Source organism: Python bivittatus, unplaced genomic scaffold (assembly GCF_059951505.1).
Source record: "Python bivittatus isolate LINGU-HERP-01145 unplaced genomic scaffold, Pbiv_v1 ctg000580_np1212, whole genome shotgun sequence".
NCBI lineage: Eukaryota > Metazoa > Chordata > Lepidosauria > Squamata > Pythonidae > Python > Python bivittatus.
The window spans coordinates 17503091-17562751 of record NW_028277087.1 but is presented as its reverse complement, the minus strand read 5'-3'; the positions used below and the strand labels follow the sequence as shown (position 1 = coordinate 17562751).

Below are 59661 nucleotides of genomic sequence, written 5' to 3'. Positions count from 1 at the left end.
TTCATTAATATAATCTTTTGGCTGACATATATAAATGTGAAGTTGTATGCAAAACTTATGGCTCTATTACCTAATACAGACTATTAAAAAATCTTTACACAATATGGTTCATGGGGTCACGAAGTCGGACACGACTTAATGACTGAACAACAACAACAATGGTTATTCAGAAATGTGCTGTATCTAATCAGCAAGATTAATTTTTAGGTAAGTTCTATACAGTATTCAAATTCACTAAAAAATTATTTACAAATCTATGACTTCCTACCCCCTGCTGGTTAGTGTGTTAATAACAGTCTCTCAAGGCATAATTACACTACTGTACAGTACAGTGATTATATATTCCAAGGTGAGTAGAAAAGTGCAATGAGTCCAAATAAGGAAATCAAACATCAGCTGTTGGATCTGGACATTCCCAAATAGTGGTTAGTAAGTAACAATCATATTAAGCCAAAATGTAGTTTACTAGTTGGTGTAAAGCCAATCAGTGCTGTGTGTACATCATGGTTTATGATTTCATATTTATTTGAGTTTTATTCCATTTCAATATGACTCTAAGCCAGGGTTCCCTAAAGTGGTCAGTATCAACCCCCCAAGGGTCGATGGGGCTATCCATTATTGTTGTTATTATTCATAGTACTATTTGTTAAAGTAGTATTTATTAAATTATTTTCATATAATAAATGTTTGAGGGTCGATGAACAATCTCAAACTTCATGAAGAGGCTGATGAGCTGAAGGGTTCAGGGACCCCAGCTCTAAGCAATCATAATCTACACATGAATCCAGCCAGCTCTAGGTTTTTCAATAAGCAATGGCTTAGCATATTGTGTAAAGGCACCCTTAATATACTCTTCACCAATTCAATTGCCTTTAAGGAAGGTACAGTTCTGCCTTTCTCAATTGACTCTGCAAAGGATTTATTTTCCTCTAGGGATGGAAGATTATGTACTGTATACTCTAGGACAAAAGTTCTCATTCTTGTCAACTGCATCTCAGTGACTATATGTAATAAGCAGTTAGGAAAAATCTTGAACTTCCTGTTTTGTTTTGTTTTTTAGAAGAGGTGAAAGCTGCATATAACAATGGAAAAACCCAGGACTGTAATGTAATTGTGAATGGATAGTGGCAAGGCCATCTATAAGCAAAAAGTGGCTTATTTTCTCAAAGGCTCAAGTTTCATACAATGAGGAAAATGTTATGTAAAAAATGTTGATGCTATACTTGGACTATATTATGTAGAAAATGCCATTTTAAATATTATTCTGTCTGCCACTATCAATTTTGAAGACTACTGTTGGTTCAGGTTCATTGTAAAAAAAATCCTCCCTGCATTACATACATCAGACTGGATTAAGATCAGTTTGAAATTATTTCCATAGCACCTCTCAGTTAAAATCCAGTGGTTCGCTAATGGAAACCTCGTGCTCCAATTTGTGCATGAAGCCGTGTTGCATTTCAATGGACTAAAACCTCCCTTCCCTTTCAAAACAATCCAAAATAAAGCATACCAGAGCAAGTGTTACCTTTTTGATTCAGAAAGGGAATGACAGAACTCTGCCCAATCTCAGCTCTGTTAAAATCCTGGATTTTGCCTGACAAAATCCTATCTTTTGCTGGATTTTTTAAGACCCTCAACCATGTACTCAAACAGGCTTAAGGATTCCTTAATCTTCATAGGAAATAGTGAATCCCAATTTTACACATCTAGATGTACACATACTGTCCATTTTTCTAAATTTACTTAGAATTTTACTCACTGAATACTGCTCTCCTGACTTGCAGTAGATATGGCCGGGGGTTGGGATTGAAGAACTAATTAAACAGTGATCTTGGCAGTAACTTTACAAGCATTCTCTTTGGTAATGGGTTTCTTTTTGTGAAAATGCAAATAAGCCAATGATAGAAAGTGAACAGATATGTGCCAGAATTCAGCTTTTTAATTTACTATTTAACAAAGTCTCATTCTATTAATCAAGCTAATTAATTGATGAAATAGCTTTCCTAGAGAGTTAATGGGTAATAGATTTATGTAGATCCTGAGCCTTAAGTTATTGCTTTGCCAGTGTGATAGGTAGCTAAAGCTTCACACTCCATTGGTTCCAATTTGCAGTTTATTAATAGGATTCGGGAAGCACACGATTTGTTTTAAACTGTACAAAGACAGAAGTAAATTTGATTTTACAGTGAATACAAACATTCTAAATATCTTATGCTCCAAAACTGATCTCAAAATTAATGTTTTGAGGTATTACACAATATGAAAATCATAACCAGAGTAAATTTCTTTCCATCATAATAAAAGCTATTATGGATAACATAAAGACATACAGTCAATAACCAGTTCAAAACCTGAAGTTCTAGCCAACAATTTAGCATTGGCATAACAGCTTGTTCACTATTAAGGAACATGTTACTATAGAAACAAACAGAACATAAACTTGCCGAGATGCCAAGAAAAAAGAAATCTTAAAATAATGGCTGCGTAGATTTCTTGTTGGCAGCCACCCATCTTGATCAGAAAGGAAATAATAACATGTGTTTTAATTAAAGCATTCTAGATGGAACAAGACCTGATACTGTCTTCTGGGAAGAGGTCAGATGTAATCCAGTTATTAATCTTCACTGTGGCCCAAAATGAAGTCAATAAAAGGGGAGACACAGAATGTTTTGCAAGTACATTTTGTTTTTCAAGATGCTCATATGGGATTGTTGTCCTCCACTTCTCTCTGGCAGAAACCCAAGTGATAAATATTGGCAGCTGATCACACATGGGTGTGTTTAGTTTACAGTCCGCATTTAATACAACTAAACAAGCAAAACAAAAATAAAAGACAGAAAGCTGCTAGCAGGGCACCTCCTGAAGCTAGCTGAGTCCAACTGAGTTAAACACTTGAGGTGTAATCCTACAATCCACCCAGATGCATAACCAAAGAAAAGGAAGGTTGTTCTTAACAAGTCAGATCAAAATCATCCCGTTCCTGATTGTAGTTGAGTACGTGTTGTCGGATGCGAGAGGAATCAGTCCAGGTAATAAAGTCCTCCATGGCCCTGGTCACCAAGAATGCTGGGTCTGTTACAACTTCTGGTCCCACCCGGATATGACCCTGCTCCACAAAGGTCACAGCAGATTTCAGGTTTTGCGCCATGCGGAGCTTTAAGAGCAGACAAGGCAAACGGCGACGGCAGAAGGAAGAGGCTGAGACTCGATCACACTGCTCAAGAGAGCTCTTAGAGGTCACCACACCCATAGCATAAAGCTTCTCCAGAAGAGCCGCAGTGCTCCTAGCACGGAAACCTGCTGATTCTGGTACATCACCCAGGTCTCTGATCCTGCGAGCCAGCTCCCGAGCAGCCCGACTCAGCTGATTGTAGCGAGTATAATCTTCCCTCCGTTGTATACGGTAACGACGGAGCACACGCAGCTCGGCTAGATTGCCTGCTGCAGCTTCCCAGTTCACCAGGTCTAGCTTCTTGAGAAGCTTCTGCTCATGAAATTTCAGTTTGCGCACCATATTCTTCTCTTTGATTGCCTAAAGGGGAGAAACATATTTAACTTATTTGTACACACTACAACATCCCTCTAAAAGACCCAAATGTTCTAAGTAATATAAACATGCTAAAAAAATCAATAAAATAGCTGCTGCTCACAAAATTAATAAACATGATAGAAGATATCAGGTTTCTACCAATGCAGCTGAGACAGTTTATAACGAGGCACCAGAACTCCACGACAGAGCTCCACTTTTTACATACAGATCACAATTTAAGATATTTGATGTGGGGTAAGAAGGGATAGAATAAATTATAGCGAAGGAAGAAAACGCGTGTATCAATTTTTACTTAAGAGGATTCTGAAGCACAGTTTAGGATGCAATACTTGGCCCACTTCTTTGGGAGTGGCTCCATTAAAGGCAGTGGAACTTACTCCCGAGTAGATATGCATAGGAGCCATGATCCCCTCCCCCTTTCTCCCCGGCTTTGGAAATCCAAAAAGCAACGTCCTCTCATCAGATTCTACTCACCCACTCGTTGCAACTTCAATAAGATAAACAAAAAACGGCACGTAAAAATCCCGAACTTGCAGTAATCCTTGGAACGTAACCCGAGCAACCACGCGGGAGAAGGAATCAATACAACTTCCTTTTCCGGTCCCGGCACACCGGATAAGCCCCGGGTTTTCTGAGCATAGACTTATGAAACAAGATGAGATACACACCACCCACCTTCCGGGTTGACTTGGGATTTCCTTAGCAGCAGTAGCAACCAAGTGGAAAGCGGGCCGAGGAAGGCTTAGAGACGAGAACTTTTACTGCAGTATATTAGAAATATTAATCATAGTTTAGTGTCTATTTTGAGGAAGCAACTGGGAGGTGGGGTAATTAACAAAATGTTAATTTAAGTATATGCTGTTCCAATTGTCAACGAACTCTGAGAGGCTCGCAATACGTAAACGCGATCAAAACAAGTAGCCAAAAAAATTAAACGTTACATAATAAAAAATTCCAATGCGAGGAATCATAAAAATCCATACTTCGAGTCCCTAAGAATAATCGAACTGAACTAGAACCGAGCGGCTACACGTGTTTTTCCAGCAATCAGAACCATCCCAAATTCTAATCCTCAGGAGAAGAGTATAAGAAATACAAAACATTCCGGGGGAGCGGGGGCTGAGAATTAAAATTAAATTAAAACAGTCAGGAAGCCTTCCCAGACAGGGAAGGGGGAGGTTGTTGGGCTGCAACTTTTCCACAATACTTACTGACCCCTCCCTCTGCAATATAAAATAGCGTTGTGTAATTTAGCATTACACTGTCAATAAAAGCTATTTCGCACAAGTACCACGCCGGAAGGCTTTCCCGCCTTCACTTCCTTTACGCCCAGCTGCTTGGAGAAAGGACTAACTATGTAACCGATGAAACAATCGAGATCTGTCGCTTCCAACCAATGCGAGCTCTGCCAGGGGGGTGTCTCTATTAGGACGCCAAAAAAGCCTCGCACCGTCTTCCAATTACATCTCTCCGATGATAGGCGGAGTGACGTCAGGGAATAAGGACGTAGCCAATGAAAATGTAGTATCTTTTCCTCAACGGCCAATCAGAAACGGCAGCAAAAATTTGAACCGGAGCTCCCACCGAGCCTGCTCGGTCGATCTAGCCGTTCAAGGTTGCGCGTGGATCTAACCGGGTGCGGAGATTGCGTGAGGCCGTGAGGTATGGCGGTGCGATGTTCCTCAGGGACGGCTCAGAAATTTACGTGGGTTGGGGGTTACGTGGTTGGGGGAATAGAAGGACCTGGGAGCGGGGCTATGGAGTCGGGGAAGAGGAGGAGGAGGAGGAGGAGGAGGAGGAGGGCTGAAGGTCTTCTGGATCTGTGTATTTGGAAGCAGAAAATTTGATCTGAAGCGGGCGTTAATTTGATTAGCGCTGATGCCTCTTCCTCATCGCTGTCTTGTTAGCATAAAGAACCAATAAAGGATTAAGAAGTCTTAACAGCCCTGAGAAGCTGTAATGCTCAGCCTCTATGAACACAACCACAGAGCATGGCAGTGCTACCAGAAACAGGCCAACTTCATTGGGGTTTAAATGTATGTAGACTTCAGGTGATCCAGAGCCGCCAATGTCCTTCAGAGAAGTTGGACTGTGACTGCCATCACCCCATCTGTGGTGGCCTTGGTTGTGCCGACTGGAGATGTTGGGGGTGGCATTCCAATGCATTCTGCAATGGCTGCCCTGTCTTAGTCTTCCACGAATGCATGAAGAAGAAACCCAAATGTGTCACAAAATTAGTAGAGGGGCTTCCGGAACTAGAGTAAATGCCATTCTGCCAGTGAGGTAACAGACTTCTTAATGCCATGGTGTGGATGTTTCACCAGTTGAGGAGTAGGGAATTGCTAAGGAATTGGGTGTGCTATATCTCAGGCCTCAGGTTCCCCCGGGGCTGACTGAGAGGTAGAATTGCCTTATCCACAGACTATAAGGAAAATCCAGGTTTATATGCAGTTTATTGCTAACATAAGTTGCTATGAAAAAAACTATAAGTGGGGGACTATTGCTTTCTTGCTCTGCTCTAAGAGGCAAGATGCTGGGCTAGATAAGCTGTTGGTCCAGTCCAGCCATTATATTCTTCTGATGTTTAAGGCATTTGTTTTGGAGTTTTTTTTGGGGGGGGGGAATCTTGCTTTGCAATAGGACAAAACATTAGAAAGCAAAGAAGCTCTAAGTGTTTACATTCAGTTCTGTGACTTACTGTATATTGCTAGATTTTTTTTTTCTTGGGCCTTACATTTTTAAATATAAGAACAGGTACAGTACAGTATTTGAAAATGCTTAATGCTTTTTCTGCAGAAAGTCCTAGATTCAGTACTCATCATGTCCAGGTAAACTCTGGAAGATGCCTAAGGAAGCTGCCCCCAATCAGACTTGGTAACTCTGAGCTACCAGTGGTCTGGTTCTGGGAATTTAGGAAAGGAACTGGGGAAAAAAGAACACTCACTGCCAGTATTATAAGGCATTCATCTACAATGCAATTGCACTTAGAATAACATGTACTTTTCTGGTTGCCCTACTCCAGAAAGATATTTACATGTATATAGAAAAGGGTAACTAAAATTATCAGAGATGAAGCAACTGTCCTGTGAGGAAAGTTACATTGCTTGGTGTATGATAGTGGTACATTCTGCTGCTTGTTACAACCCAGTTTACCAACATGCATAGAAGCAAGTTACTTGTCGGTGAACACAATTTTGGAGGAGACAGCAAAAGATCTGTAATGTAAAATGCTTCTTGCCCTTATTTTGTATCTAGATTAAGATGGCCTCAAATTTTGCCACTCGGTACAAAAAAGATCTGAGCATTGAGACACTCAAGACGAAACTTGTGCGCCGAAAGTCCATGTTTCAAAAAGAGAGTAGGCACAAGGAATTTAATAAGGGCAGACAATTTGGACTAGTTGATGTGAATACGCAGCCATCAAGAGACAAAGCTCTTTCTCAGCTGGAAGAAAGAAGCAAAAGGTGCTTGCCAAAGCCAAGTAAGTAAAAACTTGTGACTTAATATTAACCAAGACTTATTTTGAGTCTTTATCTTTGTTGTCCTTCCTAAATTCACTAAGTTATTCTGTTATCTTTTGAAGTCCATGAGCTCTTTCAGTTTTAGCCTACACTTGGGTTAAATTGTATTACAGTTTCTGGGATGTTTTCAAGTTAACACGGTTGTAAACCTGGAAAGGATTTCTGTACCATTCAGTGCAGAATTTACAAAGTTATAACATCTTTAACAGATTGCTTAAATATTTATCATAAAGTAGAACCATCTCCTCTTGAAGCAATTTTTACTTTATGTCTAATGTTTAGACAGTGTTTCTCAACCTTGGCAATTTTAAGATGTGTGGACTAACTCCCAGAATTCCCCAGCCAGTCGTGGTTGAGAAACACTGGTTTAGAAGGAAGCCTGCTGTCTTGTATTTTCCACATTTTAATTTTGTTTTTGTTCCTGGGACAATTGAAATCTGCTCTAGCTTCCACTTAGGATTAGTTTTCTGTCCTCTCTATGTATCCAAGCTCTTAATTGTTTCTCACCAAACATATCTTGTCTGCATTCTTCTGGAGGACTTTCTTCATGTAAGGGTTCTTATGAACATGACGCCCAGAACACAATTTGGCATTTGATCTGAGCAACATAAAGTAGACTGGGACTATTGTTTCTTGTGTTCTGGATGTTGTGCTGCTATTAAAGTAGCCTGAGATTTTCTTGGTTTTTAGATACTGGCTTTTGTTCAGCTTGCAATTAACTAAATTGGCTAGATCTTTTTCATGTATGTTGTTGCCACTCTAAGTCTTTCTGCCTTATGCATGTACTGTGTTTGTTGTGAATCTAATTTCAGGACTTTGTTTTTACCTCTCTTGAATATGGTCTTCTTGATTTGAGTCTAGTGTTCTAGCTATTCAAGGTAAGTTTTAATCTTGAGGCCACACTTTATGTGGTATTTCAACTTTCCTCCTCACATATATTAAATTTTAGATCTTGCAGCCAAGACTCGTGAACAAGAGCGCCTGGAAATGCTTCAGCGCTACAAAGCTGAAAAAGAACTTCGCAAGCTTAAAGATCAGAGAGACAAACCCATTTTTAAATGTGGACAATTCAAACCGGAGGTCCCTGCTTTTCTCTCAAAAGCATCACAGATCCCAGTATTGAACAAATCAAAGGAGAAAGTAAGAACTTTATATTTCAATATGCATCTTGTATTCCTTTACTGAACCCGAATTGTTGAAACAGCTACTTTATGTGTTGGGTTGATAAAGCATGAGTAGAACTTCACAGGTTCTCTGCTCTTCTTAGATACTTCAGTTCATGCAATTTCTTGTTTGTCCATACCTAGAACTGGAAACTAGATTTGAAGTATATTTCTGGCTGTGGTTTAGTGGATAACAATAGCTTCTGTGCATCCGAAAGGGAGAGGAGATTTATGTACGAAGATGGAAGGAAAGGTTACATGAGTATAAGGTCCATTTACAATAGCCAGATCACGATCTTGTTATTATTATGTGGGGTGTCATAATGCTCACCAGAATATTTCCAGGAAAGGCAAAGTCTTTAAACTGATGCTTTGTCGGGTTGTCTTATTTAAATAAAAAAGGAGCTATGAGTAAGTTTTCACTTCCGATTTTCTAATTCTTCAAGTGAAGGAATAACAAGATAAACACATAGCTGGCTCTTAAACAGTCTTCTTCAGATCCCTTCCAAATAGATAGAATGTATAGGCTTGACATTCTGCTCTGGTTTCCTGACCAGAGAGGCTGCTACATGATAAGCTAGGAAGAAGCAGTTTCTCTATGATTAACCATCTTCATACTTGGTGCACCTAAAAGGGAAAGGTCTGCATGTTCTGTGTGAGATGGCTTCTCTGCTTTAAATATTTGAAGTTTCTGAAGTTTCATTGAGTTAATGCACAAATGCTTTATTCTGAATACAGTATTTCACAGCTGTTGATAGGGTTGGTGGTGATTCTCACAGCTCATCCTGTTTAGTTTTACATTGTACAATACTCTGTAATGTTAGGTGGCACTTTCATGTTGCAGTTTGATACGTTAGATTTAAACCACTGGAGGGGAAATGTAATTCAAATGTGCATTTGACTATGATTTGATTCCATGATCCTGAGCCAGTAATGCATACATATGCAATCTATAGGGACTTCTATGTGAAGAATGCCAAGGAGGGGCATATATGCCGCTCTAAATACTTTGGAGAAATGATAGAATAAAAATCTCAAAAACATGAAAGGCGGGCATTAATTGTTATACAATAGTGTGGAAAATTCAGTTGGAATAAGACAATTGAGCAGTTTAAGTGAACACAGAGCCTTTTCAATTTCTGGATAAAGTCCATAGTTACATGAATGATTTAACTGCATATGTTTTAAACTTACCCTCCAGCAATTCTTTTTACTCACTTTACTTTTTTTAAAAAAATGTTGCTTTAGTTTGAACATTTTTATAAATTGCTTTTGGAGAATTCCTGAAAGCCACATATTAAAATATCAGTAGGCAATCAAGCAGCAGTAGTTAAGAAAATAAATAACCAGGAGTAAAATAAGACATAAAAAAGGTTGCATGAGAATTCCTAACTGCTTTCAGGTTATTCCAAAAATGTTTCTTGCTAAAAGTTGCACATATAATATAGAGATTGGAATTTTGCTCATTCTTATGTCCGGATTGTTCCTAGGAAGCTCCAGCTGTAATGCGAGTAACAAGGTCAAAGTCAAAAAAACAATTGCCAGAACCAAGGAGGCCACAGCTCTCAACGGTTTGTCTTACGTGTTTGTGATTATATAGTATTTGCATGTTAACTACAAAAATGTTCTATCATATTTGTGGCAGTTAAATCAGGGTGGATAATTTTGGGTTATACGTGAAATTTTAGTAACTGACTAGCTGATTTGTGGTATATTGCAACACCCAAAATTAAACCTACCCTACTTCAGTTTTGTTCATATTGGAAGATAAATACATGATTTTTAGCCAAAAACTGAGGGGCGCAGGTTCTGTGCTTTCTGATCTATGCTAATCAGCATACTAATATACCATGTAAATTGATTTGTTCTGTCTAATCCGGACAATGATTTGGAGGAGGGGTTTGGACAAGAAAATCTATTTCTCCAACTTCTTGATGCTCTTAAGTTCCTTAAATAGTTATTCAACTATTTAACCACGGGGAGGGGGATGTAATTTGCATTTGACCGTGTGTTTGATTAAAAAAGACAAATCCAAGAATCCAACACAAGTCTTAAAATCCTCATTAGTGTATTCTTCGTTTCAAGGGACAGCGTAACATCTAGAGACATGCCCAAGGGGGGTTGTGAAGGCTCATGCCATATCAAAAAATATGATGAAAACTCTTTTAATCATGAGCTATTTGTTTTACAACATGAAGAATGGAAGAGAGTGCTGATCAACAAACACATGCTTCATGTTCCTTCCATCTCTTTCTTTTCTAGTATGTGGAACTGGGTGCACAATTCTCTTACATCCTAGATCTTATATATTAATTTTAGAATAATTATTTTGCTTAAAACACTACTAGATTTTATATGCCCAAGACTTTAAGTGCCATTATTGGTACATTTTTAAACAGAAAGATACAGAGGCTATCACTTTCATATAAAATTGAGAACTGCATTTTGAAATGCTTGATCTTGTTATTGAAGCAATATCTTTAATGCTGGCTGTTGGATGGTAGAGATTTAAGGCAAGCTTCAGGTGACTAAACAGAGATTTACAAAGGCTAGATCAAAGACTCCGATCACTGATGGAATAAATGGCTAGCCAATGTCTGCTTATAGACTCTGGAATTAAATGAATAATAAAGTGTTTGCTTTTTCACAAAAAAGGTGTGTTTTTAAATTTGTATTTCTTTCTTTAGATTGCGTCTAGCTATACCAGCAAGGGCTACAGTCTGCAGATAGCTCAGCATGAACAGAAGCAGATCTACATAGACAAACCTTCCAAAAAAGAGAGTAGAGGTATGAGTTCTTTGTCCTTATCTAAATAAGGGCACCTTTCTTGCAGCCCTCGGAGCCTGCTCCAATGGCTCCAGTGAATTTTGGTGATGCAATAGCCAGACGTTGGTGAGGCAGTTTCATATCACTGTGGAGCAAGAAACACATGAAAACTATAGTGGAAGCTCTAAAATAGGTTTAGTACCAGAACAACTAGAAAATCCCAGCCCTGCCCAGTTGTATGACATGGTCCAGTCAACTTTATTCAGTTTTTGCCCTGCAAAAAAGATGTCCATCCCTGCCTTCTACACAGAACATGAAAGATTTTGTGATTGCACAGCTTTCTGCCATCTTCTTTCAGAGGTGCAGTCTGCCATCTCAGGAACCACACGTGGAAGAATGACAAGAGCAGCAGCAGCAGCCAAGTCCAAAATACCACAAATATCACAACCAAATATAACTTCAAGTAGGTGAAATAGTACTAAAGTACTTTACTTGGACAGCTAAAAGTAAAGATGTCCTTGATTCAGGTTTGATTCCTTGCAACATGTGAACACAACCATGCAGTTTTCTTGGTTCTTCTGGGATGTTTTTTTTCAATTTCCCAATCTTGCATATTGCCCCCCCCCCCATCTAACTTGTAACCAGCCATGATCTTGCCGATCTACTAAGTGCAAACAAAATCATCTAGGTGTTGCCACTTGCTTGGTCATTTTGCTATAGGTTTTCTTGATTTGAATTCTGTTCTATTGCACTTCTGATGCATTTCCCTCTCTACTTCTATAAAATGATTTATCTTCCATTGCTTTGTTGTGGTTGTTGTGGTTATTGTTGCAGTTGAATTCCTTGTAGTGAAAAATGTACGGAATGATGCTCAGTCTGTTCTGTTTTAGGTGATCTGCCACAGAAAAGAGTTACAATTAAAGGAAAGCAGCAAAAAGAGATAATGAAGAAAGAGACAACAGTAAGTTTATTTTTTCATAGTATAATTTTATGTCCTTTTTCATTTATGTTGTATCATACCATAAATAGTATGCTACTATTATCCCCAGTTGGCAGTTCTGAAATCAAAGATTGCGGCTTGCCTAAACTGAAATAGTGAAGTCTTGCTGATTCAGCTCAGTTGAGTGCAAGCATATATTCAGGCAAATCATGATGATGGAAATATTCCACAATTGTTTGTATTTAAGTTGGTAGCTTTGAATGCATCAAATTCTCAAATATGACCTAGAGACAAATGAAATTGTTATGTTACCTACTAATATTTTCCAGTAAAACTATTTGTGTGTGTGTGTGTGTGTGTGTGTGTGTGTTTGTGTTAAAATTGAAAAAGAAATCACTGTGTGTTTTAGCAGGTAGCACACAGTACGAATCAAGATATTCTAGTGGACCAAAAGAAAGAAGAGGTGAAGCTTCAACCGGCTGCAAGCAGTGAACAGAATAAGGCCTTCCTTGAGAAAGAAAACGTGCCAGCACCCCCAAAAAGAAGCCGTTCGTTTGCCCCTCAGAATTTTGTCTTTAAGCCTCCCGAAGGCTTGACCACCTATAAGGTGAAACCAATGACCCCTTCCAGGGCAAATGTGTTCTTATCACCCAATCTTTCATGGAGCCCCTCAGAAACAACCAAGTAAGGATCTCATGCTTCAGACTTTCTTATAAAGTGTCTCACGAATTAGTTCAAACTATGTTCATTTTCTTCCCTTTCTTAATGCTGCCTCAGGTTCAAGCTGACTTGGGAAACAGCAAAGGAAGAGAATTATTCCAGTTTCCTCACTTGCTAATTCCTAGTCCTTCTTACCCCTACTGCAATTGGTCTTTTCTTAAAATGCCTCAGCTCTACAAGGCTGTGTATGACCTAGTTGCTCCTGGCTATGTATAGTGGTTTTCTATTTAAAGCACTCTGAAATTATGAGGACTATAGGAAGTCTTTTGGATGGAGGTACCAAATCAAAATAGTATTGTAGTCTCAGATGGCACAGTTGTTCAGCATAATTTTGGGAGTGTACAGAGACTCAGCTTCAAGGAGCAAACTTTAAATCCAAGCATGCATACAAATAGGACTATAATATTGATTTGATTAATCGATTATGTGCCATCAAGTTGTTTTCAACTCTTAGCAACCACATAGGTAGATTTTTTCCATGGCAATCTATCTCTAACCTGTGCTTTAAAGTCTCCCAACAGTGCACTCATTGCCACTGTAACTAAAGCCATCCACCTTGCTGCTGGTTGTCCTCTTCTCTTTCCTTCCACCTTTCCCAGCATTAGATCCTTATTGAGCCCATTCATATGCATATCATATCAAATGATTTATGATGATGATGATGGTTGGTTGCATAGTCAGCCAGATGTTTAGACTGGATTTGGCATTTTTATCCACCTATGGAGTCCTTCCCAAGGACCTGGATTGGCAGCTGTTGTTGTTTGATGGTCTTAAAGGTATCGTCGCAGGATATAAGGTGTTCCAAGTAAAGCTGCCTTTTGCAATTGACTGATGGTGATTTTGTCAATGCCGGTGGTGTTCAAGTGGTGCTCCAGGTGTTTTGGGATTGCACCTAAGGCACCTATAACTATTGGTACTATCTTTGCTTTCTTTTGCTATAGTCGTTCTACTTCTATTTGCAGATTTTTATATTTTGTGTATTATTATCATTATTAGTGAAGTCTACAAAGAAGAAGCACAAAATTATGATCCACAGTTGTCCCCTAACCCAGAAGTGACAAAGGAAGCCACTGAAGGACACCAATATGCCCTGGATTTATTGGAAGAAGTTATAGCAGGTATATCTAAGAAAGCTTCTACTATATCATGGGTGCTAAGAGACAAAAACTTAAAAAGAGGCAAGAAGTCCCATTGTGAATACACATTTGCCTTTAGGCAAGTTGCCTTTTTCTCCAGCTCAGTCTTTGGTTTGTAGTGCTGACATACCTAACAGGTAGGGATGTGCTACACTTCGGATCTGAAGCTGAAGAGGTACTTTGGAATGGGTGTGGCTGAACATTCTGCATCTGTGAACACCTCCTGAGTGAAGTTGCATCGTTCCCTGGACTCTTCCAGGAAAATGTGTTTTTGAGTTGAGCACTGACCACGTACTCATGCCCAGTCTAAAGTGCTCTGTTGGCACATCCTTAACTCAGACCCTGTGGCAATGCGTCAGGGTTGGGGGTTTCTTTTGTTTGTTGTTTGTTTGTTTGTTTTTACCCAAACCCATTGGCCTTTTGAGGGATCCTTGTGGATGGGATGATGATGATGCAGTGTGACTGAGGGTGCATCAGCCATATGGACAGCATTTAGATTTTCATTGGGGGACAGCCTGTTTTTTCTTTCGTAACTGTGTTAAGCTTATTTTAGGCTTAACCATTACCTGTATTTACTGCTTCATAATCACAGAATATTAAAATTTGGCAATGAGATGGTCAGGTTCCAGGGCCACCAAACAAAAAACAAAAAAGTTCAGAGACCATAAGCAGCCCTGGGGTGACAGGTTACCCCCTCCGTTCCCCTTGCGTTACTGTAAAAGGAGAGGAAGGCAAAAAGATAGCTTTTGGTCAACTATATGTAACTGCAACCTGAAACATCCAAAATACTGGGGTTTTGGCTAATAAGATGGTTTAAATTTAATTGATAATTACTTAAAGAGCAGTTATAGCCTTTTTGCTGCAGTTTCCATTCTTCCTATATTTTATACAGATTCTGCTACTTTCTTTCTAAAATAATTTTCTTTCTTCCAGAACGTGTGCCCAATGAAATGAGGGATAATGTTGCTTTTGAAAGTGAGAGCAGTGAGCAGCAACCAAGCTTACTAGTAACTGAAATATCAGAGCCAACAACAAAGCTCCAGCATGATGTGCCCTATTTCAGGTTTGTAGGCAAGATCAAAGGGGCCTAAATGAATAAACTGCCTGACTAATATGGATGCTTGTTAACATCTTTTCTCTAAAGGGGATTAAAATGTATTTTAATCTGTATTAAAATAAGCGACAGATTTGCTAACCATGGGTACTGGGGAGTAGAAATGGTGCCCAAATCCATTTGCCCTGCTTTAAGGATACCTTTACCTGCTGTTGTAATTGCTTGGAGTTAACATCAGATTATACCTACTTATAAGTTTGCTGTTGTGCACTGAGGCCTTAACTCTTCCATCCAAGCCTATTTCTGAAAAGTATATACCAGCCCTACACCAGCTTCTAAGTGGACTGTCTAAGTCTGGCTGGGGAATTCTGGGAGTTGAAGTCCACTCATCTTAAAGTGGCCAAGTTTGGACAACACTGGTCTAAGTAGAGTGTAAACAGAATGGTAGGACTGGTAATTTCCCTACTGTCTGTTCCCTCCCTCGAATGAGCAGCAATGAAGTAAAATGGCTGGCAAAAAGGGCCTACTTAGGACTATCTAGCCTAGAATCCATTCTTGTTATTGGGACTATATTTCCCATGCTGCTACTATAGGCATTGGCACTGATGTTTCTGAATTGAAAACAGGGTAACTAATTACTCTTTAAAATATGACATGTATGAAACTGAATCAGCACATTCTGCCACTCTTTGTTTAGAACCGGGTATGAGTAGGAAAAGAAGTAGTAGAAGTGGGGTATGATTCTCAGACCTAAGAATTGTAATGCGCCCATCCTTAGCCAATGTTTAGCTTGATAACGAGAAGAACTCTATGTAGTATAACGTGTTGTGTTTTTTACTTAGATTAATAATACTTTTAATTGCTATTATTGGTCCTGAAGCTACTATATTCAGTTTTATATTGTTAGCTCCTTTGAGAGTCTTATGGGTAGAAAACTGGGTCATTAATTGAAATAATGAGAAATTGTATGTCTGAATCTGCTTTTTTTAAAAGAAACATTCTTCAGTCTGAGACAGAGAGGCTGGCGTCGCTTTGTCTTGAATGGGATGAAACTGTTGAAATGGATATTCCGGAGGAGGGTAAGAGACAAAACACGAAGAGGTTTTGTGAAATTATTGTCAGAAATAAACAGCCACCTGGGTTTGACTGTGACTCTAATAAGCCCGTATATCTATGTCTGTATATCTACAGGTAGGTCTTGATTAGTGTGGTTAATGAATCCTACAAAATGGTGGCATTATTCAAATTTGCACTATTTGAAGTGATATTTCTATGGAAAATATGGTAATTGGTTCCAGCTTGACAGAAATAGGCAACAAAAAAATGTAAACATAAAACATGTATATTAATGAAATATTACAATAAAGGATAAAAAGAATATACTTATTTAAATTTATGGTTAACAAAGTCACAGTAGTTATAGAAACCAAAATACAAACAAAAAAATTCTAGATATCATTCCTAAAGGTAAACTTACACTACAAAAACATCTTTATGTTTATTTTAGCAGTGTAAACTGAACTGTTTTTTCTTTCTTTAAATCTTCATACATATGCTAGTAGACACAGAATGCTTTATCTACATCTTGGCAAGTTTACATGCTTCGATCGAGATTAGGGTCAGCATCCATGATTTTTTGCTTCACAACTTCTACAGCTCGAAAAATTCCTTGAGAGTAAACTCCTTCACTTGCCCATTATTGTTTCCTTCTGACGGAATCTTCCTTTTCTGCATTTTGCACAAACATTAGCAGCATCTAAAACTGCAACTGTGCATGTGTTAGCCTCAATTACACACACACTAGCCTTGCAATAACTGGATTTTAGGCAGCATTAAATGTGACCTAGAATCAATTTATACTTTGCACTGAATTGAATATCACATTATTTGAACTCACACGAATCGTGACCTACCTCTATGTCTATGTGTCTATATCTATATATACTGTATGCAACAAAATACTATTTTTCCAGCAAAAGATCTTGTCCGCACAACCGTTGGGCAAACCAGACTGTTGGTGGCAGAGAGATTCAAACAGTTTGAAGGGCTGATAGATAACTGTGAATTCAGACGTGGAGAGAAAGAGACAATGTGTGCAGATCTGGATGGATTCTGGGATATGGTGAACTTTCAAGTAAGAATTTTTAACTGGGAAGCTCCTGTTTGCATTCAGCTGACCCTTCTTGGTCTTTTACCTTTACTTAATGGCCAGATCTCTGCTTAGTCAACAGTAAACAAATAAATCCTAGCCTAATAATTCAGATTTTGCAGTTGAATAAAAAGGTAAATTAGAAGAATTATCCTAAACTGGGGGGAAAATGTAACTTGTAGAAAATACACCATTAGGAAATTATGCTTTTCAGCTTGAACATGATTGTCTCTTGGCTTCTGAGAGCTTACTAATTTCCACACACAAAATTCAAGCCTGTTTTAGCCATCAGGTAAATTTGAAACTTGCATCTTGGAATAAAAGCTGAGGTTTTTCAGCAAGTGCTAAATTTGGCAATCCATATTTTCATTCGCACGAAACAGCAGGATACAATGCAATGTTGTAGGAGATTCATAAGATATGGCTAAAAGTGTCATATCTTTGATTTCTAGGTGAAGCTGATGTGCTTTATATGGCTCCATCTCAATGACATATTTTAACATAAATTCCTAAACTTAGAGATTTCTAAAGAAAGCAGACTTTTATAAGTGTGCATGGAATACATTGTCAGTATGATGCGTGAAGTTAACTCATGTTTTCAGTACAGATTTGCAAAAAGGCATTTCTAAGATTTCTTCCTGTTGAGATGTACGTTCATCTTGGTATTTCCTAAGGAAGCTTACTATGCATTTTAAGGCTTAATATCTTTGTTTTAAAAAACGTAACCAGATTTTTCTTGCAACTTTGGTTCACTTTAGTCTTGTTCTGCAACCTTTCTTTTCCTCAAATAGGTAGAAGACATAAACAAAAAATTTGTGACCTTGAAGAAGCTTCGGGTGAATGGGTGGCAAATGGTGGATGATGCTCAGGCCCAAAGACCTGCCAAGGTATGAGAGTTCTGCTTTTAGGAGTTGATTCTGTATAGCATGTAATTACCAAGACTATTTCTGAAGGGCAAACTTTCTTGAGCGATACAGGCAACGGCATGAAAAGGATACAATTCAGTTTCTTCTGGATCAGAACTTTACTAAACTTAGCTACCTGTTCATCTTCTGGCAACTGTAACGCATCATGTAACCACGCCTAAGTACCAGGGATGCACAGCTATTCAGATCCAAAATGGAAAATGTGATTTGTGAGGGCATACCTCCTTAAAGAAGCCATGCCTTTTTGTGGGTTTGCCTGGCGTCCATGCAGTCCCCGACATCAAAGTAGTGGTGCCTCCTTAACTCAGTCCCATATTTTCCTGGGACTCTCCCCGTACGGTGTGAGCTCAGAAAAAGGCACAGCTTCTTTAAGGAGGTGACCCTGGGTGCAGCAAACTTTCCATGCCCATCCTTACTAAGCATAAGTAAGTGAAATAATAAGATTGTTTTTCTGCCCCTTCTGCCTCTTCTTTTATGTAATTTCACTATTCAATTCTTTGGAGTGGAGATCTGTCTTATGGTACTTGGTAAAGCAGGGTTCCTCAACCTCAGCAACTTTAAGACGGGTGGACTTCAACTCCCAGAATTCCCTAGCCAGAAGTCCACCCATCTTAAAGTTGCTGAGGTTGAGGAACCCTGTGGTAAAGCATTGTATACATTGATGGCTAATTAATTGCATCGCCATCCATATTCAGGCTGACGCTTAAGTGCCAGTGAAGAATTTCTTTGTCCTCCCACTTTCCTTTTTGTAGCCACCTCACTTTCTGGCTTTTAGCCTGGTTCAGGTTTACCTGTTAATGCCCCCTTCACCCATTTTCCTCTAAGGAGCACCAGAAGTTTGCTTCTTATAAGCAAATAAGTGCATTGATTTTTGAGATTTTGATCCAAGCTTCTAATATCTGACATGTAATTTATATTTTTAGTGAATCTTGGTGTTGTAAGCTAATATAGAACCATGGCTGATATTTTGGTTGCCTTGCCTTGACACTCCTGAGTTACACTAGCTGCTATGAATAGCTTAACACTGTGAAATTTGTCTTATAGGGAACTGAATTTAATTCAACATTCAGTACTGAATTTATCAGTATGGTAGTCCAGATTGAGAAAGATGACCTTTAATACTTCCTATGAGTGAGGTCATCTCATATCATAGTTTATCATTAGAGGGCTTGGCACTGGATATCTTTGTGAGTCAGTCAGGGTTTAACTAAAATACTGTGACAAGCGGTTCTGTGCTTCAGAATTGTAATATGCTTTTATTTTGAAAAAAACTGCTTTTTTCTGTGCTGTTTTCTTCCACTCCTGTTAATAAACTATTCTACAGTAGTTGCCTGAATAGTCAGGAAGAGGGTTAACAGAAGAACATGTTCTGTTGGAAGTATATTTTAACTTTCACCTATCACAGTTCTGATCTCAGAACCTCAGCCCCTGACAACCCGAGTAGAACTAATCTTTTTCTTTCCTACCTGAAATACTGTTTTCTCTGGTGAGATATTCCCTAGGATAGAAAAATCTTTTGGACTGGTAGGCTCATCTGAAATTTTGAGAGTACACTTTGGGCATCCCATCATGGATTGGGAGAGAGTTGCACATTCATTCAATGACTGCAGTGATGGAAGGAAGGGCCTATTCACAAAAAATGAATTTCCCAGAAAGCAAACTGGTGAGGATGTTCCCCACCACTCATTGCAGGATGCTGGTGACCAACTTGGCTTATCTTTATCGTTTATCTGGACCAGAGGGCACACTTCTCAGCAAAGTACCTCAGCAGAGATTTTCTGTTTTAAATTGATTATGAGTGGTTTTTATATGTTTGTATATTGGTTTTTTTAACTTATTTTTATTGGATTGTTTTTTACCTATTGTGAGCCGCCCAGAGTTGCTTAGATGAGATAGGCAGCCATACTACTACTAATAATAATAGCAACAGCAGCATAGGGCTTTGTTTTTGTTTTCTTTGGATCAGTGTTTCTCAGCCTCAGCAACTTTAAGATGCATGGACTTCAACTTCCAGAATTCCTCAGCCAGCCATGCTGGCTGGGGAATTCTGGGAGTTGAAGTCTATGCATCTTAAAGTTGCTGAGGTTGAGAAACACTGCTTTGGATCATATTCCCTAAACTCTGTCAAACTACTCAGGATTGAATTCCAGTGGCTGAGATGTCACCGGAGCTGGGTCCTGTCTCTTCCTCTCTGACTGAGGAAGTGTCAGTGTCTGCATGATACAGGCAGGATCTCTAGAGAGGTCTGATTGTATTCCCTGTGCCTTGAGTTTTTGAAGGCTCTTGAGAATCAGCACTGCCAAGATACCTTTTGATTTCCAGAAAAAGCCCATCCTTCGAAGAACCACCAAAGCAGCAGGGGGGTCTGCTGAAAGGAGAGCAGCCAGAAAACGTCTTGCAGCTGTAAAAGCAGCCATGAAGAACAAGAAAAAAGAAGGGTTGGCAGTAGAGGCTTCAGGCCAAGGAACACCCAAAGAAGCAGAACGGATATTTGATGGAGGTTTTTTCCAAATTGAATCTCCTGCTAAACCTTTTCCAGGTCAGTCCAGAGCACTGCCTTTGTGCAAGAACGACTTTATTATGATATTATGAGAACCGCCCAGAGTTGTTTCAACAAGGTGGGCGGTGACAAATTTGATATATAAATCAAATAAATAAATAAATAACTATTGCAGTAGTGATATCCTGCTGACTCCACATGAATTCCTGGTGGTTTACATAATATCCACAAAACCATAAAACATCACAATATCCATTTTCCCTCATTGTTCAAGTTCTAGCAGTGTTAAAGACTAAAAGCTCTCTGAAATAGTTTTCTTTTACTGCTTTCCTAAAGATAATGCCATCCAGGTCTCTGAGGGCAAGTTATTCCATAAGGGCTAAGAAAAATGGCCTCCTAGTCCATCTTCCCTGAAGCTCGCATGGAGTGGGGAATCTTTAGCACCTCCACTTAGGACATACATACTTGATAGATTGGTTCTAGTTGTAGCAAGCAGATAGGTGACCAGACAGGTAGGACTTCATAGGTAACAACCCTGATTGTACTCAAAGCCCTATTGACAACTAGTGCAGTGCCCACAATAACAGTGTTACATGACTATGGTGGTTCTCATCCAACAGTATGTAGGCTGCTCCATTTTATTCCACTTGTAGCTTCCAAGTAATCTTCAAAGGCACCCCCACATAAAATACATTTATTTTATTTTATGTTGTTGTATATTTTATAATATATTTTTATTTTAGCCACCCACTCCAAAAGCCTGGGTAGATGGAGCAGTCCATCCCCAAGGTGATGGGATCCATTGGGCCTTCAGCAAACTGCAATCAGAAAGCCTTACAGCAGCTGGTAGCTAATTATCAAAACTGAAATAAGGAATTGAAATGGGAACAAGGCTGTTTCATTGCAAAACATTTTCCTCCGGAGCTGCTGCTTTCTCCCTTTGTTTTTTCATTGTATCCTCTTAGTTTAAGGAACATGCATGCAAGCACACATGTACTGTAAATAATTTTCTAACTTTAGATAGAACATGTGAGAGACACTTCTAACTGTTGAGCTTCCCAAGGGAGGGAAACTTACAAATGGAAGGTTTTCCTCCAGAAACTCCTGCTCCATGAATCCTGGCAGCCTGTTCTGCAGTGGAGGCAGGGAAATCCTCCAGCACACCAGTCAAAATCCAAGTGTGGCATTTTGGGCCCTTGCATTAGGATATGTCTGGATACACCCAGAGAGACCCAGGATTAAATCCTCACTCAGCCATGAAGTTCATCTGGGGAAGTCAGGCACTCTCAATTTAACCTACCTCAAAGTTGTGAGGAAAGCTATGAAGAGGGCACCTGCAGAATGCCTTACTATTGGTCAAATCCCCTTTTAAAACTTTCCAGATTGTCTCCATAGAATATGCAGTGTGAGGAAAACTGACTGTGAGGATGGCTTATTTCAGTCCTTTTATTATATATATTCATGCTTCAAGCATTCAGCATCCTTTCTTCCCTATCTTCTGCAGATTTGGGGGCACAGGGCTATATTTTAAGAATTCAATATTTAACATGGGTAACATATTAATACAATATTCAGTTGCATCCTTCATCCATTGCCTACAGGCTGGACTCCTAAATCCACCAGCAGGATTTCCCGACGGATGACCCCAAGGTCTGCCAGTAAGGCTTTGATTCAGAGTTGTGCGGAGATCTGTGTTTTGAGACAAGGCACACCTAGTACGTCCAAAGCGATTCCTCCTTTTCCAGATCCGAAGGCATTCTCAGATCCTGCTGGAAGTGACCACCTTGGCTCCACATCTGAACAAAGGTATGCAGCTAGATTAACCCTTTGTTTTGACTGGTGCAGAAATAACAACTGTTGGGGAGATCCAGATGGGTCTCACAGCAGAATAAGAGCTTTTGGGTCAAATGAAAGATTGAACTTTGTATTTTTCGCAGCAAAATATTTCTTGAATGCTCAACGTACAGAGCAATTCTTGCACGTTATGCAGGATATGTTGCCTTTAGATAGGCTCCATTTCACCTTCACGCCACAAGCATGCTGGTGCTTTTGAGCAAGGGGCTTTTTCTTCTTTCAAGCCAGAAGCAGCATTGCCTCTTTCTGCATCATAGTACTCTATACTAAATTCTTAATTCGTCCATCATGCATCAGAAAATATAGTGTAAATTTAAATTGTCCTGGAAACAGTGAATGTAATTTTTTTCTGCTGATGATGCCTAATGGATAAAGATTGTTAAATCATCTTCTTGTTTCAGATTTCTAGTCCTTTCAGCAATGATGTTAAATCTAATTTAGTAGATTAGTTAGTAAATCACATGGCTGATATTTCCAACTTTTCCTATGCTGAATAAAATAGCCTGGGATGGTAAGAGTGAGTCCATTCTTGCAAATGTGCTGGAAGAAATTGCTATTCGTTTTAGAAGAGCTGTGAATTGTATCTTTGTATTAATTCACCCTCTAAACTTCAGTTTTGTCATTTTTCTTCCAATATCTTGCAATTTGAAGAGAGGAGGTTTGGTATGCCTTTGTAAATTCACACTCCTATCAAATGGATATGAGGCTATTCCTGGTCATGGGGGTTAATAGGTTATTTCCTGCAATCCTCTGAATGCCAGTAGCTGGGGGAAATGAATGGGAATGTACTATTATTATCATTATTATAGGCTTCCCATCAATCTCTGGTGGGCACAATGAGAATAGAATGCTTGACTATTTAGAAAGCATAATTGGTTTTATGTATGATGTTTGTATACATGCAGCATTTCCAAGTTAAAAGTTTTCAGAAGCTGGAGAATTATAGTTTCAAATCTGCACATCTGTGTGCTTTTTCATTTTCTCCAGTGGCACTCAAGCAACAGAGGAACTATGTGCCATAACAGACATGGCAGAAATAGCAACTGTAAGTATTATCGTCTTTTAACATACCTTTCTTTAATATCAGGATGTCACAGATTCATTTTCTGTGGCTTCAGAAAGTGGGACTGCAGAATTTGCTGGTAATGGAAACATGTCAGCCTCACTAGGGAGACCAGACCAGGAGATCAACTCCGCATGAAGACTAGAACTATTTTCACTGAGATTGGCTATAATAACAGAATCTGGCAAGTCTGATTGTGCTGCCCATCCTCCCCCTTCTATACTCCAGTGAACCAGGGAGGTGTCCATCTGAGCGACTTCTAAATATTGTTTCTCAGGACTTAATAAATGTTTCAACCCTTTTTGCCTACGTAACGGTTCTTGCACATTTCTGTCAAGGTCATCCTGCTTACTCTCTACCAAAAGAACACCCTGGAAAATGGTGGCTGTCTTGTTGTTTTTTTATGTAGAGGCTGGATGGGTACCAATCAGAAATGCTATGAAATGGAAGTGAAACAGTGAGCTACCTTCTTTTTTAATCTTGGTTGAATCATTGAACTAGATGAAAATGCAAGGGTCAGTTTATGCCCTTGCATAAATGCCAGTCAGTGGGTTAAAGATACCTTGTCTGTCACTTTTCTGTATTGCAACGAAGGACCCATCTTCATGCTCCTCAAACGTTCTTTACCTTTGCTTCTGAATCCAGGATGCACAAACAGCCAGCTGCGACAAGCGCTCATCCTCGAGGGACATGGATGTTTTGGATTCTGCTAATTACCAATTTAAAAATGAAGTTTCAGAAATTGGAGATGAGATGAAACACACCACTGCAGATGAGGTCAAACAGGGTGTTCTCAGTCCTACAGAGGATTCTCAGGCTGCAGAAACTTGTGATCAAAATGAAGTACGGCATACACCAGAATGTAAGTAAAATATATGGATTTTCTTGCAATAAATGGTATAAAGAACTTCTTTGGCTGATCTTATATTCTGAGGTCATGTAAGAATTATTTGGGCATCAAATTTCCAGAGCTGTCTGCATCTCGTATCATAGATGGCTAAGTTACTTGAAGTCTTTGCTTCAGGCTGCTGATAAAAGCTGTTGGCTACAATTTGGGCATGCTTTTATGTAACTATGTCCCCAGTGCAGTCAGTATAGAACACTTTTAAATTAATAAGTATAAAATCAGGAGGAAGAGGAGGAGGAGGATTACAACTATATTGCCATTCATCATAAACTCATCTGCTGCTGCTATTGCTACTATAGATTAGCTGTTGGATATTTTGGGAGCTGACCCATCTCAAACATTGTCATTCGTGGTTATTCAGCATTTGTTAGAGAGATATATAAGCTTAAAGCAATAGTAAGTACAGTCCACTCCGAATGTTGTCTGCATAAGCTATTTCAACTGGAAGCTTCCAGATAATATAATTAATATCTATGCATAACTTAATATGCATTTTAAAGTACTTCTCTGAAAATGAGATTTTATTTTCCAGGCTCTCTTCTCAGTTTCTCCAGTGATGATGGAATCCTTGATCTCCAGGTATGTTTGCTTGAAGTCAGTTGAAGCACCATTAGATGTTACTTAAAATGTATAAAATTATCATGGAGATAGTGTGTGTCTCTCCCGGGCATCCATGCTTGTGATGTGAACATCTGTAGGGATAAAGGCTTCATAGAGACATCAGTATATATGAGGAGGCATCCATGCAAGTAGAAACTTTGCACTGTCAAAATTCCATTTCATATAGAAGCCTTTTTGTATGACATAGTCTCGACATACACAGATTCATATGATACATACAATTGTTGGGAGGTGGGCTATGTCACATGCATGACACCAAAAGGCAGAATCTTTGGGCAGCTCTTATTCTGGTTATCTCTTGACTTTCCACAATTAAAAAATGCCTGAGATCAGTTTAGGTTAAATATTTGTTTTTATTGTAACGATTATGATGCATTACCAGAATTTACCAGCTCCAAAACTAATTGCTTACTGAAGATGATGGTGCACCATAAAGAGAGCACATAAAGCATCTTCATAAGAAATGGTCTAGCTAGCCTTATCCTTTCTTACAGCACCATCAGTTTATTGTCTGTTTGTGCATATGAAATGTGAGAGTTTCATAACCAAAAAAGACTGGGGCCCTGCCCCAGAAAAGCTTACATTCTAAATCTGAACAGCACAGGGAAAAAGGGACAGAGAAAATTAGTTGGAGCCACAATGAGCAACAATTCTCATACAACCTTCTCTCATTTGGTACCTTCCATCTATCTTGGATTACAGCTCTCATCATCTTCAAACAACCTGGTTATGAGCACACATTTAGACAGCCCCACTTGGGACAAAACTGTATTAGAAACATGATATAGATTCCACTATGGAGTATTGGTTTTGAAGCAGTATATGAATCAAAGAAAGCACATACTGGCAGAACCCTCACTGCTAAGACAGCTCAATGTTGGAGATGAGTGCACAGGTTCATAATATAATAGCAAGTGTCATAGGGAGTCCTTAAGTGTGAAGATCATCTGCCAGGAGAAAACCTTTTAAACTTTTTATCTACTGAAGATGATTTTTTAAATATCTGATAGAAGCAACTTTTAATACTGTAATAATATCCTGAAAGAAAAATACGTATTTGTCCAATGGAACTCAATACACTTCAGATCAGAGGATTCTTTACCTCTATCAGGCTCCTAACTGCACAACTTGTTTGGCTGGTTTGGGGACTTTTAGTAATGTTTCATAAGTTAACACTATTAAGTAAGGAGTTTCAGGAGGCTTTTCTGCTCTCCAGTTATGTAGCAAGTGCATAGTATGTAGTGTGGAAAGTAGCTTTTTAAAAAGTGTTCCATCCTTTTGACATTGAACCCAATTTGAGTGAAATGGATTTGGGTTGTATTATGTGCCAAATTAATTCAGAACTTTAAATATGAAGGAAACTGATTATTGTTGGAATCACTGTTCCATACTGAGTAGATAAATGATTTTTGCATAACATGGCCTACCTTCAAAGCATGAGTTTGATAATAATATAGGTTTTCAGTAAGAAAATATGGGCAGAGAGGGGAAATATTGGGTGGCTGAGTTCCATTACAATTCCAGCTTGCTGGAAAGATGCCAGCATCCCACTTTTGCAGCAGGGGGGAATTACTAAAAGCTTTGCCTGAAGTTTTGTGAGAAGTCCTATATTCCTTTGTCTCAGTTCTCTGCATCAATGAGATCAAGCAATTTGCTTTCCTTTGCTTAATTTCTCCCGCTTCTAAACAAGCAAAATTGGGATTCTCAAGATGTCAATACCTCTAGCAGAGCTGCAGACATGTATTTCTGGTTGTAGCATTTATATTTCACACCAACCCCTACCCCACCCCCAAATTCAAGGAATATAGTAGAGACATCTCATGTGTTTCAAGGAAACATTTATATAATTCTTATTAAAATTGGAATAGAGGGGAGCACTTTAATTGCCTTGAAACTGGCTACAAATACTTTCATCCAAAAGTTCTCAGCCACAAGAAAACAGTTTGGTGGGATTTTGGAAGACCTACATTTTAACAATGTACTAATAGTATTTCTTCTGCCTCATAGCCAAATCTGGATGCCAGTTCTTTCTTCACTCCTCTGAGGAACAAGGCTGAAAAAAGTGTGTCAGCTGATTCATGCAACGACCTTATTGTATTCTCACCTCTTCCTCTCCCAGACAAGGAGAAATAAGTTAAATTATATTTAAAAACTTCATATGCACACTTAATTAATGGGTGCAAAAAGAATATAAGATTTCTTTTCATAAGTTTTAGTTCCATTAATATACTGAACTGTCATTTCAAAAGTATACTTCTGCTAGAGAGAATCTGAATTATAGGATGTTGTGTGGTCTGTATCTGTTGAATATCCATCTTTAGTGGAACTGGACTTGAGGAAAACTGTTCTGAATTGGCTTGACTATACCACTGGTAAAATAGTTCGGATCTCAAACCTAAATAGTTGCTTGTCATTAAGTGTGGTAATGGGTGGGAGAGAGAGGGGGGGAAAAAAGTATCTTAATTATTTGGCTGCTGCATTTTAAATGTCTATTTTCTTTAATCTTAATAATCAAACTTATACTTCAATGTATAACCACAATTATTAAAGTTCTGTAAACTAGATTATTCTCTCATCTATGTGGTGATTTGTACTTGCCTTCTATCTGAATTTTTTTAGCATTCTTTCCTCAGCCACTGCCTCTCAGATTTATTTTTAAATCAGGGTAATTAAGTAAAAAAATATAAATTTAAATAATTGCTTTAAATCAAGTTCTCCACCGATACTATTTCTAAAACAGTTGTGTAGATCTGATCACTGAATCATAACTGAGTAGTAAGCTGGTTCACACATGATATTAAGTCATGATTAGTATTGCTATCACCCAGCCAATTAAACTAAGTTATAAACCAAATGTGGACAGCTCTGTTAAGCCTCGGAGAGTTACAAGGCATGCCTGGTAATACTGTACACTGATGTCACTGAATGAAGGGGATGAAAAATGTTGGCCTTTAAGAGGAGCTTAAACCAAAATCTTTCTTTTAAGTCCCATGTTTTGTATCTGATTTTTGCATAAAATGACCTGCTGAAAATCACCAATTTTCCTGTCAAATTTCAGCTCTCTGACAATGCTGTGAGGATTCCAAAATAGGGTTTGGATGGGAGGACACACACATCTGGCCAATCAGTTACCTATATCAGTTATAAACCTTGGTTCACAAACTGCTAACTGCGGCTAATTTTACACAACAGACTAAGCCTGAAGCAATCCATGGCTTAGTGCAATTGTGAATCAAGCCAAATATGTCCATCCGATATGAGAGGCAGCAACTTAAGAGACTGAGGCACGGAGACTTCTTCCCATGCTTTTGATAGCCTTTTCCTGGAGACTGGTGAATGCGCTTGATAGTCTTGGCATCAGAGCAGGTATGTCCTATCCTCTAGGCCAGTGTTTCTCAACCTTGGCAACTTTAAGACGTGTGGACTACAACTCCCAGAATTCTCCAGCCAGCATTCTGGGAATTGAAGTCCACACCTCTTAAAGATGCCAAGGCTGAGAAACAATTCTTCATTACCAGTGCTTACAGTCCTTCTGTGTGGCCCAAAAAGGTAAAAAGCTACAGCAAAAACATACATCTGTGTAATCATACTATATGGAGAATGTCACTGAAACAAGCCAATCTTGGAATGCTTGAAAAATGAATGAAAGCTAAAATTTTGGGATGCTAAATTACACACTGCAGGAAGAAGCCAGAATCTTGTTTACAGCTATGTATATATACATAAGACCTTTAGCCTTTAAGGACTTTATTTATTAGTCACTGCCCAATAAGAAAAAGATACTAGACTTTTAGGAAAAAAAGCAACCAGTTTTTACAGGGATATTGAGCATCAGGCTGCAATGAGCCAAAGGCTTGGCTTAGATCATGAAAGGCATGACGCTGATGAGAGTGATGTCACCAGTAACAGACAGCTTGGTGATCTGATTCAGCTCTTTTATACGGTGATTGTACTGCATGAGATGAGCATCATCAACAGCTATCTTAAAATGATCTGCTTCACAGAGAATCTGGATCTGTAAAAGGACAGATGTAAAAATTCCTAAAATATTATGAATAAGAATTACAGAAACACCATGAATTCATGCAACCTGATTCTTGCTTTGTTGCCCTGGGCTATAGGCCTACAGGCCTAGCATCTTGTGCTTGTCATGGTTACATAAAAAAGCACCAGCAAATACTGTATGGAACCATGAAATGGGGTGGGGAAATTGCCCCTCCCCACCTCAAGAGTCTCAAAAGGATACAGTGCTGAATTCAGCATCCCAGATTTTTTGGGTGCTGGCTGGGGAATTCTGGGACTTGAAGTCCAGGCATCTTAAAGTTGTCAAGGTTGAGAAACACCGATCTAGAAGCACCAGGTTGGTGAAGGCTGATATCAGCTTTCATCTCCTAGAGTCACTTCATTATAGCACTGAAAATTATGACTAACCGTGTGAAGGAGCACAGTGTACATTTTCAAGCTCTAACTGATTTGACACAATGTATCTGTATTATTGCATTCCACTCTCATTTTAAGTCTAGTCTTTACCATTTTTTCTCTTATGCTGGACAACTGAGATTGACCTTCCACACATCTAACAAAGTAGATCCTGATCCCCAAAAGCTGATGCCTTAATAAAACAAAGGCTCTGATTGCCCCCCCCCCCATAACTGATATCAAGCTGGCATCTAGGAACAGTTAATAGAGTCAGTTCTGTGTGGGGAAGTCACCCACAAATGCATTTCTGGAGCAATTTTACACAGCACTATTATGAGTATAGTACCAGAACAGGACTGGGAAAGATACATTGGCTCCAGGTTCCTAAATCTTCCCTAGCTAGGAAGAATGTGCAAAGGATGATGTTCTCCAGCCCCTGACAATTCATCCTTTGTCTACCTTTCTCAGTCAAGACAAACATGCAAAGGATGAAGCTGTTCTGGAGCAAGTTTTGCATTTCTCCTAGTTCCAGCTTCAAGGGACCATGCTTGCCTTTAGTTGGAGCACACTGGAAATGACAACACTCTGCTTCCTACACAGAAAAATGGATGATGTCAGGGACACTCCTCTGGAGGCAGGGAGGGGCTTCCTACTCATCAGTCCCATCTTTTGATGTCATCTGATTTGCAACCCCCATATCAGAACCAGTTCTCCATCCTGCTTTAGGTGCTATGCAGAAACAAGGCAGCAGGCTTACATGCATTCACACGACTCACTTAAAATGGTTAGTGATTGGCCCATTTTCTGTACAATAAATTAAGCCATATACTAATCAAACAATTTGGATTTGTACAATACTACTACTACTACTACTACTACTACTACACACACATACACACACCAAAGTTTAGCATATTGTCCAAATGCAATCACTGGGCCTTTTTCTGGCTAGTGTTGAATGAACACACCCAATGAAAAGGAAATGCAAGCAATATTAAAGACCCATCTTCCTCAACCTGAAGCCCCTCCAGGTGTATTACAATTCCAACTCCTAAAATTCCCACTCAACTTAGGGATTGCTGGGGAGTCTGACAGGAGTGGTCCCAACAAATTTTGGGAACACCTGGGAGAATTATAGAGATTAGACGGATCTAGGTAAATCAAACTGTTCTTGCAATATTCACATGACTAAATTGCAGGCAATCAAGCTCTTTGTTGTTATTTGATTCTTCTGAGCTATCAAAAGGACACACACACACACACAAAACTTTACCTTGAAAGGCTTGCCAGCCTCAAAAGGAAACCTGGATGCCGTTCGGTCTTCCTTCCCCCAGACATTTTGAATCTTGGTGTTGCAGACAATCACCTTCCGGCTGTCCTCACTGAAGCGGGGATTAAAGTGTAAAGCAATGTCATCACCTTTCTTCAAATCTACTTGAAATCTGCAAGAAATAGGGACACACAGGATGTTATCCTGATGTTCTACAGGAAGCTTGCTTGTGATGTTTACAAAAAAAAAAAAAAAAGCTGCTCTATTTATCACATTTTTCAAATTAATCATTAACTTGAAAACTTGGATCCCCAGTGCGGTGCCCATTGTTGCCCATGGGAACCATCAGGCTATTTTATTTTAATATTAAAACATTAAGTGGGAACCTAGTTTGCTGCAAAGCAGAGTGCCACTCTCACATGTAAACTTTATTTCTAATCATAATGGTCCCATAGGCATTCTTAGAAAATAAAAATGACAGGGACTTGATAAACCGAAAAGCAAGCTAAAGTGGAGAGAGTGGGGCGGGTGAGGGTTGTAGAAAGAATGGCCAGGTGCAACCTCTCCTGTTTGTCTTCTGGGTGTTTGTAGCAAGCCAGACTTTTCTGGGCAGGTTGGCACAATCCTAGACTAAGTACTGGAGGTCAACCACTCATCAGAGGTATCCTTGCAATTAAAGAGGATGTTACAGGTTGGAACCTTGCTTTGCACCTTTCCAGCATGTCATTTAAAATAAGAAGAAGGAGAAGGAGAAGGAGGAGAGGGAGAAGGAGGAGAAGGAGAAGGAGGAGAGAAAATTAGAAAGAACTGGAGAAAATCACAAAATACAAAGACCTGCAAATAGAAATAGAATGACTGTGGCAAAAGAAAGCAAAGATAGTACCAATAGTAATAAGTGCCTTGGGTGCAATCCCAAAACACCTGGAGCACCACTTGAAGACCACCGGCATTGACAAAATCACCATCAGGCAATTGCAAAAGGCAGCTTTACTTGGAACAGCTTACATCCTGTGACCATACCTTTAACGCCATCAAACAGTAACATCTGCCTATCCCAGGTCCTTGGGAAGGTGGATAAAAATGTCAAATCCAGTCTAAGCATCTGGCTGACTGTGCAACCAACAATAATTTTGGATTTGGATTTGGATTTGAATGTAGCAAGAACCACTGGGACCATCAAGTTGAGAAAGTTTTGGAAAATGAATGGGTTAAGATCTTATGGGACTTTAAAATCCAAACAGACAGGCATCTTGTTCATAACACATCTGATATAACAGTCATTGAAAAGAAGAAAGTCTGGTTCACTGATGTTGCTATATTAGTGATGCTAGGTTTGAGGAAAAGCAATCCAAACAAATTATACAATACTGGAACTTGTAGATCAAAGTTGAACACTTATGGAAAAAGAAATCCATTCTTATAACAATCGTGATTGGAGCCCTTGGAGCAATACCTAAAAGACTCCCTTGAGATTTAGAAATTTTGAATTTATTGGACTTGAACACCCTAATTTTACCAAAAGAAAATACCTTGCTTGGAATTGCCTATATCCTCAGACGCTATCTTAATAATTCTTAGATCCTTGGTTAGGACTTGAATTATCAAGTTTTCACAAGACTTTCTGAATCAAATTGTAGATTACCCAATAATAATAATAATAAAAATAATAATAGCAGCACAGGATAAAAATGCCAAATCCAGTCTAAACTTCTGGCTGACTGTGTGACTAATAATAATAATGACTTGATAGGTGGATAAAAATGCCAAATCCAGTCTAAACATCTGGCTGACTGTGCAACCAACCATAACAATAATGAAGGTCAGGTGGGACCGGGGTACCAGGAAGGTCCAAGGGGCATCTGCAGGCACTGTGTAACCTCCATCTGCTCTGACCATAGGAAGTACGCCTAATGTCTTTTGGGTCATAGGACTTGCTTGGCCTTGAAGTAACATGCCAGGGGAATGCTAGGGTAAGGGCAAAGAAGTGGGTGAAGCAAGACAAGGACTAACTTTTATTTAATTTCAGTTTTAATTAAACTACTTTAAATCAATTGAAGTTCATTATTCCTCAAGTATTTGCCCATTTAATCCAGAGCTGCAAACATGTGGCCTGGAGGTTGCATGAAGGCCTCCAGCATCCTTTGTGCAGCCTCCAGAACCCCCCAGATTGGTTCAGCCAAAATCTGCCCCCCTCTGTTAGATTTATATCCTGCCTTTTATCTTAGATCTCAAGGAGATCTCCCTTCATTTTCTCCCCACAATAGCAAACCTGTGAAGTAGGCCAGGCTGAGAGACTGTCCAACAGTCATCCAGTGAGTTTCCATGGCTAAGGGTAGACTTGAACCTGAGTCTCCCAGATCCTCATCCAACACCTTAGCCATTATGTCCCACTGGCCACACTTTTGGAGACTGACCTCAATACATGTAACAAAGGGGCAGGGCTTTGATTGTGACCATCATCCTATAGCACACACAAATATCCCAATGCACCCGATTTAATTTGGTCCTCCTAATCCCCCCAAGTAATGCTGGAGCTATGCTTCAAGGAGAGATGATGGGTTGGATGCCAAGAGGCAGTCTAGCCCACAATAAACCCAACTGTATTCTGCAAGAAACTTTGGATCAATATCACCCGCCACGCCATCACCCTGTCTTGCTACCTGTTTGGTCTTGGATTCACTGTCCCAGTAATGGTTATTAACAAGCGAGGCACAAGTCCTGAATGAAGGGGTAAGTCAAAAGGAATTTTCTGCAGAGAAAAACAGATTACTTTGCATTAGATCAAAACAAACCAACTAAACAAAATTAAAGAGCACAAGGTCCAACCTTCTAATGTTGAAGCCTGCCTTGACTTTCAGCTTCCTTTCTGTTAAAAATATATCCCTTCCCATCACTAACCCCTTTTCTGTAAGGTTTTCTCCTAACACTTGGTTCTGGCCCCCCTCTTGGTCTCAGATAAAGGCTTCTTCCATGTTATTCTCCATCTAGTTTATATCTCTGTCCTATACTATTCCTTTCTATATGTTGGGCCTGACTGTCATTAAATGCATTTACCATAAGTCGCCACTGGTGCTCAATCTGCATCTAATTGACTAGACTTTTGGACTTCCAGTTTGGAGCCAAAAAGTCTTGTTGTCTGTGTGAAATATTTGAACACCCACCAAATATTCAGAGTTTAATTTTGGTCCTACCAACAAGATTTGCTGTTCCTTTTTTTAAAAAACAGAAATTTGTATACATCCTAATCAAGAACAGGAAAAAATGCAGATGCCTCCCGCTACCTTGCACAAACCACAGATATGAACATATTTTTCTCACCAATGGAACAGAAAGGCCTCCAGGTCCACTTTGTGGTGGAGTTGGCTGTGCTCCTCTGTCACTTGGGGGCTGCCCAGGAACAGGATGCATTCCTGAGGCCCCTGGTGGAACCATTCCTGGTGTGTTTGAAAATGTGCCAGGCACTGGTGGGCCTCCAAAGTATGCTCCAGGTGCTGACAGTCCTCCTGGGCATGCACCTGGTGCTCCTGGATATGCGCCTGGTGCTCCTGGATATGCGCCTGGTGCTCCGGGATATGCGCCTGGTGCTCCGGGATATGCGCCTGGTGCTCCGGGATATGCGCCTGGTGCTCCGGGGTAGCCTAAGAAGGCACCAGGCTGATTCCCCCAAGGATTAGGTTGCATATTTGGATTAGGGTTGTTGGACCCTGACAGGGCATCTGATAGCTGCAAAGGAAACAAGGAAACATTTAATCTTGGCTGAATTTAGGTACGGCATTTCTGGCTTTTCCAGAAAGCTGTATGGTCCACAGCAACTTATTAATGCCCCTTCTTTAAATAACAATAGAGTGAGTGTTTAGACAAACCAAAACGTGGGGCATAAATTTAATAATAATTAAAAACAAAAGGAAAAGGAAATGTGGCATTAAAAAGCACCATCTCTTCAGAAACAGACTTACCGAAAATCCGTCAGACATCTTCCTGAAACAAAAGAGACAGTGGGTTAATCAGTACAGCTCAGGATTTCTTCGTGACCCTGTGTCTAGCCCAGATCTTGGTAGAACTTCAGTGTAAGACAGAGAGAAAATGTGAGGTATGCTGGGTAGAGTTGAGAATATATTGGGGTGCCTTTTTTAGCAGGGAAAAACTGAGGCGTCACATTAAGCCAATACAGTCTGCAAAGCCAACAACTATCTTGCTAGAAAACAATGTGTCATTTTGTGTTGTACCTAGACACACATTTCTTACTCTGTTTTGGCCACTTAAGCATAGGCTGATGAAGAGTTGGAGAACTCAACTTCTTGCACATTTTGATTGGTCTCAGTAAAGTATTACCTAACTATTGATTTTTGGATTGTTTTTCATATGTCACAAAATATGGTTATGATATTACTGTTACTATCATCCCATTATATAGAGGGAAGAAAAGGGATAGGCAACACAATTTCCATGGACACCATGATGCCTGTGATGTCAGTAGATGGTGCTCCAAGACCTCAAACAAATAAAACAAAAACTGAAAGCCATTTAAAAGTCAGTTAAAAGCTCCAAATCTCATGAGCTAATCAAATCTTGCAAAATCTATGGTCTTGCATGAGATTTCATCACTTTCTAAACATTTTAATTCAAGGTTTAAAAAACAGTAATGTATGGTTTTAAGAATGGGCACCACAAGATTGTATAGAATTGGAAAATGGTTTTAGCTACCTGAAAAGGCTCATATGCCCTCCTGTACATCATCTGGCCCACCAGGTTTCCAATAGGGGCAATTTCAATTAGATGGGCTCACTGTACAAAATGCACTGGGATCCATATTAAAAAATACCATTTGGAAGAGACATTTTTTTCTATCTTCTTTCTCTTTTGTGTGTGTGAGTAGGGGCTAACTATAATAGGGCTTCATGTGGAGCAAAATTTACAGTCGTGTGAAAAAGGAAGTATGCCCTCTTTGAGTTCTATGGTTTTACATATCAGGACATAATAAAAATCATCTGGTCCTTAGCAGTTCTCAAAAGTAGCTAAATACAACCTCAGATGAACTACAACACATGACATGTCATTACACCATATCATCAGTTATTTTACAAAAAGAAAGCCAAAATGGAGAAGCCATGTGTGAAAAACTAAGTACACCCTTACTGCTTCCATAGGTATGAAGAGGCTAAGTAGCAGTCAAGTGCTGCTAATCAAATTCCCTTAATCAATTGATCATCAGCAAGTGTGACTATCTCTACAAAAGCCAAAGTTTTAGGAGTTTGCTGGTCTTGAGCATTGAGCTGTGTGTTAACACAATGCCGAAGAATAAAGACATCAGCAATGATCTTAGAGAAGCAATTGTTGCTGCCTATCAATCTGGGAAGGGTTATAAGGCCATTTCCAAACAATTTAAAGTCCATCATTCTACAGTGAGGAAGATTATTCACAAGTGGAAAACATTCAAGACAGTTGCCAATCTTCCCAGGAGTGGACGTCCCAGCAAATTCACCCCAAGGTCAGACCATGCAACATTCAGAGAAATCCGAAAAAATCCAAGAGTTACATTTCAGACTCTACAGGCCTCAGTTAGCATGTTAAATGTTAAAAGTTCATGACAGTACAATTAGAAAAAACTGAACAAGTATGGTTTGTTTGGAAGGGTTGCCAGAAGAAAGCCTGTTCTCTCTAAGAAGAACATGGCATCATGGCTTAGGTTTGCAAAGTTGCATCAGAACAAATCACAAGACTTCTGGAACACTGTCCTTTGGACAGACAAGACCAAAGTGGAGATGTTTGGCCATTATGCACAGCGCCATGTTTGGCAAAAACCAAACACAGCATATCAGCACAAACATCTCATACCAACCGTCAAGCACAGTGGTGGAGGGGTGATGATTTGGGCTTGTTTTGCAGCCACAGGACCTGGGCACCTTGCAGTCATTGAGTCGACCATGAACTCCTCTGTATACCAAAGTATTCTAGAGTCAAATGTAAGGCTATCTGTCCGACAGCTAAAGCTTGGCTGACATTGGGTCATGCAACAGGACAATGATCCCAAGCACACCAGCAAATCTACAACAGAATGGCTGAAAAAGAAAAGATTCAAGGTGTTGCAATGGCCCACTCAAAGTCCAGACCTCAACCCGACTGAAATGCTGTGGCGGGACCTCAAGAGAGCTGTGCATAAATAAATGCCCGCAAACCTCAATGAACTGAAGCAGCTTTATAAAGAAGAGTGGGCCAAAATTCCTCCACAACAATGTGAGAGACTGATAAAGTCATACAGAAAACAATTACTTCAAGTTATTGCTGCTAAAGGTGGTTCTACAAGCTACTGAATCATAAGGTGTACTTAGTTTTTCACACATGGCTTCTCCATTTTGACTTTCTTTTTGTGAAATAAATGATGACGTGGTGTAATGACATGTCATGTGTTGTAGTTCATCTGAGGTTGTATTTAGCTACTTTTGAGAACTGCTAAGGACCAGATGATTTTTATTATGTCCTGATATGTAAAACCATAGAACTCAAAGAGGGCATACTTCCTTTTTCACACGACTGTAAGTCCCTCCTTTTATATACAGACAAGGATGGACCCCTGCTTTGTCAAACTTTAATGCAGAAAAAATGAAGATTTTCAACTGTCTCTTGCTTGCTCCAAAGGTCTTCACCTACTTGTTGCTCTCCAAATACCTCAGGAGTGGAACTGAGAATCCTCACCCACAAATGAATGGCCTCAAGCTGGGGAAAACCAAAGGAGAATATTTTACATTTGATATAACTGGGTATTATAAGGGACATAGCAAAGATCCAGTGGAGTATTCTGTCTTAGGAGAAGTACTGAGCAGAACCTGAGACAGGAAGGGGAGGAAAAATGAAGGAAATTTGGAATGGGGAAGGTTTTGAGGTGGACTTTAAAAAAACCAAAAAACAGATTTCTGAAGAAACTTGATTCCAAAAGCAGCCCAATGACAAAACTTTGCATTGAGCAATCCAAATGAGTTGCCAGTTCCTTTTGCCTTTTATAGACGTGACTCATCTTGCAATAAACAGTGAAAACTGTCCCAAAACATATTTTGGTTTCTTTAACAGAAGCAGAGTTGTTTGTTGAGAGAGATCAATACACCAGCCGGTGTTTGAGGGCTGTGTGGTATATAAAACCATAGACACTGCAGAAAGCTTCAAAAGTGCACATGCACACAAGTAAACTTTGTGTTTTCAGGGAGTTATTCAGGAAAATTGCTGTAGAAACCTCTTTGAAAACACAGCGTCATTGTTTGTGGCATCAGGCAAATGCCCTGTGCAAATATGAGCCATGAACTTCACACACCCAGAGTTTGGATTCAAAAATTCTTCTCTCTACGTTCTTTCTATTACAAAGAAGCAGTTTTATCAACCATATAATATAAATTATATCACCATCATAAACCTTGCCCTGTATTCATTCCATAAGACATACAAACAGGGGCTGATGCTCACAACCAGCCTAGAAAATATAAAAAACAAAGAATCTTGCAGCACCTTAACAACAAACATTTTTAATAGAATGTACTATGGTCTCCCAATGTGGCCTCCCTAGATTCAATATGCCTGTAAACACCTCCCTTGATGCACATCAGATTCCATGTTCTGCTTTATTTTAATTCAGAAAGAGAGAGAGAGAAATGGGAAGCTGGGTCTCTGTGAAGCAATGCTTCAATATCAACCGTCAACTTTATTTTGAATAAGGTCCCTGAGTCCCACACACCACCTAGTGAACTTCTTAGAAAATAAAAACCGTATGTGATGCAGCCCAGAGCTGTTTTGGGAATAGTGCCCTCCAATCCTGAGAAAAGACAAATAGCAGCTGAGAAGGGAGATAGCATTCTTGAGAGAAAGCAGCTTCCTCACAAGTCTGTCTTTTGGGAAATGGGCATTTTGTGATGGGCATTTTGTGAAGTGCATGTTCTCAAAATTCCAAATGTGTTGACCCATGCAAAATCCAGGCATCAGTTTCTATGAAGCAGAGTCTGCTTCATCAGATGTGAGATAAATTGGGCAAATGATTGACCAACGTCTCCTAGCAAGCTTCATGGTTGAGTGAGAATTTAAAGTTCACCTCTTCATGAAACAAGCTGCAAGTTCTATTAATGAAAATGAAGGAATAGTGAAAAAAGTGGGACTAATATTAAATATGCAGAAGCAACCAGCCTTAGAAGTAACACCGGAGATATTGAAGTGGTGGACAGCTTTTGCCTTTTGGATTGATTATCAGCAGTAAAAGAACCAGCAAGCAAAAAATACACTTCAGACTTGCCCATGGTAGGGTAGCAACGAAAGCCTTGGAAAAGAGATTCAGATGCCACGATGGCGCCAAAAATCAGAATTGGGAAGGCAATGGTTTTCCTTCTATGGAAGTGAAAGTTGAAGATATAGGATGAAAAGAGTATTGGTGCTTTTGTACTTTGGTATTGGAGAAGACTGCTGAAAATATCATGAAGCCAAGAAAACAAAGGGATCATAGAACATATCAGTCCAGAGCTGTCACTCAAGACAAGTTCAAATGGTCATATTCCTGACACATTATTTGAACACCTAGCTCTCTTGAGAAGTCCCTGATGCTGGGAAAGGTGGAAGGAAAGAGAAGAGAATAACTAGCAACAAAGAGGATGGACTTGATTACTAAACTGACATGTGCACTGTTGAAAGACCTGAAGAGTCAGGTTGGGGACAGATCATCCTGGAGAAGGTCTATCGATGTGCTCACTAAGAGTCAACACTGACTCAATGGCACATAATCACTTAGTCAAAATCCTAATGCAATTCTACTCCCATTCCCACATTTATTTTTTTCTATCAAATTGGTTGCTAAACCCTGAATTATTGGCAGGAGTCTCGGCAGGGAGGGTGTCAAAAAGATGAAGATGGCAGCCATGACTACATAATTATATCCTACTCAGTTTTTACATGCATCATGTAAATAGGGAGAGGGTTTCAACCATGCAGTTGTGGATGCCATCTCGACTCTTTTGACAACCCCCGAGACCCATGCCAACAATTCAGGGTTTTTCCTGCTCTATCTAAATCCAAATGTTCTGTCCTAGACATCACACTACCTTTTCCTCATGCATTAAGAAGAAAGCAAGGCTCTCTGAGTGAGGTGGAAGGTGACTAAATTTGAAATATAAATAAATAATTCTGTATGTCTGAGATCTCCAATCTCTGCCACAGATTGCAGGCCTCGGAGGAGGAAAGCTGTGTTAGTCTATGGCAACAAAATATCAGGAGTCTGGTAACACTTTTTCTGGCAACAAACTATTAAAAGACATAAGTTTTCATGAGCTGTAGCTCACTTCTTCAGGTGCATAATCTCTTTCTGAATCTCTGCTACAGGAAATTCTTTCATAACAAACACTCTCACATTTAATAACAGCAGACATCAGCCAAGCAGCATGTGCTAACTGGCTTCAGAAAGCCTTCTTGTGCCGCATAATCTCTACTGCTGCCTTGGGCGCATTTCTCGCAAACAACTCCACAAGAGACCCTAGGCCAAACGTTCCTAAATGGAACAGGTAGGAAAATATGTTTCATGATGTCCTTTATGGCCAGCCCAAACGGTCCTTCTCCATTTACTAAAAAAGAGTTTTCTGCTTTCTAGCTTGAAAGCAGTGCTTCTCGCCATAAAGACCCAAGCAATTTGCGGTTTACCTGTTTGTCACCAGCAAAGAGCCACTGCACACTTTTAAACATGTTTACCCAGAAGTAAGCCCTACTATCCAAAAGGACTGTGGAACAGAAGTATGAATATCTGCAAAGAGTACATTAATTTGGTTAAATATATTAATTCCAAAACAGAATTAACCAATGGTATCTCAGGAGTAGAGGGCTGCACGCAGTTAGCCTTCGGCTCCTAGTTCCTAGTCCTCATCCTCCATTCCTAGCATCTTCAAGTAAATCTGGGAACAACTTACCTGAGATTCACTGCAGTCAGGGTACGTACTGAGCAGATTTGAGCAATTATTTATGCTTCTTCCTGCAGAATGGCCATTTGCTTAGGCATCCTCCGTACAGTATTCAGAAGTTGCTTTCAGTAAACAACTGAAAGCAACTTCTGACACTATGCAAACTGTCAGGGTGCTATGCATTCCTGCTCTAACATTCAAAGAACTTTTATGGAGGAGATGTAAGAGAGAGATTATATGAAATATCATTATACATCTTAAACACGGGGTGGCATTGGATAGTGCAGACTCTTAATTTTCAGTAAATGTTTTGGGTGGATAGTGCTATTATATGGTTTAGTCACCAGGTGGCAGTAGACTTAGGGCTTTTTGTCCAAAGTCAGATGTTCCCTGTGACTGACTTCTTCTTGTTCGAGCAGGGCATAAAGTTGCCTTGTTTACTTATGTACTTATTTTTTAGAAGGACTAATAAACAAACTAGAGAGAGACTTTATTAAAGGGACTTTTGTATCCTACAAAACTTCATAGGAACACAGAAGTCAAACTGCTACATTCTTCCTGCTCCAATTCCCCTTCCCAGTTGCACAGAGCCCAAAGGCAAACACCTCACAAATCTGTTTGTTGTCCTTCTAACCATTCTGTGCTGCTTTTTCACATTCTAACTTGCCTGAATATTAACACTTATAGGATGAGTTAATGGCCAGATACTAAAGGGCTGAGAATTTGTGCTCGCTGAAAAATACATCTGGAATGGAAAAATAATGATTGCGCAAGAATAAATCAAAACAGAAGATGTTGCAAGATGTTCCCAGCCAAAGTGTGAAGGGGTAGAAATGTTTGAACATACCATTTTTGTACTCCATACTATCATGGTACAGTCATGACAAAGGGCATCTTGGCATCTAACTAGATTACTCAGTGACCAACCACTAAAAATTGATGAAGGATGATGAGGACACCCAGCAATTCAGATGAGATAATCCAGCACTACCTACAAAAAGAGAGCTGGAGGGAACAAAAGTCTGAAGTCCTGTCTTATATTCCATCAAAGATCATCTCACAGAATAATCCAAGGAGACTTCCAATGCCCCATTGTCACTTGGTCAATGACAAGGAAGATGTCATTGTAAGAAAGGAAGGACGGAATGAGTGAATGAATGGAATTAAGATGGTTATATTGCTAAAATAAAGCTTTTAAAATGTACCAGCAGTCTCCTAGTATTGTTGGTTGGTGTTCACTGACTGTGCTCTGGGGCTGCATAAAAAGATTCCTAATTCTGTAGAGGAGGGCAACCCTCTTGTAACACCATCCTCACCAGAAAGCTTTCTCTGAACCCATCCCCACCATCCCCTTTTTCCTTAATGGAAGCTTATTTGCAGCACCTATCAAAAGACCTCTTTATTCCCCATGGCACTGTGGCACATCAGTGAAACTGGGCTTTATTGTGGCATATGAGTTTTATTGCTGGTTGTAAATCTGCTGGAGGTGAAGGTTGCCCATTGCTTTAGCTGCATGCCAAGGAGGCCCAGAGAAAGGGAAAGAAGCAAGTCTTCTAGTGAAGTGCTAGTTAGCTTTTTGTTGTTGTTGTTAATCTGTTCAATCATGTCCAATTCTCGGAGACTGCCTGGACAAGTCCCTGCAGTTTTCTTGGCAAGGTTTTCCAGAGGTGGTTTGCCATTGCCTCCTTCCCAGGGCTTAGAGAAAGTGATTGGCCCAGGGTCCCCCAGCTGGCTTTGTGCCTAGGTGGGACTAGAATTCAGTGTCTCCCAATTTCTAGCCTGATGCTTTAATCGCTACACTAAACTGGATCTCAGAGAAAGGGAAAGAAGCAAAAGTCTTCCAGTGAAATGCTAGTTAGCTTATGTCCTTTCAAAAACTGCTAGTGTTTCTTTTGGTCCTACAGGACATCCTGGCTGAGACAGAAGTCCAGTCTACTGACCAGAAAGTTTGCAGAAGGACTTTTGTCCCAACCCATTTTTCTATTAATTTTATTTCAGTGCTGCAAATTTTGATTCTCAATCAATCTTCAGGTAGGATCATACATCACACTAAGCATGGTTTGCTTAAGGGACTAAGACACAACTGGCTGGTTCATACAACTCTCTAAACCAAAAGCAAGCAATTTGCAATAAGGTTTAATGCAATGTGTGAAATCAGCCTCTCTCTCTTTCTTCCTCTCCCTATTTAGAAAAACTTCTTAACCTGGCACATTCCAGCTGAGTTAGGATCACAAGTCCCACAATTCCCCACCAAATGTTCAAGAATTCTGGGAGCTGTAGTCCCAACTAACCTGGAGGACAACTGGTTAGGGAATATTGCTCAGGACAGGGAAAGGCAAAATATTAAATGCCATTCAGCATACATCTTTTCTTTTTTCTTTTCCTATTTCTTTTTTCATTATTTACTATTCTTCTTTATTATCTTTATTTTCTCTTATGGTTTTTACTTTGTTAAAAACTTATTTAATAAAACTTAGCACACATACACCCTGGTTGTAACTTTCTTGTGGGATGAGTTAGTTTAATTAAGAATTAGGTATCAAGAAAAGGAATAGAGCCCTCAACAGCCTAAATCACAGGCACATCAGTAGTCACTGATCTCCAGGCTGTCACCTTCAGACAACTGACTGACGATTGACTAACCTTAGAAGTAAACACATCAGTAATTCTGGAAAAAGAAATCAAAGGATATGCATTTCTTCACACATAATTCTTTTTTTTTTTTTTTTTAAGAAAAAGATCTCAATGTTGGGATTTACTGGCAAGCTATAAAAATACTCAAAACATGGCACTGGAATGCTTTACATAGCCTCACTGAATCCAGGTCACTTAATCCCACTTCTGATTTGAGAATTGGGAGTGTTAGAATCCTACTCCTTCTAGGCAAATATCAGTGACAGAAGAAATAAAATGCAGAGCTTGTGAGGCAGCATCTACATATCAAACATTCCAAGCAAATTAGCCAAACCAATGAGGGTAGAGGTTACTTATCCCCAAACATGTTCTAAACCAGTTTAACAGGCTTGCATGTTTCTATCTGAGGATTCCAGTGTAGAATCAAACATGTTGAACACACAACCTCTTGAAATATAAGCATCCTGGGATTCAGTTCCATTGAAACATATTATCAGCCTGTTCCAATCCAAAGGCGTTAATTCTGATAACTCGGTTATGAAGGAAAAGCTTAGAAATGCTGAAAAGGATTATCTTCTTCCATTCTCTTTACGGACATAAGGGAAACTTATCCACATGCCTCCCTAAATTTGGCTCAAAAATGCCTCACAAACTGTCCTTTAAGGACAGGACTCCACAAAGTAGCCTAGAGGGTCATCAGCAGGGAAGATCAAAAAATCAGGGTGGCAGCTATTACTGCACAATTGAAGCCCCCTCTTTATGTTCATTGTGACATACACACAAAGGGGTGGGGCTTTAATTGTGCAACTGCAGCTGCCATCTTGATTTTTTTGACACTCCATTGTCTTCTCAGCCTTTGATATCTTGAGACCAACGATTGCTCTGTCAAAGAATCATCCCATCCAAACATCAGGAAAAACCCCACTCCTTCCAAGAAAAAGAATGTGATGAGTTTACTGATATTTCATTATTCAAATACTCATTTATAGTAAGTTTTAAATACTTAATTAAGACTCAACCCACATTCCATCTAAACTACTTCTGAGTCCCATTTGCGCAACTCATACCATCAGCTGAAAAACAGTGCCTTAATGCATCTGTAATTCATCAAGTGGTTAAATCAATTTCAATGTTTTCAATTCAATTTCAAAATTGAATTTCAAAATTGGCATTAGATAAAACAGTTTAACAAGTAAAATATTTGATAAATATTACATAAAACACTTAAAACCCCAACTTCCTAATCTGTTACTGAAGACCTGGTTTTTATAGCCATAGTTAAAAATCTGGCTGTTGCCTCTGTAATTTTAAGATTTCCATCTGCAAGTAACATTTTAACATACTCAGAAGTATCTCTTCCTGGTTTTGATTTTAAAATAGGCCAGATAACATCCTGCCAAAGACTCTTATAAAATTCACAATACAATAAAATATGATCCACTGTTTCAAGATCAACACCATTACAGGGACAAAATCTTTGAGAGATGGGGATTTTTTGATATCTACCATATAGCATATTTGACGGCAACACATTTAATCTGGTTAAATCTACAAGAGATGAAATAGCAGTCCTGTTCCCACCGCATCCTTAGACCAGTCAGCTATTATCACGCTCAACTCTCCTTCCTAGTGGTTCTAGCACCACATAATTATACTAACCAGCATTTTAGAAATACCACGACCTCGCCCAGTTGCTCTGATATCCCATGAGCCCTGGCACACTTTATTGCATCTCTAGCCCCTTCTTCACTGGACAGGCAGGCGGCAGTAGCCACAATGTGGACACTGTAGCCAATGCTTGGAGGTGTGTTCTGCACTGCTAGACCTTTGCACTGAGTTCTGTAGAGAATGGAGAATCTTGCTTCCCCCCGCTCCCCAGCTGCTCTTTTTCTTGGAGGATTAAACAGGTAAACAGGTCATTAGACAGGTCTTAGGTGTTCCTACAACACAACTGACTGTAGGGTTAGTTAATCCTATGCATGACTGAGTTTATTCAGGGCTAAATCTAACTCTCAGAGTTAGCTGATTCGGTCAACTGACTCTTTTGTGGTGTTCCTGTATCACACTCACCCTCCTCTACTGACCTGGTTAAATGTGTCATAGGAGAATGGCCATCAAGTGGCCCTCAGCCATATTGTCAGGGGAAATAATATCTGAACATCAGCAAAATTCCTTTTCTTTCCCAATGAGGCCCAAGCTGGACAAGGAAACAGATCCATTTGCGAGAAACTTGACTGGCCCTCCTCAAAAAGTAAAGCAGGAGGCATAGTTCCCCTCACAGCTGCAGTTTTCTTTCCTGCAGCTCTGGGATGGGGAACCTGTGACCCAATATTGCTGCAGTATAAATTCCAGCAGCCACAGCCGTGCAGCCAATTGCAAGGGAAGCCAGAAGCTGAAGTTCAGCAACTCTGGGCAGGGATAAAAGAGGCAAGGCGGAAATCTCCTGTTCTTACTGCAACCTCTCTTTTTGTGCAATTTTCTCATTTCTGAAATCAGAGTTCAGCTGAGGAGAAATGCTCCTGAGGAAGGCAAGCCACCAGGGAAGGTAGGGTGGGAGGCAATAACAACTTAGATTTGGAAGAGGTCACTGAAACCACCTAGTCCAACCCACCTCTCAGTGCAGGTATCCAAATTAAAATATCCCCGGTGGATGGCTACCCAGCTGCTGATTAAAGATGCTGGTTTTGTTATTGTAACTTTATTTGTAGGTATGGTGATCATATTTCCTTGAACAACATAAAGGACAAACCTGAAAAAGGGGCAAATCTGAAAGAGGTTCATAAGGATAAAAAAAATTGTTTATGTTGGCTTTACAAAGGAAAATTCAAGAGCAAAACCAAGAAAAACTTTACAAAAATGCATATTCTAATAAAAATATCTAAAATCAAACAGAATATGTAAATTTATTTTAAAAAGACAATTCCATTTCCATATTTTTCACATGAATGTGAAAGACTGAGCATTAAGTGGCACCATTTGTAGGGTAAAAGTTAAATCACCAAAATAAAGGACAAAAGTGGGTTTTTGAAAAATAAATAAATCTAAAGGACAGCTTTCTGAAATAAAGAACTGTCCTTTATAATAAAGGACATATGGTCACCATGTTTATAGGCCAAATTTCCCTTCAAACCAATATATCCAGTGAAGGGTTATGACCTGTTTGACAACTGATTCTACTACTGAATTGCTCATTTCATTAGGAAGTTTTTTCTAACATCCAACCAGAATCTACCTTTCTGTAAATTAAGACCATTCCTTCCTGCCCTGCACTCAGGGATGATAGAGAACAAGGCACAGCTTTCTTCTGTGTGACATCCCTTCAGGTATTTGACTAGTGCTATTCTATCTTCGCCTACCCTCCCCACATCACCTAGATAATCTGTTATTAAGGATAAACATTCTTGATTTCCTCAATCTCTCCTTGTAGGACTTGGTGTTTCCTTTTTTATTGCTGTTCTTCGCACCCTTCCCCACCTGCATTTAGCAATCTGGAAGACTCCAGTCTGTAGAGAGTGAGGAAGAGATAGGCCAGATCCGTTACCAAAGTGACAAGGGGAAAAACACAGCTTAAGTCCAAAACAAGCAGAAAGTATCCAGAAATGGCTCAGACACCTACCTCCCTAATTCACATGGGTATAAGAAGGAGAGGAGGTACGGCACAGACTTGCAAGATTCTGTTATTATAGCCACTCTCAATAAAAGTAGGTTTAGCCTTCCTGTGGAGTTGATTCTTGGCCTAGTTTCCCTGGTGGGGCTGACACAGGCTTGAATGCTAACACTCCTCAGTTGAGAAAGTAATTGCGTGCATCACAGAAGGCCCAGGACTTTCAATTCTGTTGTGCCCCAAGATCTCCTATAGACAAAGATATGTCCTGTTGCCTGCGGTGAGGGTCAAATCTGGGATACCCTGACCACAAAACATGTCTGCCCTTGCTAAGCAATGCCTTCTTCCCAGTTGCTCCTCTGGGGGGGGAGTCTGGAAAATGAGGGGTCGATGCTGGGAAGAAGGCCACCTACCTACAAAGCAGACCTAGTAAGAAGAGGACAGAATCTGGTCTGTTTCCAGCAATACAACAGTGAAGGGCCCCCTTCTGCTCTCTCTCTCAGTTTCAAAGGGGAGAGTCTTGACTTTGTATCTAGGAGAAGCCTCTAATGTGATGGACCTGCAAGGATGCAGCACACCCATAACAATGTACCAGAAAGTCCCTGAACCTAATTGTGCCTCTGCCACGCATCCCCAAGCTGGCCTGAGGCAAGCCACAACACGTCAGCCTCAGCTCTCTGCTGCAGGATCACGATCACAATCCTGCTGTCCGTTCGCTGGCTGTGTGGCTGCCTCGAACTCTCTCAGGCAGCAATCTAGGAGCTGAGGCCTTAGGGCTGCTGCTCAGCACCTGAAAAAGCTTTAGACGTGTCCCTTCTCCAAAAGTTGCCATTGAAATATAATATTTGAGGCAACAGAGAAAAAGATTACATTTATGGGGAGGCTTCATGGTGCATGAATTTCATTCATTTAATTTAACATGGGCCATGCCTACGTGTTTATTCTCACTCTTTGGAGAGGGAGCCCAGCTAGAACGTCATGCATTTAATGTATCCAACATTTTTTTTTCATTTTTTTTTTTTTGCCTTCAAGTCATTTTTGACTTCTGGTGATTACCTGGACAAGTCCCTGCAATTTTCTTGGTAATGTTTTTGGAAGTGGTTTGCCATTGCCAGCTTCCTGGGGCTGAGGGAGAGTGACTGGCCCAAGGTCACCCAGCTGGTTTCATGCCTAAGGCGGGACCAGAATTCACAATCTCCCAGTCTGTAGCCTTACACCAGACTGGCTCTCATATCTGCCTCTACATTATGCCCATTTGTATCCCACTCTTCCTTCTTTTGAAGGCCATGCTTTAGACAAAGATTACACTTGGATTTGCACTAAATGCAACAAAGGAAGAAAGAGAAGAGAAAAGATGAAAAAAAGGAAGAGGTAAGGAGAAGGAAGTTAAGCTTTGGTTGGGTTTACACATTATAGTAACTCAAAATGTAGCTTCAGCTGAACAACTTATGCGAACCCAGCCACTGTGATTTGCAAACTGTAGTTAATGACTTAGCATACTGTGTGAATTCAGCCAACTGCGGCTTGAACACAATCCATGATTAAGCAAACCATGGCTTATAGTGACATACAAACCCAGTCAAAATACTGTTTTGTTCTTGGGCTGCCCCCAACTTGTTCAGATAGCTTGGGACAAAGACACCATTTGTCATTTGATTTCTGCACGGTAGATAGAGCCTGAAACTTTTGTTTCTGCCTGATGATTGCAACTTTCAAATTCTGCATTTTAGCCTTTACTGGCCTGACCCTGTACACGAGTGGCTGCTTGCAGGAAGTTGGTGAGTGCAGGAATATCAAATAGTTACCTGACACCATTTAAATACAGGCATTTCAGTGCTCTTTTTAGCACTGGAATGGAGAATGATGTCAAGATGTTAAGAGACAGATTAGACATTAGGAAAAAATTCCTGAGAGTAAGACGTTTTCCCCCAGTAACCTATTTCAGTGGAATAGCTTACCACATGGAGGGGTTTCTTCCCCTTCACTGGAGGTTTTCAAACAGGGGCTAGATTGTTATCTATCAGGGATAGTGAGATAAATCTTGTAGTGTGGAGGGGGTTGGACTGGATGACCTCCGAGGTCCCTTCCAATTGAACAGTTCTATGACTGTTGAATCACCCTCACTACCAAAACTGAAAAAAAGGAAGGAAAGTCTTGAATGGGTGAGGACTAGGATGTTTGAAGGACTGGCTTCTCCCATATGAACCTGCCTACTGAGATCATCTTTAAAGGCCCTAGATCATGTTTCTCAACCTTGGCCACTTTCAGATCTGTGGACTTCAACTCCCAGAATTCCCTGGGAAATTCTGGGAGTTGAAGTCCACAGATCTGAAAGTTGCCAAGGTTGAGAAGCACTGCCCTAGATGCATTTGGCTGGGGTGAAGGATGGGGTCTCTTTGGTGGCAGGGTGTAGGCAAAAGGGCTCAGGGGGTGGTGCTGGCTCAGCTACAAACAGTTCACCTCCCTCAGCAAAGTTTGGGACAATGGTTGAGGGGTCAGCTGCGTACTGTTAGTGGCGCAACGAATTCTGAATCATTACCAGGGGGGAATGTTGACCATGAATCTGTGTTCATACCTATGTATTGCCTTATATGAGAAGTATATGTATATGTACATACACGCAAGGATTGCCTTATGTAAGAAGCTTCCACTCACGCGCGCTCGCCGCTTCCAGCCCGCTCCTCCTTTTGGCGCGCCCCGGCTGGCGGCTCCCCACAGACTCCAATTGGAAAGTCCATCCCCCTTGCAAATTGCTGCTCTGGGCGGGGCGGGGGAAGAGAGCCGACCGGCCAACTTTTCCAGCCCGCTTCTTAAGAGACGGGACAGATGCCTCCCGTCCAGATGCCGAAAGAAAATGTTCGGGGGTGGGGGGCGCGAGGGTGAACCACAAGACCTTCCCGCACGCGAGGCAAAGGAAGAGGGCAGCCCCCCCCCCGCCGGGAAAAGGTGTCCCGGTCCTCGCCTTCCCGCCCCGGCTTACCTGGCTAGATCCCGCTGGAGACCCTGGACCGACCCGGCGGGGCAGCAGAGAACGACTCAGGCTGGGCGGGACGTCCAGGCAGCTCATATACGGGAGCCCGTCCCCGGCCCGCCCCGTCCTTTCCGCTCCAGCTGCCGCCTGACTCCGCCACGGCCGGCTCCCCCCCGCAGCCCGATTGCCAGCAACTCTCCCCGAACGGTTAAGTCCTCGCCTCACCCAAGGCAGGCATCTTGAAAAACATACTTTTGCATCAAACCCACTTCGCAGGGTTGTGAAGATCAATGGGGCGGGGCGTGGGGGGGGGGGTGGAGACCCACCCAACCGTATCGGTGTGATCTCCTGGGAGAGAGAGAGTCGAGATACTGATGCCACACCTAAAAAATGCAGGTTCTTCCCCATCCCTAAAGTTAGGACACTGGGAAACCAAATAAGAATTAGATGGGAAGCTGGAGGCCCAGGCTGCCTTTCTGATGGGTCTAAATGACATTATAGAGGGGCGTTGGCCATTTGTAGTCCCACTGATGACACTGAGGATTGCCTGTCTCCCCAAGATATTAGCCTGGGATTTTTATCACTCTGCAGATGGACCTTCTGGAAAAGGCTTCCCTCTTTACCCAAGAACCAGATTGCAAAAGTGGGCAAATATTAGCTTGGTATTGTCAAAAAAACAAACAAACTACCTTAAACAGTTGTTAGGCAAGCAGAAATCCAACAAGGGTGGTTTCACCCAGATTTTCCTATTCAATAGGGCCAAAGCTGTCCAGTTGATTAGGTGCTTGTCATTCACAGATAAGCTATGTTTGCACAAGGCACTATCCATGTTTTTTTTTTAAATAATGGTTTATGAAATTAGGGCAGTGTTCGAGTTTGTACAACACATTGATTTGTTATAAAGTAATCGGATTAGGCAATCACAGCCTTAAAGTCATGGAAGCCAGGCTGGAGTGGGGAATGGTCACTAGGGGGATGTCAGCCATACAGTACTTTCAAAAACTTCAGAAACTCAACACAGTTCTCTGGATATGTATGTGCATGTATTATATAGTGTCATTTCCAGCTTTTTATGGAGCACACGGGATATAGAAATTCAGAAAACATGTTCTTTGCCTATAAGAACAGTTTTATCCACTGAATTCCTACATTAAGATTGGAAGAGTCTACCCCATGTCTCCCAACCTTGGCAACTTCCAGTGTGGACTTCAACTCCCAGAATTCTCTTCAATAGCCATGTTGGTTGTGGAATTCTGGGGATTGAAATCTACACAACTGGAAATTGCCACAGGTGGGAAACTCATTTGTCTGACTCATGCATCTCTCTCATATGAAATTAGGCTCACATATTGTGTACAACATGGCTTGGTAAACCATGGTATATTAAATAACACAATTGACTAAGGCAACACAACAAAGCAAATCACATTACAGTTTACTGTGTTTATTGCCACAGGTGCTGAAATGTTTCAGACTTCCTCCCCATGTAGCAATGTGAAGCAGAGCAAGCATAGCCCTTATTAACCATAACCGATGTATGATAGTCACAAGGAGGCATGCTGTCACACCATTATAAACTCAAGGATCTGGCTATTACAATCAGATAAAAATATTTTTCTTGCAAAAAACAATAGGCTGGATTTATTGTCATGGAGACCTACACAAGAATGATTCATCACTTCTTTTCCAGTCCCATGATCACAGCAGCAAGAAAGGAAGATGGGGAAGTTCATAGATTTCCATTGCTGGTCACACTCTGGTAATATTCTGATGGAGACAAGAGACACTGTGAGCTGGAAGCTGTGGTCAAACCAAAATAAACAAGCTACTTTATGGCTTAATGTGATAGCTGGGTTCACATAACATGCCAATATGTTTTGTAAATCATAGCTTAAGGGTCACCGTGTTGTGTAAATCTGGACATTGTCACTTGGGCACCAATGTTAAGAAAGTTCAGAAAAAATGAAATGGTGGCCATTGACCATTCAAAAAAAACCCTCTCCCTTTTTTATATTGTGGGGCTTTGATTACACAGTTGCAGCCACCATCTTGATCCTCCCCCCCCCCCCATGGACATTCATTCATTCATTCATTCATTCATTCATTCATTCATTCATTCATTCAATTTTTCAACCACCCATCTCCCCCCAATGGGGGAACATCCTGTCCGTTGATTATCATCCCTCTGGGTGGCACATTAAGTTTCTGGCAGATTCAGTCCTAATGGAGCATTTGAGAGTCCTGTTGATTTCAGTGGCTAAAAGCGTTATCGACAAAGATGGGCTCAGATGCAGTTCTATGTCATTTCACAGAGAACAGACTTCTGAAGGCACGGGTGTACAATCCTGGGAACCCAGCATTTACTGGGAGGTGCACCCCTTGTCCTTTTGTGCATGCTTATGGCTCTTATTAGCACGCATTGGCAACATGTTGCACGAAAAGGAAGCATTAAGCAGGAGAACGTGTTGTATGTCTTACAGGATACACTATGCTGAAGATGCAGAAATGTGATTTCTTAGGGACAAAGGTTAGCATTGCTCTACTTCCTGATTTATAATTGTCTGAAGAATATTATACAAAACATCATTGAGAAGGATTATTCTCTCAAAGGGGATACTGTGCTATTCAGAGAAATATAATGATCTGGGATGGATGAAACTTTATTTTGGGACTCATATAGATATAATTTCTTTCATGAGTGTACTGATTGAATTTTTATTCACGTTTTTGAGCAAATAATGAACTGGGGTGGAGGGTAGGGGCAAGAGGGGTCAGGTGGACAAAAGCAGCATAGCTGCATCATAATACGAGCCCTTCCCCCTTTTCTGGATGCATCGTGAAACCACATGCATGCTCCAGAGGAGTGGCGCTTGCAAGAGGAGCTTAAAGACTTTTGTTAGCCCTATAAAAGCAGTGAGGTCCTATGGATCCTGCTAGGGCTTCTCTCTCTAAAGGAGGCTATCTTCTCTCATAAGGGTATATCTTGGGAGCAGGACAGTAATTAGATGCGTAATTCTTGTTGTTAAAGGGACTTTCCCCACTGCTTAGTTAAACTACTATCCACCATTACTTGAGCTGGCAGAAAACTATACAGACAGAGAAGTCACATTGCTGATCCTTGTCCTACCTCTGTTGCTTCTCCTGATTTTAGATGTTCAGGGTACATTAAGCAAAGCTATTCACTTTGTTTCTCTCCCCATTTCTAGTTTCCTGCTAATGCTGTGATGGGTGGATTTTTCTGATCAATGGCTGCACCCACAAGGTTAAACATCTGTCAAATCTCGCCCCTTGTCTTGCCAGCCCAAGCCCACTGTTGGTCATCTGCCTGCACCACTGACAGCTTGGTTACCAGTCAGATTTAACCCTTGAAAATATGAAACTGCCCTTGGTTGCTGTCAGTTTAAGAGGAGAAATAACTTCACAATAGAACAGCCTCAGGTGTGAGATGGAAGCAAGCTGAAGGTAACAAAGCTGGCACCACGGGCTGGAGATTGGGGGCACCACTGGAGCACAATGGCTGGAGATTGGGGGCACAGTGGCTCTCATTTCTCCGGGGCTGGTTGAAGGTTGAAGGGAGAGATTACTCCATAGGCCCCTCCTGTGAGGGATGCCACAAAATTCTACTCTCTCTCCCTTCTTTTTCAACATCTTCATGAAACCTCTGGGTGAGGTCATCTGCAGGTTTGCAGTTTAGTATCATCAGTACACTTACGATGCCCAATTATATATTTTGACCCCAGGCCAGCCAAGTGAGGTTCTATCCCAGTGCCTGGAGGCTGTTGGGTTTGGATGGGGAGGAACTGTCTCCAACTCGATCCTACCAAGACCGAGTGGCTGTGGGTGTTTGGACCGCCCAGATCTGGGGATATTCCATCTTTGACCTTGGATGGAATTGCACTCCTCCATTCAAGAATGGTGTGCAGTTTGGGGGTCTTCCTGAACTCACAGCTCCCGCTTGATGAGAAGGTGGCAGCTGTGGCCAGGAAGGCTTTTGCACAGCTCCATCTGGTGCATCAGTTGCACCCTTTCCTACATCAGGGGGCCCTTCAGACATTCCCTGGCCACCTCATGGCTTGACTACTGCAACACACTCTATGTGGGACTGCCCTTGAAGACCACCCAGAACTTCAATTGGTTCAGAATTCAGTAGCGTGAGCAGTGATGGGCATGCCTCAGTATGCCCATGTAACCCCTCTGCTTCACGATCTGCACTGGTTGCCAGTTTGCTTCTGGGTACGATTCAAGGTGCTGGTCACTACCTATAAAGCCCTACATGGCGTAGGGCCTGGTTACCTGAGGGACTGCCTGTCTCCCATAGTATCTGCCCAACTGTTTGATCTGGCAGGATTGGTGCACCTCAGATTCCTTCAGTTAAGCAATGCCATCTATCAGGACCCCAAAAGCATACCACCTCTGTAGCAGTGCCAACCCTCTGGAATGAGGTTCCCCCCCCAAGATTTGAACAGCCCCACCCTGCTGGTGTTTCAAAGGGCCCTGAAGATCTGGCTTTTTGCCCAGACCTTGGGCAAGGATGATTGACACCCCTCTTCTTCCTTTTCCTTGTTCCCATCTGGGTTTATTTTCTCTGCCACCTCTGTTCCTTTGTTTTGTGTTGTTTTTGTGTTTTTTATATTGTTACTTGTTTTTAAATGTTTTAACAATTTGTAAACTGTCCAGAGTTGCTGGGAGTTGGGCAGCATATAAATTAAATTAAAAGTTAGAACAGCAAAAAGAAGCTGGCAGGCCATGCTTCCCTTCTGCTTAGATACAAGGTCCAGAGTCTAACAATTCAGGGCAAAATCTGGTCAGGGAAAGCTGGGGTGAAACAGCATCTCCCGCTGTCAAGCTTAGTGTAAAAATCTCAAAAGAGAAGTTAGTCTTGTTTCAACCACATGAATCCACGTCATCTGTTGGCTTCAGACACTTTAATTATTGGTGTCATCTGCTCATGTGAGCACCCCATCTACTGGAAGCACATGGCTTCTGGTCACATGCCACAGCTCCAGAATGAAGTGTTGATAAAACTTATTCTGCAAAAACAGTTATAAATCACACCATGAAGCAACTAAAATTCCTTTCCAAGTCTTAAAACGCATAACATGTATTCCTCCAGTAATCTATACAGCAACTCTATGAAGACAGATTGGTATTATTATCTCCTTTTTGCAGACAGGAGATAGCAGCTGGGAAAACAACGATTTGCCTCAGTTTGTGACTGAACTGCACCCAGGACTTCTTGGTTAGCCATAGTTACACCAGCCTTTCCCAACCCGTTTTCCTGATCCCCAGCTATTGGCCTTGCTGGCTGGGAATTCATGCAGTTATAAAGTTGGAAGGAACTATTTAGGCCATTTAGCCAAAATCCTCACCCAGTGCTGGAATCCAAATTAAAGCCTGATGGCTGTCCAGCTCTGCTTGAACATACCCAATAAAAAAACCCATCGGCCTACTGGGAAATTAGTTGCACTTTCAGACTTCTCTTGCTGTTAGGAATCCACCTTCTTGTAAGTTATATTCAGTATTCCATATGCTGGACATGGAATGGAGAAGCATTACTGACATTCTTCTGTATGACATCCTTTCAGATATCTGAAATGTGCTATCCTGTTTTTCCCGTCTTCCCTTGTGAATGCCTCTTTATAGAACCTAATTTCTAATCCCCTAATCATCCCCACTGGGCTTCTCAGAGACTTTCTCCAAGCTGTTCTTAGGTGTAATATCTAGAATTGGGCTTAGTAGTGAACTAACTAATCTAGATTGGTCTTCTAGCAAAGGTGAACTAATCAACTCTCCAGAGGGGATTACTTTCAATTTGGAAGAGCCCCAGTGTTATTAAAATTAGTTTCCAAATTAGAGACAAAAAATGGGATCTCTCCAGGCAAACACAATTGTTGACCAAAAAAGGGAGTCATCTCAGATTGTACACTGCCAGCACACAGAGGTAGGTCAGTTGATCAGGAGAAGAATGACTGAATAAGCAACATATGGAATGGCTCCTCAGAAATATTTTGATTTTTGTAAGAGGCAAAGACTTTTTTCTGTTCCCAGGCTTTGCCACCTGCTCAGGTTCGAATAACTGTTCATCTCTTCCATCTGTTCTTATATATTTATTGTTGACCAGTTTTTACTGAATTGTTTGTAGTTGTTTTTTTAATAGAAAAATAGGAGGTGATGGCCTATACTGGCTGTAGTTGTTGAAGATGGCTTGTAACTACAATAGTCAGATCTGTGGCCCTCTGCCTCAGTAATAAAAGTACTCTTACAGCAACTGTGTAGGATTTCAGACAAGTGTTTTGCCCAGCCCACCCAGAGATGCTAGAGGTTGAATCTGGGACCTTATGTGTACAAAGCACTTCTGCCACTGACCCATACTCCTGCAACCTCTACAGGTATTCTTAGAGAATGCCAATTCTCTTAACTCTTTTCAGTTTGGGTTCAGGCCCAGTTTTGGGATGAATGAGCCATGGTCACCCTGATAGATCATCTTCTGCAGAAAGAGATGGGGGAATAGAAATTTGTTCATCCTACTTGATCCCTCAACAGCTTTTGATACTGCTGACCGCAATATTGTCATGATCCTGATGCACTCACACAAAGGAGTCTATACTCTGGTACAGCAGTAGCTTGCCTGCCAGCAGCTTTCTTAAGTCTGGTCCAGCAGTGCAGGAGCACAATGTAGTCTGCGACAGGACACCCAGCAGCAGAGATGTGAGCAAGACACAGGCGAGATACAAGAGACACGAGTAATTACAAATGAGGCACGAGGGGTTACTAGACAGTTGTCGTCCCCGAAGCCTCCCCGTCCATCACGTCTATTTTATAACAGCATCCGGCATTCCTCATTTCAGAGGGCAAGGCTCCCTTCTCGCGAGTAGCCTTGCCGAATACCTCTGCAACATTCTTTTTTCCGCGCGCCTCGTCCTCACATCAGGTGGTTCTACATCTTCCACCTCATTATCAGATACTAACTCCAGCTGCATGCTGTCCAACCCCACCTCTGACTGCTTAGCCTGCTGTTCATCCGGTGCAGCCTCCGACTCTGACTCCGAATTGGACTCAGAGCCGCTCATGACAAATATTCTTCTGGACTGTCACAGGGATGGTCCCAGAGAGTAGCATTGGGTGACCCTACCTCTACACTCAGGGAACTACACTGCAGGGTACCACAAGACTGTTTTATTCCATAATGCTATTTCACATGTTTATAAAACTACTGTCATCAGCAGGGGCTGCCATCAAGAGTTTCAGAGCTAGGCTTCATCAATATGTAGATGACATCCCCCTTAACATCTGAATCAAGGGAGGCTGTGTATGCCTGTACTGGCACCTGGATGGAGAAATGCGGTGGATGTGAAGATTTGTTTTTCTAAAAGTGATATAAATAGACCTTCAATTGGAGCCATGAAAACGTAATTCTTATTGTAAGAGAAGCTTGTAACTCAGCAACATGGCACGTATTTCATAAACAGAAACTCTTCTGTTCAGACTACAACTTCTCTAGTTTCAACTGGGAAAGATTTTTATATGAAATCCTCCTATTATATAAAATTCCTTCAGTAAGAAAATAGCAAAAATATCCATTATTTCTGGAAAGATCATTATACTTGGATGCTACAGAACCGCATGAAGCATTCTGAAAAATTGCAGGTAATTGTGTTAATTAGAAAAACCAAGAATAATAAGGCGATCCCATTATTAGGACCTGTGATGGTATTAGCAATAAAAAAGCTTTCTGGTTGCTCAGGTTTCGTGAGATATAAATAGTGACAAAATATGGTGAAATGACATAGTCATCCTACTTTCCCAAAACAAACAAAGAAACCTTGAAGAGAAACTCTTTAAATAAGCAGAATGAACAGTGAAGTGGGAAGTTTGTTGAAAAGCAGGGCTCTTTGTGCTCTCTTCTGGCTGAACTATGAAACTGCACTCGTAGTATAAAAGGCAAGTAGATTCATATGTTAATAACTGATCATTATACTTGGATGCTAAAAGTTTATAGAGAATACTATATAGAGAATACAGTAGAGGACTTCATGGATGGGGTGCTACTACAGTATTACTGGATTACTGCAGTTGACTCTCCATGGGGCTGCCTTTAAAGACCACTCAGATTTGCACCTGCATACTATCCTGCACTTGCTGGTGGGAGCACATTATACTTCTACTATGGGGCCTGGATTAGCTTCCTATAGATTTCCAGAGGATTTAAAGCACTGGCTTTAACCTATAAAGCCTTCTATGGCTTGGCCCCAGGTTGTCTTTGAGACCCTGTTTGCTCACTGGAATTGGCCCTGATCAATTTGATCTTGCTGGGGAAAGCAGCTAGTGGCTCCTCAGTTTCGGGAGGTGTGGAGGATCTGCTTTTGGGAAGTTTGGAAGCACTGCTTTTCTATAGCAGCACCAATCCTCTGGAACAGCCTCCTACCAGAGTTTAGATTAGCTCTAATTTTAGCTACCTTCTAGAACAGTGTTTCTCAACCTTGGGAGCTTGAAGATATGTGGACTTCAACTCCCAGAATTCCCCAGCCAGCCTGGGGAAGTTGAACTCTACACATTTTCAAGCTCCCAAGGTTGAGAACATTGTTCTAGAAGCAACCAAAAATGGAGCACTTCTGGAGGGCATTTGGATGTGATGCCTATTTCTTTGGTTCTTTGCATTTTATTAAGGTTTCTTTTTTTATACGGACTGTGGATATTTTAGTTGTTGGCGTATTCCCATAAAATCACTGAGAGTCCGGTTGGATTGTGGCAAGATATAAATGTGAGAAATAAATAAATAAAACACAGGAAAACATCATCGTTGTTACACATCTGATATAAGTGGGATATGTAGAACCTTATTTAGGACATACATAAGAATAGCCCAAATAGCATTTCATTTCTCAAAGTGGCCAACCAGATGTTTCTGGGGTGCTCACAAGCAGGAGATAGACATACCTACCTCATTCCCACCATCATTCTTCCGTAACTGGTTCTGATCACATTGTCTTCTGCATTTTTTCCAGCTTGACTAGATCCAATCTCAGATGTGGCTACCAGAGTTGAATACAGTGCTCCAGATGCAAACATACCACATATTTGTATAAGGGTACTACAATATTGGTACTTTTATTATTTTCTATAAATAATGAATAATAAGTAATGAAATATCAGTACATAATGCAGAATTAAACTTTGGAATTTGCTCCCACGAGATGTGGTGCCGACTACCAGCTTAGCTGGCTTCAAAAAAGGGTTGGACCAATTCATGGAAGTAATGGCTATTAGCCTTGAAGGCCATCTTCTGGGAGACTAGCGGGCTTCCTTGTGCAGTTGGTTGGCCACTATGAGAAGAGAGCGCTGGACTAGATGAACCAAGGATCTGATCAAGTAGGGTACTGGTTATGTTCTTCTGTAAATAAGCAGCCTGTCAATTAATTTCATTAACACTGCAAGCCTTATTTATTGAGAGTTGTTTGGAGAATGTACCTCAGCAGTGCCTCTCACTTTTATTCTGGAAGGTTCACTTGAAGAGAGAAGCTTCATTTACTGTATGAACAGATCTGTGGTAATATGGTGGCAGATACACACACACACAGACACACACACATTATTTATATTAGTTCAATGCCGTTGCATATTTTCCCGTCATCTCTCTCATCTTCCTCCACTTGTGGAAGTATTTTTCCTGTCTTTGGTCAAAGGGTTTCATTCTCTATGGCCTGTTCTGAAAGCTACTTGGGCCTTCTTTGAAATGTTTGGAATTATTTCCGCTTCACTTTTCAGACGGCCTCTGGGTTGTGTACAAAGTGGTTGTTCTGGAATGGTTCGTGCGCAAACTGAACCAAAATGTGGCTATGTTGGGTAGGAGTGTTTTGAGCGTTCAGTTCTGTTTTAGCTGCTATGACTGGAAATGGTCTTGATTCTTGCTGTTGGAGCATTACTTTTTGAATTCTCCTGTCTGGGTGGGGAGTGATCTGGATGGTGTTTTGGAATGAAG

At 40.6% G+C, this 59661-nt stretch overlaps 3 protein-coding genes across 7 annotated transcripts; 1 reads left to right on the top strand and 2 right to left on the bottom strand.

Moving 5' to 3' along the window:
* Nucleotides 1-2099: 2099 nt before the first annotated feature.
* On the bottom strand, nucleotides 2100-4915 carry IMP3 (IMP U3 small nucleolar ribonucleoprotein 3). Of its 3 annotated transcripts, XM_088149686.1 has the most exons (3): nucleotides 4811-4826; nucleotides 4226-4311; nucleotides 2100-3532 (listed from the first exon to the last, which is right to left on the bottom strand). In XM_088149686.1, the coding sequence occupies exon 3, from the start codon at nucleotides 3512-3514 to the stop codon at nucleotides 2951-2953; it is 564 nt and encodes a 187-aa protein (XP_088005812.1). In that variant the 5' UTR covers nucleotides 3515-3532; nucleotides 4226-4311; nucleotides 4811-4826; the 3' UTR covers nucleotides 2100-2950. The 3 variants fall into 3 exon arrangements, with proteins under 3 accessions (XP_088005812.1, XP_025021929.1, XP_007427435.1); XM_025166161.2 differs by having other exon boundaries at nucleotides 4226-4915; XM_007427373.4 differs by lacking the exons at nucleotides 4226-4311; nucleotides 4811-4826 and adding an exon at nucleotides 4025-4192.
* Nucleotides 4916-5078: 163 nt separating this feature from the next.
* DLGAP5 (DLG associated protein 5) lies at nucleotides 5079-27403 on the top strand. Of its 2 annotated transcripts, none has more exons than XM_015887922.3 (19): nucleotides 5079-5212; nucleotides 6806-7031; nucleotides 8021-8211; nucleotides 9725-9805; nucleotides 10922-11021; nucleotides 11359-11463; nucleotides 11891-11961; nucleotides 12353-12624; nucleotides 13657-13778; nucleotides 14730-14859; nucleotides 15844-15929; nucleotides 16824-16984; nucleotides 17791-17886; nucleotides 20248-20464; nucleotides 22027-22231; nucleotides 23267-23324; nucleotides 23988-24204; nucleotides 24782-24828; nucleotides 26878-27403. In XM_015887922.3, exons 2-19 carry the CDS (start codon nucleotides 6812-6814, stop codon nucleotides 27001-27003), a joined length of 2505 nt encoding a protein of 834 aa, XP_015743408.1. In that variant the 5' UTR covers nucleotides 5079-5212; nucleotides 6806-6811; the 3' UTR covers nucleotides 27004-27403. The 2 variants fall into 2 exon arrangements, with proteins under 2 accessions (XP_015743408.1, XP_007427434.1); XM_007427372.3 differs by having other exon boundaries at nucleotides 12350-12624.
* A 1197-nt stretch (nucleotides 27404-28600) lies between these two features.
* Nucleotides 28601-49799, bottom strand: LGALS3 (galectin 3). 2 transcript variants are annotated; one of them, XM_007427369.4, is made up of 6 exons: nucleotides 49692-49799; nucleotides 34516-34537; nucleotides 33878-34282; nucleotides 33220-33308; nucleotides 30563-30731; nucleotides 28601-28885 (listed from the first exon to the last, which is right to left on the bottom strand). In XM_007427369.4, exons 2-6 carry the CDS (start codon nucleotides 34531-34533, stop codon nucleotides 28730-28732), a joined length of 837 nt encoding a protein of 278 aa, XP_007427431.1. In that variant the 5' UTR covers nucleotides 34534-34537; nucleotides 49692-49799; the 3' UTR covers nucleotides 28601-28729. The 2 variants fall into 2 exon arrangements, with proteins under 2 accessions (XP_007427431.1, XP_025021928.1); XM_025166160.2 differs by having other exon boundaries at nucleotides 34516-34533; nucleotides 49692-49749.
* Between the last annotated feature and the right edge of the window lie 9862 nt (nucleotides 49800-59661).

Coding starts and splice junctions, on each gene's coding strand:
- LGALS3 (XM_007427369.4), bottom strand. Junction 30,732..33,219: donor GTGAATCCAAGACCAAACAG/GTAGCAAGACAG, acceptor TATTTCTTGCAG/ATTTCAAGTAGATTTGAAGA. Junction 28,886..30,562: donor AGGCTGGCAAGCCTTTCAAG/GTAAAGTTTTGT, acceptor GTCCTTTTACAG/ATCCAGATTCTCTGTGAAGC.
- IMP3 (XM_025166161.2), bottom strand. CDS start 3,514: ATGGTGCGCAAACTGAAATTTCATGAGCAGAAGCTTCTCAAGAAGCTA.
- DLGAP5 (XM_007427372.3), top strand. CDS start 6,812: ATGGCCTCAAATTTTGCCACTCGGTACAAAAAAGATCTGAGCATTGAG. Junction 8,212..9,724: donor TGAACAAATCAAAGGAGAAA/GTAAGAACTTTA, acceptor GATTGTTCCTAG/GAAGCTCCAGCTGTAATGCG. Junction 12,625..13,656: donor AGCCCCTCAGAAACAACCAA/GTAAGGATCTCA, acceptor TATCATTATTAG/TGAAGTCTACAAAGAAGAAG.